The following is a 72,089-nucleotide window of genomic DNA, read 5'->3' on the forward strand; positions in this document are numbered from 1 at the left end:
GTCACATTTCAGCTTTTAAGTTTACATAAATGGCCGTGTTGTATGTACCCAGTCTCTCAATTAATAGTCAAACTTACATGCATAATTATTCGTTAATTAAAAACACGTTTTTGATTAAAATCGTTTTAGATAAACTACAGCATGTCACGTGACTGGACACTGCTACCACTGCTTGACATACGTCAACTGCACATTGACAATCTTATGCAATACTAACTTTATATCTGAATGAATGCGCTTGTTACTTTGGCTCTAATTCTTGCCAAAAGTTTCATGTTTATTCAGTATATAAAGGTTCGTTTCGGAGAAACTAAGTAGTTTAGCAGCTCTTGTCATGACTAGTGTAAGATGGCTGGATACTAAAACTAAACTTTATGCCACCAAACGTCGGTGTGACGTTTACCAAAAATTAGGGGCCACCATTTTTTAAAACAGATGAACTAAGGTTACTAATACAAACTAAACATGTTATTATATTTACTCGCTACTTCCTCTATGACCTTTGGTGTAGTAAGAAGTTAGTACTTTCGTTTATTCAGAGAGTGGGGGGGGGGTATCTCACATTAGTTAAAGATCTCCGAAAATTAAAGAGCGAAAACTCGCGGAATGATATGTGCGCTCTCGGGTGGATGACACTTACTTTCTTAACAATTTCTCTTTATTATGCTTTTTTACATTGTTATTATGTTTAATGTTACTATTTTCACTCATACAGACTGCAACTCTTCTCACTTTCTGCTGGAAAACCAAAACAACACTTAATTTCCACTCTAAAACCAAACAGCATCTCGCTTTCTACAACATTAACAATAAACATACACACAAATAAACAAATTAATACATCAAAAAGCGTGTAAATGATCGAAGAGTCGCAAATGCTTACGGAATTGATGCAATTCTCTTTCCCTTTCCAGCTTCCAGCCAACTTAATTCAGTGTGTAATCCAAAAAGAAACTTTTCCCAAATCTCTCATGTGGATTCGGCGTTTGGTATGATATTTCAGGTCGAAACATTCCTCTTTTGCGTTAAAGAAGCATAGTTTTCCTCGATAATATGAATTTTTAAAGTTGTTGCGTTTACTCCATCATGGTGGCCATGTTTAAGAGAGACCGAAACACTACATGTCACTACAACGGGCAAATAGACCCACGTCAACATTTAAAGCAGTGTAAATGTTGTATAGCACATGAAACTTACATTAAACTTTTTGAAACGAATGCATGTTGTGTTATGTGCTATTAATGTAAATTGTATAAAAAACTGTACAAAGATAATTTAAAAAGTCTCACTTACCCTGCGGAGTAATACATTGGGACACACACAAGGTAAAATGTCTTTTCAGTCGTCAGCGGTAGATGGTAAAACGCGGAAGTGGAGTATGGAGTTCCGTCGCTTATCGACATATAAAAGGAGGTATTATTTCTTTCACTTCTTTTGACCCGAATCTTTCTACAAATTTGTTCAATTCTGACATTGCATCTCCAAAAGACATAAGCATTTAAACATTACAGAACTCCTTAACAGTTAAAGAGTTAGTATAGCTTTATGCTTTTTTGAAACACTAAAACCATTTACTTTCTTTTTTGTTAATACACGTGCTTGTGTAAATGACCAGGTGTGTAAATGACCAGGTGTGTGTGTGTGTGTGTGTGTGTGTGTGTGTGTGTGTGTGTGTGTGTGTGTGTGTGTGTGTGTGTGTGTGTGTGTGTGTGTGTGTGTGTGTGTGTGTGTGTGTGTGTGTGTGTGTGTGTGTGTGTGTGTGTGTGTGTGTGTTACATTTTATCACTTTTTATATTTGGTGATCCAAGCACCTCTGTTACTACATTTCTAAGTATGTCTAGTTGACAGAAATAGTGAATGTCAGAGACCTCAAACTTCCGTACAAATTAATTAAAGGGATAGCTCATACAAAAATGAAAATTCCGTCATCACTTATTCACTTTCTTGTTGTTACAAGCCTGTATTTCTTTTGTTATGATTACCACAAAGGAAAATATTTTGAGGAATGTTTGAAACCAAACTGATCATGAGCCCCATTTACTTCCAGTTCCATAGCATTCTTTTCTCCTACTATGGAGGTCAATGTGGCACATGATGCACCTACAAAAAAGAGTTGTTTTGAATTTGAAACTAAATTCTTTTTGTTTTGCTTTTTTATTTGTTTTGGCAATTTATTTATAAACAGATACAATTACCATCCTCATGTATATGACAAAAATATGAATTCATGAAAATGGCCATGTCGTGAGCATGTAGCCTATATTACAATGTTTTAGTAGTTTTCACAGATCCATGTGAACTGAGATCATTTTAACAATGTGGTTTACGGTACGTGAAAATGCAGTTAAACCTTTTCAGTTTGAGTACAGTGTTGTCATGTATCTTAGTCTAGTCATGTCAAATTAGTATGCTAAAATTAGTATGCAAAATTAGTAGTTTTTTAACATATGTCAGACCATGGTCATTTTTCTTTTCCATGTGGTTGTGGGAGCCACCAAATTTAAAAGTTAAAAAATACCAGAAAACTATATAAACAAAGGGTTGTATTTAAATATATTGATATAGTTACTTACCAAGAAAAAGATTAATTGTGGTTGAATTGTACTTGATTAACAGCACCTGAATAAATAATGTTGTGGTTGTTAATTGTGTAATTCATTCGTTATTACTAAGTAATACAGACAAAAAAACAAGAGACTTACACATATAGGTACTACACTGTACCTACCTAGCTGGCTGGCGCCTTGCATGGCTGACACCGCCGTCGGTGTATGAATGTGGGAGTGAATGGGTGAATGTGAGGCTAATTGTAAAGCGCTTTGGATGGCCATAGGTCTGTTAAAAGCGCTATGTAAATGCAGTCCATTTACCATTTACACTGAAGTTAAATGTAAACATTTTGTATAAAATTAAAAGTCAACTAGGTAACTGTGGTAAATGCATGTATATGTTGTCATTTTATTGTTTATACTTTAAATTTGAACAAATTATATACCAGCAATGTAGACAAAGCTAAACAACTGTTCTGGCTACCCTATTTACATATGAATTGTCCTCACAAACAAATCTTGTATGTAATCTCAATGTTACTATAAGAAACACACCTAAAAAGAATTAAAGAATAAATCAGTGTATTACATTTGTAATTCTTGGTGTTCTTTTCACATTATTAAAAAGAGGCTCAAGGGTTGAGGGGAAGCTGTCCAAAGCAGTCCAGGTGCAAGAGGAAATGAGCTTCTTGGTCTGAAAGAAGCTCCAGTGTTTGAAAAGACAGTGTCTCACTGATGCTTTCATCGATGTTTCCTCCTTCCCACTCACTGAATGATCCATGCTGTGAGTGAGAAAGCTTTTCCAAGGGACTTGCTTTTGCTAATAAACGGTGTACAACATGCTATTAATGTAATACTAATTGATGCTATTACATTTCAGTTCTAAAAATAACAAACACTGTGTGATGTTTACAATGCAGACATTTTTACTATTACATATTAAAGGGGTCTGAGTCTAAAAGCAGTTGTGAATTAAACAAAAGATACATATCCACAGGCGTAAGTGCTTAATTACTAAACAACTGCTTTAATGATTTTCTATAAATATGAGGATCAAACCTTAGACATTTTGGGTTGCATTAAAAAAACTAAATAAAAACGATGGGTTAGTCTCTGTAATTCAACTAACAGAAATGTACAAATCAGTATGACACAATATAAAATGTTTAACTTGCAGTATTTTACATGAAATAAAGCCTGCAGTATTTTTTCTTCAAAATGCTATTGTGCTAAAATGTAAATTAACCATACTTAGTTTGGATCATGATTAACATAACATACACTGCATTTAGGGCTGAGCGTTATATCGAGTTTTGGTCATGGTAAAGTCCAAAAATCTCATTCTGAGATAACAAGCATCAAATTTTGATTAATTACATTATGACTTCAATCTTTGACATGTCCTCAGTCAGTATTAAGGATATCAAGGTTGTATAATCCCAGAATGCACATTATGTAGGATGATTTTATGTAGAAAACAAAAAAAATCCTTTAGCTTGGTTTTTACAGGCAGGGTCACATATGTGAAAATACATTTGATCACACCTAAATTTGGTCACACTTTAATCTGATTACACTTAAATATTGAATCAGGACAGGCACATGAAAGGTCTTGCATGGAGATACTGTATTTACCTGTCATTTTGAAGGCAAATTAAACATTGTGTAGAAATCTGTAAATGTGGTGCATCCAGGATTTAAACAAATTTTGATTTGAACTTTATTTTGATTTGACATACAGTACTATGCAAAAGTTCACCACCATCAGACTTGTTGTTTTAAAAGTTTTAATGTCCATCCATATTTAGTGTTCAATCTATTTTATTAAGATACACACAGAAAATACAGGAAAATAAGTTTTCAAAACTAAATGTCTTCTTTAGGCATCATCTGTGTTTAGCGTGACCTCTCTTGGCATAAGTCTTGGACGTTTCTGAGCAGAAGTAAAATAACTAATTTCTTTAAAATTAGAAATAAGGATTTAATTTTATTTAGGTTTAAGAGATCCTACAGTTCCCTGCTATTGCTTAAGTGTAAGGGGAGTTTACCCTAAAAGCTTGACACATCAGTTTACATTTTTATACAGTTTTTAATATTATATACACATTTCTATAAAAGAGACTGAGAAACACTTATATATGATCACTATAACATTGCAAAAACAACACATCTAATTGTGGGATGGTGGCCTAAAACTTTGCACAGTATATCTAAAGGCAACTCGATTGCCTTCCTTTAATAGGATGCACGTTCCATGTGATGAGAAAGAATGTGCTTGTGTAAAATATTTTTCTGGTCATAGACACACACAGGCATCTTTAACGTGTGTTTCTTCTTTCTCGTGGCCTGTAGCATCTTGTCCTTTCAAACATTAAAGAAGATATTTTAACTAATCCTTGTAGTCTTACCTGTTAAACAAGAGAATACTAAAATCAGCATATGTCAAAAATAGTCAAAAAAAGTTTAAAAATATTTTTGCATGGCTAAATGATCAAGTTAAATTGTTTTTAAGTAATTCTGTTAAGAAATTCCATTTCTCATTAGGCTTTTTGACATTCGAAACATTTAATATATGCAAAGAGTTGATATTTAGTGTTGACCTTGTTCTTTATAATCTCTGCAATTCGCTCTGGCATGTCGAATAGCTTCTGGGCCAAATGCGGGCTGATGGCGATCCATTCTTACCTACCTTACCTTTGTGCCCAGAGTTGATCAAAATTTGTGGGCTTTGGCTTGTCCACTCGCCTTTTGAAGACTGACCACAGGTTCACTATGGAATTAAGATCCGTAGAGTTGCCTGCCAGTGGATACAGATGATCTTCAAGCTTATCAACACTCTTACATTGCAACATGGTTTTCCATCACACTGGAAAAAGCACAATTATCACCAATGCTTCTGCATCATTGGGAAAAGTTGCTCTTGCAGGACATTTTCATGCCATTCTTTATTAATGGCAGTGTTTTTTGGGCAGGATTATGGGAAAACTCACCCCCTTGGTTGAAAAGCAACCCCACATATGTATGGTCTCAGTATACTTCACTGTTTGCATGGCAAAGTACTTATGGTAGCTTTTCCCTTTCTTCTCAGGGACAATCGATTCATCGAATCAAACAGTCAATTGTCTTAAACAGTTGGAAGGGAGCTTCAGAGAAAATTATCTTTCCCCCAGTCTTCTGCTGTCCAATCCTTGTAATTCCTTTCTGGAGAATTTCAGTCTGACCTTAATGTTTTTCTTGGATAATTTGCTGCCCTTCTTGACACCAGGCAGTTGTCCAAAACTCTTGGCCTCCTTGTGCTGGCAGATGCACTCACACCCACCTGCTGCCTCTACTGAGCAAGTTGTGCACTGGTGGTGACACGATTTCATCAGGAGGAGGTCCTGGCACTTGCAGAAAACTCTGGGACGTCCTAAATCCTTTTTCACTACAGTCAAACCTCTCTCCTCTTCCTGATGATCCCGTAAATGGTTCTTTCAGGTCCACTATTCTTATAGCAATTTCCTTGCATATGAGGCCATCTTGATGCAAAGTGGTGATGGCTGCTTTGGAGGTAACCATTGATAAAAAGAACAGAATAACTATAAGCACATCTACCCTGATATTATAGCAACCAGTCTGCTCTCACAATCCGATCAGTGTGATTTTATCTGACTTTTAGTTGGTCATTTAAAGCAACACTATGTAATTTTTTTACCTTTAAATAATGTCTCTAAAATTATTTCAGTGATAGAACAACTTTCAACTGGACAAATTGTACTGTTGCTGCAACCTGAGCAGCCTCCTAGCTGCTACAAGCACACTCTGAAAGTGGCGGTGGAGGGTAGGAAACACAGCCCCACCCCTCCCCCTGCCTGCAAAAGAGTGTCTGATACCAGGCACTGTTGCGCTTTTCAACCACATGGGGGAGCTGTAAGTCATTTTTACATGGAAACTACATAATGTTGCTTTAATGCCAGTGCCAAAAAACAAAAATTTGAGTTTTTGTGAAAGTTTTCAATAAAGTTGGCCAATAAAGCTTTTTACAATTATTTAAAATGCATCTGATCACTGACTCTGCACAATAATCTAGGAAACAATGTGAATGAACACCACAACAGCTTAAGTAGCAAACTTTGCAAAACACAGAATTTACGTTACTGGCAATATTTTTGGCCATGACTGTATAAGGAGTTATCTAATTACATGTTTGTGCGATTTCGTGAATTTCACATTCAGTAATTACACTGTCTTGTCCATCTTGTGTTAGTGTCCTAATGCTTGAAATGTGTTTCATCCTCTTATGTAGGTGCGCTCTCACATAAAATAATAATAATTCCCAAAACTGTGCTTATGAAAGTGCAGTCTTCTGTTCTGCAGCATCATGATACTCTTTTAAACATCATACTTCACCTTTATTTTTCACCAAAGATGTATTTACAGTTTTTTCAATCGCTAACAAGCATTTGTCCAATCAGTTGTCACATTTTCAAAACTCTAAACACAATTAGCACAGCATCGGTCTTTGGTGGCCATACAATTAATTCATTTCATGTCGTTTTCACACAATATGCAGTCAGTGAACACATTTCCACAATGCTTACATTTTCTTAACTGACAAGCTATACCTCCCACCAAAATTATGGATTGTTTTTGTAGTATTTACAAATGCTTACACACAACATCCCACAATAGCAAAAACAATATTCCAAACTATAGATACAGTATAAAAACCTTTATATTGCGTAAATTGGGCCAACCACAGCTGATTCCAGTCTGGCTTAGGTTATTTTTTCTTTTACATTGATACTTATACAGTAAAAGGAGGACTTTGAGGAGTGATGTTTTTGAAAACAGAAACAGACAAACACTGTAATGTCTGGACGAGGAAGCATAAAAGCAAGGGGCACATGGAGAAGAGCAGGCTCAGTGAGAGGTGCAGTGAGAGATGCAGGTGCAGTGAGAGGTGAAGTAAGAGGTGCAGTGAGAGATGCAGGTGCAGTGAGAGATGCAGGTGCAGTGAGAGGCGCAGTGAGAGATGCAGGTGCAGTGAGAGGCGCAGTGAGAGATGCAGTGAGAGATGCAGGAGCAGTGAGAGGAGGAGGGTCAGGGAGAAGAGCAGGCCCAAGGAGAGGGCAATGTAGAGGTGTAAGAATGCGTGGGGTTGCATTCCAAGGGCTGCAAAAACAGTAATCAGTGATGAAATTCACTGATTTCAGTAAGAGAGGCTGGTGAAAGAGTGCAGCCCAATTTTAGGAGGTTGCCTCCATTATACGCATCTTTCAACAAACCAACAGGTAAGTATTGCATTTTACATGGATTGTTTCTATTCTCACTTGACATGTCAATAAGGTCATACAGTAATGCATATGTAAAAAAAAATTGTCCCTCTAAAGAATGCAACGTCTTCCACCCTCTGGGGCTCCTCAGAAATGATCAAGATCGATACTGTAAAACTTTTTCTGTTCTATCATATTGTGTTTCTACTTAACCTCCTGTAGTCAAGAGTAAGGGGAAAAACGGCTTTTTACTGAAATGCTTTTGAATGTGAACATTGATGTACATGTGGACATACAGTTCCCAACCAAGACATTTAGCGTAAAAACGGTGGATTGCATGTTTTGGTATACGGTGGAATACCTGTAAAACTGAAACATAAAAGTCTATGCAGTTTTTGTAATGTCAACAATAGCCAGAATTTTGAAACCTGGTGTACTTTAATTGATTGCATGTACCTTGTGAAGTGAACAGAAGTGTTATTCTTTGAAAGAATAATTTCATTTTGAGTCAGATTTCCAGTGTTTTGGTAAAGTTATTATGTGCAGAGAAAGATTTTATCTATTTTGAAATGAAGAGTTAGTATTTATTCAACAAAATGTGTTTTTGAGAAGAAAATGATACATTTGGCCAATTGTGTTTTGTTGGTGGAACTCGGTGTTAAGTGTTTAGAAAAATTATCTGAAGTATGGGTAAGCGCTTGTTAGCGATTGAAAAAAACTGTAATAATTAAGAACCAAATACAATTGAGAACAAATGTCTAAAGGTGAATTCTCAGAGAAATATAGACCGTTTCATCGGCCGCACATGCAGTGACGATAAGCGTCTTGTCCGAACTTTACTTCCGGTTTCCGTTTGTTTAATGGTCTGACTATATAAATGTCTTGGGTTTCTATGTAATCTACGTGTTGTTTATTTTGCTTGTTATAGAAATAAACTACTTTAAGACTATGTTGTTATTTATTTTTCGCAGAGTTTAGCGGAAGTTACGTGATGACCACAAAAGCAGCTTGTTTATGTTGTTACTGCTGTATGTTTATTTAAAGAAACAGCATTTAACTGAAAGTTGAGCGGTTGTCACCGTCCTGTACACAGAGTCACACTATGACACTATACTCTCTAAAAAAAAATTGGTGCTAAAAATAGCACTTAAAGCTTGTAGTCATAAGGGAACCATTTTTAGTGCTATACAGCAGTGGATAATTAGAGTGAAGAGAGAGCACCAAAATTTAAAGAGTCTGGAGAAACTCTGGACGAATAATATAACTTCATCAGACATCAAAATACAAGAGCTGTTATCCTTGCAAATGGAGGTAAAGAGAATTAAATGAACAGGTAAAACTGTTTTGGGGCTAAAGTTTCATTTTGCAAGAGGACTCAGAGGTTTTGCAGATAGTGCTTGAAGGTGAGGTTTTGTGTTTAATGTTTTTAGAAAATGGAGAAAGATTTCAGAAATTGTGTTTAAGGAATTGAGTGAAACTGTAAGTGTCAAGTAAAAGTGAGGGTCTTAAACCTCCTAAGACCTGAGTTTTGGTTTGTCTTTTTTCAGATTTCTACCAGCTATTTAGGGTTAGGAAGAACCAATAAATATAATAACACATTTTTTTCTTAGAACATGAAGCAGTTCTAAGAAACACTTCCGGTTTGTGACGTCACGCTGAACAGATCCTGCATCGTAGCTCCGTCGAGTTCATCATCTAAAAGCTTCTTTTTACCATCTTATTCCTATTTATATAATATAACTTATCAGTTTTACATAGGAATACTTTACCGTGACGATTATTGAGCAGTACTACCACGTGAAACTATTTATCACTAATAAACACCCAGGGCTCTATTTTAACGATCTGAAACGCAAGTGCGAAGCGCAACGCGCAAGTGAGTTTGTGGGCGGATCTTGGGCGCTGTTGCTATTTTCCCGGCGTGAGAAATAACTCTTGCGCCGGGCGCAAATCAATAAGGGGTTGGTCTGAAGTAGGTTCATTATTCATAGGTGTGGTTTGGGCGTAACTTCAAATAAACCAATCAGAACGCTAGCCAACATTCCCTTTAAACGCAAGGGCGCAAGTTCCATGGCGGGTTGCTATTATTATGACGGATTTACCAGGCGCACGCCAGGAGCGGTTCACAGCCGAGGAGACCGACGTCCTTGTACGGGGGAATCCCACGCTTGCCAGCATAAATCGGGCACGCCGTGTAACGGGAGGTGGATCTGCCTCAGGACTTGACGCCAGCAGAGGACATCGCTGCGTCCACCCTCACCGCTGAAAGGGTTTGGGGGCTTTGAAATCGGACCCAAGAAACGCAAGCAAGGTCCAACCCCAAAGTACTCTTACAAATCAAGTTCATATACATTAAGGTTTCTTATGAAAACATTTTAACTATTATTTACATAAAATAAACGTAATACAGCCACACAACAAAGTTATGAAAATATTTTAATCGTTATTTGCATGAGAATAAATAAAAACTATCACCACAATGCTCACCACTATGATTCCCCTTATCTCGTGTATTAATATTTTTAAGTGTAACAATTTATGATTTGCAAAAATAACTGTTGCATCTGTGTAGATTAGATAAGCAAAGTGTATGCGCGTTGTGCACGCTATACATTATGGTCAAGCATGCGCCCTTAAAATAGCATAATGAACCACGCGCAACGCGCCACTGACTTTAGACTAGTTTTTTTTGGTTAGTAGCGCAATTGTTTTTTGAAACTGCAAAATAGCATAAGAGATGGTTTGCGCCGCAACACGCCTCCTTTTTGCGCTGAACCGCCCAGGGAACGCAAGTTCATTCCCTAGTTTGCTGACGTGCATCTGTGGAGGGAAAAACCCCGCTGTGCGCCGGCGCAAAATACGAATGATACATGCGTCACTGACAAAGTCAATTGCGCTGGGTGCAAGATAGGGCCCCCAGTGTTAGCTTATAGCCCGCTAGCATCCACACGGTGGAGGCTGAAGCTAGCTTTTTCCGATCTAATGGCGGATTCGTCTGATATATGCTTTTCTGACCTGTCCTCACCTGAGCGGGAAGCTGTGGAGGAGTTGTTTCCCGGTTTTAGCAGATCCAAGGCGAGGTACAGCGCCCACTTCACCCTGCCTTCCGACGTCCACAAGCGATCGAGGCGCGCAACAAACGAGCATTCCACGCGATGCAGCTTCACGGACCGTGAACGACATGAAAGCGATCGGGAAGCTGTGGAGGAACCGCTGCCCGGCCTTCGCAGATTCAGCAAGCCAAACATCACCCTGGCCCCAGACGTTCGCAGGCGACCGAGGCGTGTCACACCTGAACACCCCACACGATGCAGCTCAGGGGACCGCGTTCGGGTAAACGAAGACGCCATCGCCCAGCAAGAAAGCGGTAAGACTCCGCTTGTTATTGTAACATGTACTACTTGCCACATGTATAGTTTAGCTTCTGCTGTTAGCATAGAGGGGTTTACATGCATTAAGTGTATTGAAGTATTAAGGTTAACTGAGAAGGTTGCTGAACTAGAATCGCGCATCCGAACGCTAGTTGAGGATAGCAAAACCGCTAATGTTACTGTTGTAAATACTGTATCGAGCGAAAAGACTAATGGCTCGGTTCCGACACCAGATGCTAATGTAAACATTACAAATACTGTATCGAGCGCGCATAGTGTTCCGACATCAGATGCTAATGTTAACATTACAAATACTGTATCGAGCGCGCATAGTGTTTATCATAATACACATGGCTCGGTTCCGACATCAGAGTCAAGTCGGCGGTCTAACTGGGTGACTGTCAGGCGGCATAGTCATAAACGGCGTCCTTCTAAGACCCATAACGTTACGGCACTTTCTAACAGATTCGATCCCCTAAGGAATACACTAGCTGAAACACCTGTTAAAAGTGCACTGGTCATTGGAGATTCTATACTCAGGAACACTAACATTGTGGCACCAAACACTACAGTCGACTGTATACCGGGAGCCAGAACGTCTGACATTAGATCCAAACTTAAAGTGCTGGCTAATGCTAAACGGAAGTTTTCTAAGATTGTTATTCACGCCGGAACAAATGACACCAGACTCCGACAGTCGGAAATCACCAAAGATACTATTAAGGAGATGTGTGAAATTGCAAAAACAATGTCAGACAATGTAATATGCTCTGGTCCCCTCCCCGCCAACCGGGGAGATGAAACACATAGTAGATTAGTGTCTCTCAATGGCTGGATGTCAAAGTGGTGCCCTCAGCATAATGTAGGGTTTATAGACAATTGGAAGCATTTCTGGGGTAGACAATTCCTCCTAACCCGAGATGGCCTTCATCCGACATCAGAAGGAAGTGCTATACTCACCAGAAATCTGATTAATAGTCTTAATTCTGATATAGTATGACTATCCAGGGCCCAGGTCAGGAAACAGACGGATCAGCTTAACTGTCCGTCTGTTAGCTGGCATGATATGTCAAGATCACATATATCCCAGCACTTCGAGTCGATCTTACCAGAATATCAACACATTTCAACTGTATCTGTTCCCCGAACAAGCAAATACAGAGCACCGCTTGCCACATCACGTACAAATTTGATCAACATAACATTAGAAAACAATACATTACAAGATGAACCTCAAATGTTAAAATTCGGCCTTCTTAACATTAGATCGCTTACCGATAAAGAACCTATTGTTAATGAAATAATTAATGACTTAGATGTACTCTGTTTAACAGAAACCTGGATAAAAGCAGATGACTACACTAGTTTAAACGAATCCACCCCACAAGACTATTATTATAAACACGAACCTCGATTAAAGGGGAGAGGGGGTGGTGTAGCTACAATATACAACAACATTTTTAAAGTTAACCAGAAATCTGAACTAAAATTTAACTCATTTGAACTAATGTTATTAAATATGGAAATAACTGATCGTAACAACAAACAGCTTTCTTTTGTCTTAGCTACAATCTATAGACCTCCGGGCCACCATGCAGATTTCCTTAAAGAAATAGCAAATTTCCTGTCTGAGCTTGTAGTCACTGTAGATAAAGCTCTTATCGTTGGTGATTTTAATATTCATGTGGATAACTCAAAAGATGCATTAGGACATGCATTTATGGATGTTCTAAATTCTCTCGGTATTAAACAAAACGTGTCAGGGCCCACGCATACTCGTAAGCACACATTAGACTTAATTCTGTCACTTGGACTCAATATTAATGACATCGAAATATCACCTCAGAGTGATGCAGTTTCTGACCATTACCTTGTGTCATACACTGTACTTCTAGATAGGATCACTCAATCCACAACATGCTACCGACTAGCCAGAACTATAATTTCCACCACTAAAGATAGCTTTATCAGCACTCTTCCAGACTTGTCCCAAATGAAACATGTAGCAGATAACTGTGACAATCTAGATACTGTAATAGAAAACCTGAACAATGTCTGTTCTAACACACTGGATGCCGTTGCTCCCATTCGAAAAAAGAAAATCAAAGAAAAACCGCCAGCTCCATGGTATGATCATCACACAGCAGCACTTAAAAAGGCAGCTAGAAAAATGGAAAGAAATTATAGAAGCACAAAATTAGAGGTATGGCGTGTAGCATGGAAAGAGAGTGTTAAACACTACAGACAGGCTATAAAAACGGCCAGATCTACCTATCTCAGTACGCTTATTAAAGAAAATCATAACAACCCTCGTTTCCTCTTTAGCACAGTTGCAAAACTGACAAGAAACAAAGAACAAACAGAAACCAATAGTAAACTCCAACACAATAGTAACGATTTCATGAACTTCTTTTCTAACAAAATTACGGCTATTAGGGAAAACATCGTAACTACCCAAGCAGCCATCACTCTACCCATTAGTTCACTAAACACTAGATTACCATATGAACATTTTGATTCATTTAAACCTACTACAATAGATGAGCTCTCTAAACTAGTCACATCATCCAAATCATCGTCCTGTATATTAGACCCCGTTCCCACAAAACTACTTAAAGAGGTATTCCCTGTAGTGTCAACCCCGGTTCTAAATATCTTTAACTCATCGTTAAAAATAGGATACGTTCCAACAGCTTTCAAGCTAGCAGTTATTAAACCGCTGATTAAAAAAACACAGCTTGATCAGGGAGAGCTTAATAACTTTAGACCAATCTCAAATCTCCCTTTTCTTTCGAAAATATTAGAAAAAGTAGTGGCAAGCCAGTTACGCACATTCTTGACAAATAATAGTACGTATGAAAAGTTCCAATCAGGATTCAGGCCCCACCATAGCACAGAGACAGCGCTGCTTAGAGTTACAAATGACCTCCTGTTAACATCCGATCGTGGTGAAATCTCAATCCTTATATTACTAGACCTTAGCGCAGCCTTTGACACAATAGACCACACAATCTTACTCAATAGACTAGAAAACTATGTTGGTATCAGTGGTCAGGCGTTAGCCTGGTTTAGGTCGTATCTAACCAATCGCTATCACTTTGTTTATGTAAATGAGGAAGAGTCATATCACTCCCTGGTTAAATATGGTGTACCGCAGGGATCAGTTTTAGGTCCTATCCTGTTCTCATTATATATGTTACCTCTAGGAGACATTATCAGGAAACATAACATAAGTTTTCACTGCTATGCGGATGATACCCAGCTTTACATTTCCTCACATCCCAGCGAAACCCACACGTTTTCTAAGCTAACAGACTGCATTAGCGATGTTAGTGACTGGATGGCACATAACTTTCTTAAGCTCAACTCCAATAAGACAGAGATGCTTATTATTGAACCGAATCGCTACAAACATAATATGTCAGATTACAAGTTGCACATAGATGGCTGTACTGTGGTACCATCTTCCTCGGTTAGGAACTTAGGTGTGATGTTCGACAGCAATTTATCCTTCGATAGTCATATCGGCAACGTCTGCCGCACAGCATTCTTCCATCTTAGAAATATCTCAAAAATCCGCCATATACTGTCTACATCTGACGCAGAGAAGCTTATCCATGCTTTTATGACCTCTAGAATAGACTATTGTAACTCGCTACTTGGGGGATGCCATGCAAATCAGGTAAACAAGCTGCAGCTAGTTCAAAACGCTTCTGCAAGAGTGCTTACTAGATCTAAGAAGTATGACCACATAAGTCCAATTCTAGCATCTTTACACTGGCTACCAGTTAATTATCGCATACAATTTAAAATATCACTTACCACCTACAAAGCCTTAAATGGCCTAGCACCCTCATATCTTAGAGAATTACTATCAGAATACAATCCATCACGTGCACTGCGTTCGCAAAACTCTGGTCTCTTAGTTATCCCTAAAATATCAAAAGTGTCTAAAGGTGGAAGATCCTTTTCCTACTTAGCCCCTAAGCTCTGGAATGATTTACCAACCGTTGTCCGAGAATCAGACACAATAGATACCTTTAAATCTAGACTTAAAACTTTTCTCTTTAACAAGGCATTCACATAATTTGTTTTAGTAATGGTACTCATCTCACAATAGATAGCTTGTACAACCTGATAAATAAATAAACTAAATCCTCATTTTCGTCAACATTTCAAAGCATGGTAAATGCTATTAATAAACTTAAGAAAATGTTTAATCTCTCCTTACTTGTTTACATATGTGCAGCAAACCATGGGCCGAGGCATAAACTTTCAAAAACAAATTTCACGTATAAAATAGAAAAGGCTACATATAAGGAAAAGAAACGCTACTTTGTGCACATACAAACCACAATACAAGGCCAAACTTCAACACTAGACCAATAAAACCCAGAATCGGGCCATTAATTGCCAAGCGCAGAGGAGTGATTGAAAATTATGTATGGAATTATGTTATCACTTGTTCGGCCCTCCACCTGAGGTTTCTGAGTCGAGTAGGGGAGTACTGTGAAGCCTAGACAGGCATCAGGGAGATGACTGGCGCAGTCACGTCCCCGTCTCCCCTTTACTCCCTTGCTCGTCCGGATTTTAATAAAGCTCGGTGGGTATAGATTTGTGGTGTTAAGCCCACTAGTCGGGGGCGGGACTTCAGTCCTTAAAAGGGCGTCACTGCATCCATTCCCTAAAAACATTCGCCGTCCCGTGCATTTTTCTCGTTCTCCCTAAACCGAACTGTGCAGAGTCTGTCACTGGGATGACGTATCTTCAATACGTATATGTATGTGTGTGTGTGTGTATGTATGTATGTATGTGTATATGAGTATATATATGTATATATGTATATGTGTGTATGTATATGTATGTATATATATATATGTATGTTTGTGTATATGTACATGTGTATACATATGAATGGCCCCTACGCTAATTGGGTTTTGTTTTTTTTCTTCATGTCTCGTCCTCGTCTCCGAGGACACTTGAGACAAACAGACCCAGTTCCGGTAAATGTGAAAGTTGGCACACCTCTGACTCACCGGCAGACCGTCAACGTGATGCCCAGCTGATGCATGACCAACAACCACCAGCAGAACCCGCTTTACCTCCGCCTAATCTCCTTAATCGTTTCAATGTATATATAAATATATCTCCCAAGGGTTTTTTCCTCCTAAGACTTTTTTTTTACTTCCCCTGCTGAGTCTGGGGTTTTTTTTCTCATAGGGGGTTTTTCAACCCGGGGAGGCAGCCTTCTTGGGCTTTACTTAGCACCCTCTTCTTTACGTTACATTAGCAATACGCACGCTTATAATGTTGATTCATAGCCGCAGCAAATTTAGCTGCTATCGTGTATTATGTTGTGCTATCTGTCGTTTTTCTATGCTTTCCACTGCTTCTATTATTGTAAAGCTGCTTTGAAACAATCACAAATTGTGAAAAGCGCTATATAAATAAAATTGAATTGAATTGAATTTGTCCATGTTTGTGTATAACAGGTAACAGTTACACAGAATTAAGTATTATGGTGCAAAAAAAAAGATGTGCACATATGTGGACTTCCAAGGTCTTAGGAGAAAGAAAAAACAGTGCAAGCATGACCTAGATGCAATGTAAAAATGGTTATGGGTGGGTAGGCAAAATTTTGCTTCTCAATTCACATTTATTTTTAGTCACAAATGCATCCATTAAAATTAAATAAAAACACCAAACTGAGTATTTTTATGTAGCTACACATTATGCTATGAATACATCACTGAAGTTAAAAAAATAATAATAATCTAAAGGGGCCCAAAAGTCTGTCTCACATACCCCCCTTAACATTGCACTCACATTGCACCCCTGGGTACATCCGGTGTCTCATTTAACAACCATTATCTACCCTTTAGGGGATTTAAGATACAAAAGTGCATTTTTATCTGAAAACAATGCATGTGCTTTTGAGGGTACTCCCCCAGTGAAAAGCTACATTTTTCTGATAGTGTAGGGTTGTCTGGCTTGTTTCTAAATTTGTTTGCTAGCTTAAGTCAAAAGAACTCATTATCAAATTTTTATGTTATTCTGGCACTTTATTACTTTATTTTTTTCCTGATCACAAATAGTAATAGTACAGTTCCCATCAATAACACACACAATTCACGTTTGTTATACAAACTCCAAAACTTTTATTTTCATTTAAAAAAAAATGATTGATTAACTTTGTGAAAAGTGATTACAAAGGTAGTTTTCTTCAGTAATGTTCCATAAATGTTTTCTCTTTAATTTTAATTACTAAAGTAAGTGTACTTTTTAAACAGATCTGCAACATTTTCTTGCACAAAATAGAAAAGCATAGTTAGCATACACCATCGTAACTTTATGTAACAGTTTAAAAGCATGTGTCCCCTGGACTCACTTGTCACATAAATATTTAATACCATCTTCCATGACATTAAACAAGCTTTTTTTGACACCCTTTGTCATTATGCTGGTACATGCTGTGGAAAAAACTTGTTTGTGGTCATTTGACACATGGCTTTTAGTAAACAGCAGTCTGTGAGTTACTATTCTCTGCCAAGCTCTGCACAAGTAGGGTTTGTTAAAGTCTGTAGCACTGTCAACAGACTTCCACCTCCAAGATAATGAAGAGCCAGGCACATCTGACAATCCTGAATCAGATGCTGTGCCATAGTTTCTCATGATTGCATTGGTGGTGGCAAAAATCACAATGCCATAGTTTTTTCGTAACTTATCCAGCAAGTTGGTGCACTTCTTCAGGTTAGCTTCCTGAAAAACTATACTATCGCCACCACTGTATCGATCCACCCAGTAGAAGGCAGAGATGCTGTCGATGACCAGCAAAGCAGGGAAAGACTGGATGGTGAAAGAGTTCTCTAGGTAATGCAGGGTGAGAAGGAGCTGCGCTGAGCTGTTGCAGTGCACAACAGACAGTCTGCGCAGACATGAACATACTTCCTCAAGTTCATTCTCAGAACCATAACCTTCCTTTGAATATTCGTTCAAACGTCCCTCTAAAATGCTCACTAACCGCAGCATGTCAAAGTGGTAGTCAGTATCGATGAAGACCACGCCCACCTCTAGACCTCCACTCTGCACTGGCATGATGCAGCGGGTGATCAGGTGGTACAAGGTTTCTGTCTTACCTGTCCCCTCCATGCCATAAAACTCCACAATATCACCTGTAAAGATGCAGAGATAAGCCAGAGATAAGCCACTACACTCATTTGCTTAACAGACGTGTTTGTATTTGTTAAAAAAATGCTCAAAAAATGCTCAACACTGCAAAAAATGTGTATTAAGAAATATTTAGTGCAATGTGAACAAATCTATGCGTGTCATGCCGTAATCAACACATTTAATTTATTTTCACAATTCACTGAAATCACAACAGTCATAATAGGTCTGGTCTGAAACTTGGGTTGCAATTTTGGTTGATGTTTCCGACCCTACTTGCCACAAACTTTGAAACTGCTCATATTCCTTTTTTACATGACTAACATTAAAATATCTGATGAGGTGGAAAAATGTTCAGGGTGCTTTTTACCCTATACGTTTTCTTTGACACAAATGCAGACCTGCAATGGTGCAATTTTGAATGTAGTCAAGTCAGTAGACTGGATTTGACTTCATGCAGAGCTGGGCAGACCGACAGGAGTATGAAAGAAAGCACAGCAAGAGCAATACAAGAGCACAATGCTCCATATTTTTACATATCACTCTTGTGGAACTTTGCTGTTATATGCCTGTCAATCTGCATACTGTTGCATGTCGTTGAACGCATATAGCTTAACTGCAATGTATGCAAATTTTGCATAATCTGATAAACTCTTTTAATCTGCATTTATAGAGACCGCAAATCAAACTTCTCTAACTGTTTGTCGGCCAATAATGACCGGCACCCAATCAAAGTACATTTAGTATCATTCTGCAGTTCATATGGGAAAAAATCCCCAAGTTTTGAAAGAGATGTGACAACGGCAACAATTTCCCTAGTGTCAATGGATGTCAGTCACTTTAACTGAATAATTTCTGTCTTTGACTAATTTTGACTAATGATGGATGGCTTCCATCATTTTAACAGATAACACTATGGGTGATATACTCTAACTTGTAAAATGTAATTCCCAGCCCTGTCAAGTTGTTGGCAAATGGGCATCATTCATCTGCTTCACATGGTGTTGAACATATAAAGTGAGACATGGTCACTGTTTTCTTAAATACATAAACAAACACATATTCCAGCTAATGCTCGTTCCTGCATGTTCATAATTAAAATGTGAAGGAAAATAAACGCTTTTAAATGCTTATTTTAAATCAAAATATGAAATGGATAATATTGATGATGACAAAATTTTTACAACCCTGTCCGTCAAGATGATGGACAATGTATAAGTCTAATACAAACTTCTGGTTGCAGGTATTATTATAGGCTAGATAGCAATAGCTAATCTATTGTATTGCATTGAATTTATAACTACACAAAATAGAAAGAGTATAAAGTTTTAGTGACGCAAGTCGTGTGTAAGCAAGCAGCATTGACTTTGATCATCTTGATGAACAAAAGTGTCGTCCTATCACCAGTAACTATTAAATTTGCACAATATACCCATATTTTCCAGTTGGTAGATTTGCCTTTGTTTTTTTATTACTATTTGTTTTGATTTTGTTAAAATTATCAAATTAGTTGTTGTTTTTTGTAATAAGTTTCTTAAAACAGCAATTCAGTACATTAACCTTTAGTCATTCATATTAAAATAGCAGTTCAATGTCTGGTTAAGTTAATTCAAACACCAACTCATGGCATAGGTTTTGACTAACCGTGAGTTAAGCAAGCACATACTTATCAATGCACATTTTAAACTCAAACTTAGTGTAATAAATGAAATCCACATTTGATTTTCTGCACCTTGCCTTGGGCCACAATCCATTGGAAATATATTAGACTCAATATCCTTCAATGACTGTCGCCCCTCAAGCCTGGATACCACCTACAGAAAATAGAAACTGATATTACATACCAAATTAGATTAGTGCCAGAACAATCATTCAATTACACCCTTTAATTTAAACCCAGTACTTTTCAGATCAAAACAAATGCTTTACAGACATGTTTAAACTCACATAGAAAAGCACATTATTTTAATCTCTAAACTTGTTTCTTATTTATTTCTCATATTTATCATAAGTATTGTTTGTACCTGAGCACCATTCTCAGCCATTCGGACACGCGCTGTCATATTGTCACCGGTTTTGGCGGAATAATTTTAGGAGATTTGCTTCCTCTTTTCAATATAAAAGTCCTAACAAAAAGTCACAAAAATATTTGTATTTGATATTATACAAGTCGAGTAATAATACCAACATATTATCATTATTTGTTATAGTTGTTCATATCTGATCCATGGTCTTATAAAATGCTAATTATATCACATATTCAGAGACAAACAAATCCTTAACACTGCTGCCATTTATTCAGATAATGTGTTGAAATTTGACTAAGCCGACACATAATTAACAATCTTATTTGAAAAAATTATATGAAATAAAACAATAACAACTTAGCAACTGAATTTCTAAATCAGCATTTTAGGAACTATATGCGATTGCCCTTATAAATAAATTACATGTAAAAAATAATATAAGACCGACTGCCATCTTGAGGTTCATATACAGTGTTGTATCTTACATTCAAGAACAGAGACGTCATTCCGTTTATAACTTTACTTTATATTAGCAATAGCAACATAACATACATGTACAGCTTCGTGCAGCCCCCAACAGGACAAGTTACACACTATGCACTTCTTTGTCAGTGCATGACATACTCATGCATACACCGCCACTGGCCTCTACTGGTCATTTTTAGTTATAACACATAACATATAACACAGAAACAACCAGTTTCTGTATTCAGCTCATACTTTCAAACCTTCATTTGTTCATTTTATTTATTAAATTTAATATTTCTATTTTAAAGCTATTACAATAGTTAAATCATGTAATTTTACACACTGTGCACTTCTTTGTCAGTGCATGACATACTCATACATACACCGCCACTGACCTCTACTGGTCATTATTAGTTATTTCACATAACATAACACAGAAACAACCAGTTTCTGTATTCAGCTCATTCTTTTAAACCTTCATTTGTTAATTTTATTCATTAAAATGTAATATTTCTATTTTAAAACTATAGTTAAATCATGTAATTTTCCACACTGTGCACTTCTTTGTCAGTGCATGACATACTCATTCATACACCGCCACTGACCTCTATTGGTCATTTTTAGTTATAACACATAACATATAACACAGAAACATCCAGTTTCTGTATTCAGCTCATACTTTCAAACCTTCATTTGTTCATTTTATTTATTACATTTAATATTTTTATTTTAAAGCTATTACAATAGTTAAATCATGTAATTTTACACACTGTGTACTTCTTTGTCAGTGCATGACATACTCATACATACACCGCCACTGACCTCTACTGGTCATTATTAGTTATTTCACATATCATATAACACAGAAACAACCAGTTTCTGTATTCAGCTAATACTTTCAAACCTTCATTTGTTAATTTTATTCATTAAAATTTAATATTTCTATTTTAAAGCTATAACAATAGTTAAATCATGTAATTTTACACACTGTGCACTTCTTTGTCAGTGCATGACATACTCATACATACACCGCCACTGACCTCTACTGGTCATTATTAGTTATTTCACATAACATATAACACAGAAACAACCAGTTTCTGTATTCAGCTTATACTTTCAAACCTTCATTTGTTAATTTTATTCATTAAAATGTAATATTTCTATTTTAAAACTATAGTTAAATCATGTAATTTTCCACACCCTTTGCACTTCTTTGTCAGTGCATGACATACTCATTCATACACCGCCACTGACCTCTACTGGTCATTATTAGTTATTTCACATAACATATAACACAGAAACAACCAGTTTCTGTATTCAGCTCATACTTTCAAACCTTCATTTGTTAATTTTATTTATTAAAGTTTAATATTTCTATTGTAAAGTTATTTCAATAGTTAAATCATGTAATTTAAATATTTTAATATTATCACCTTTATCTAACTACTAAACGCAGACCAAAATGTAAATCAGAATCCATTACCCTAAGCAATTACAGTTTTTTACGATTGCTTACACACTAGGGGTGGGCGATAAACCGGTAGACAAAATAAACCGGTAGAAATTTGTCAACCGGTAGAGATTTTGGACTATCGTTTCTATCGAGGTTACGTGCCCACGTCACGCTCCTGTGCGTGTGGTCGCGAAAACGTAACGTTTGTACACGTATTTAAGCACTGCAGTTTTAAAACAAGTTATTTTAAGCCATTGAAACACAGACAACAGATCTGTATGCGTGCGTTCTTTCTGTGTGTCAGGAGCGGACAAGTCGCGCAACCGCTGCTCTTTCTGTCTGTGAGGAGCGCGCAAGTCGCGCGACCTCTGCTTATTAAGCTCGTGAGCATTTTTCCCGCTTTATTGGCCTTAAATACACATATGCGTCAAAATTCCCGTCTTTGCAAGCATCATCATAAACACGACCAGTAAGGTCTTAAGAGAAAGTAAACAGCTAAAAGAGAAAGCGCATGTGTAACAGTGTATTGGATCCGGACTTTGGTCTTAAAGGGGAAGTTACCTAATTTTGCTCCTGTCTGTCACTCGTGTTAATCAAACAGCATTGAGAAAAAAATCTCTCACTGCTCCTGATTAAATCACTTTTCTACCTTAAATAAAAATATATATAGCCCTATACATACATGCATAATTATTTATTATCATTCTTATTGACTGTGTATCTTCAGAGAGCTTGAGTTTTGTTTGTTTTTATCTTCTTTCTATGCTTGTATATGTTTTTTGTGAGAATTATGAACATTTCTATGGTATTAAAGATTTAAACCTTATTAAAACATAAAAAACTCTACCGTGATACATATCGTTATCATGATATAAAATTAATCCTATCGTGATAGAAGATTTTGGTCATATCGCCCACCCCTATTACACACTATAATTAATTTTTTCCCACAATTATCAAAACCTAACACTCAAGGAGCAAAACACAAGGCTAGATTTGCACAACTGTAAGCACATTGTCAGCTTCACATTATTTGCAAAACATTACACTCAGTGATTTGCAAAACACTAAACACACTTGTATACATTAGACACAGAAATATATCAGATGACACTTCCTTGCAATTCCAAAGACTGTCAAATGACCACACTTATGAGCCAATCTGTTAAACACAGCCATCAGGTGCACAAACACACTGTTGCTAAATTGTACACACACCAATCAGGTTTTAGCACTATAAAAATGCAGCAGGTCCTGCATGAATTCATATGTATTGATGAGACAGGGTTCAAAATCACAAAAGCAAGAAGAAGAGGCAGAATTATCATTGGCCACCGGGCTATAATCAATGTCCCAGGGCAACGTGAAAGTATTTAACAGCATGCGGTTCTCCTCCATCATGCCAAAATGGGCCCTTAGAACACACCTCACATTCTCTCATTTTTGGACCAATTGCACCACATTGTCACAGCAAGTATGAAATGCACCAGATACAATACACTGTCATCTGGGACAATGTGTCATTCCACCGCTCTGCTTTGGTCAAAAACTGGTTTCAACACCATCCACAGTTGACAGTACTATACCTTCCACCATACTCTCAGTTTCAAAACCCTATCGAAGAGTTTTTCTCGGCATGGCGGTGGAAGGTTTAGGATCTCCAGGCTCAGGTACCCCTCATTCAGGCCATGGAGGACGCCTGTAACCAAGTTGACACCGTAGCTGTGCAAGGATGGATTCAACATTCAAGACGGTTCTTCCCGTTGTGTCTTGCTAATGAGGATATTGCTTGTGATGTTGATGAAATTCTCTGGCCAGATCCAGCTAGGCGAAGAGAGAATGTATAGTATCCCTGCTGAAAAAAACAGCATAGACCAGCAACATTCCCTTGCTGGTCCATGCTGGTTTGGTGCTGGTTTAGCTGGTGGTCACCATAATACCAACACCAAAACACATTATATGCTGGTCTTGCTGGTATCCCTTACGAAAAATAAGTTTATTGAAGTGTGCTAAAAGTATTCTTCTTTTAAACTTAAAATAAGAAAGTATACTTTCAGTTTACTTTTTATGTACTTCTCTAAAATGTTCCTTAGGTACTTCTCAGAAATATACTTAAATTGTACTAAAGTATACTTGACCTTTACTGACCGAAATGTCTAAGTATATTTGGCCTATACTTGCTTACTGACATATACTTAAAAGTATAAAGTAAAAATGCAACAACGAAAGCTACATCAAGAAAGCTGCAAAAAGCCATATGAATAGCCCTGGTGAAAAATAAATATATACTTTATTGTATTTCAAGTATATTTAACTTTGCAATAGTACATTACAAATATACTTAGAAAGAAATGTACCATATTTGAATATATTGAAAGTATGCTTACAACATATTTGCTTACACAATAAGTAACCTACTAGTTTACTAAGAGTACACTAACAGAACATTTGCATTTACACTTTCAGTATATGACTAGTAAACTACTAGTTAACTAAAAGTATATTAAAAGAACACTTGGAAGTATACCTGCAGCACACAATAAGTTACCTACTAGTTTACAAAGGGTACACTAACAGAACATTTGCATTTACACTTTCAGTATATGACTAGTAAACTACTAGTTAACTAAAAGTATATTAAAAGAACACTTGGAAGTATACCTGCAGCACACAATAAGTTACCTACTAGTTTACAAAGAGTACACTAACAGAACATTTGCATTTACACTTTCAGTATATGACTAGTAAACTACTAGTTAACTAAAAGTATATTAAAAGAACACTTGGAAGTATACCTGCAGCACATAATAAGTAACCTACTAGTTTACTAAAAGTACACTAACAGAAGATTTGCATGCACACTTGAAGTATAAGTCTAGAAAACTACTAGTATACTCATGAGTTCACTTGCAGTATAAATGAAGAACTAATTGTGCACTAGTTGTACACTTAAAGTTGACTACTCTTACACTTATAGGACACTTAGAAGTATACTTCTATATACTAAAAGTGGGCCAATTTAGTCCCAAGCGGTATTCAAGCAGTACACTTACAAGTATACTACTAGAACATAAATGTTAGTACACCTACTACATAAAGTATACTTAAAACTTATACTCCAACATTACTTAAGTATACTTAATAAAATGAACTTGAAGTATACTTCTTTTTCGTAAGGGATGACCAGCATGGGATGCTGGTGCTGGTATGCTGATGACCACCAGCTAAACCAGCACCAAACCAGCATGGACCAGCATGGGAATGCTGGTGGTCAGCACCAAAACACAATTTGCTGGTATGCTGGTTTTTCCAGCAGGGATGACCGTAGTATTTTCTTTACAATATTGTCCGTTTTTTCAGATATTTTTTTATGTTTGTTATTGTTGTTATTTACTGTAATTGTAACCTGTACTGGATACAGTATTTTATATTTGTCCGTTGTTTGTTGAGCTAACAGTGTTATGCACACTACTGTAGTGGCATGACAACTGGGACATGTTTTGTTGTGATTCTCCATGTTGACTGATTTGGGTATGGAGAGAAATCAATTATATGTATAGTTGCACTTTGTCTTTGTACTTCATTTGTAGTACTCTAATCAATAAGAATTAGACTTGCTAAAAGTGTTTTAGGTTTTAGGTTAGCAGCAGCAGTGTGTAACTGGTCCAAAAAAATTGAATTCTTGTGAAATGTGTGTGTTTCTAATGGTAACAAAATATTGTTTTTATAAAGTTGTGTATAGTTTTGACAAAAGTGTTCCATTTTGCAAATGATCTGAAATGTTGTGCTACTTTGGTGAAGGGTTGTGTTAATTGTGTGTAGTGTTTTGACAACCGGGGCCCTGTTTTCAAAATTGTGCTTAAGCAATCGTAAAAAACTGTAAAAGGGAAATTTGTGAAATTTTAGAAAAAGATGTAACAATGCACCCAGTACTTTTTCTTCTGGAGGGATTCCCTGCAGATCAGTTTGGTAAATCCGATCTGTTTGTATTACATATATTGTTAATGGCTGCCAAAAAAATAATTACTATAAACTGGATGAAAATATATCCAGGAAAATGGATATAAATGGATATGATATAATATATGCACCTACTATTAAAATTTTGCATTTTGAAGGAGATGTGAGCTACTTTGCATTTTGTGTGTGTAGTTTTGAGAATTGTGTGTAGAGTTTTGAAAAAAGGAGACTTAGTTTTGAAAACGTGTGTAAGCAATTGGTAAATTACTGTATTTACAGTAGAATACAGTAAATTGTGTGTGGAGTCCCGGTCCAGGAATTGGCAGGGGGGTGGGGTGAAGATTGCCAAAACAGGTAATCTGACCTTTGACCTATTTATAGGCCTATCTATACTACTGTAAAGTAAAGCAGTGATTGGTTAGTGATCATCCAAGCTATTAGTGTTTGCACATGTGAGGAGTGTGTCTGTGTGACCTGGTGAATAAGTGTAGCATTTTGATTGGTTGTGTTTGGAAAAGGAAAGCAAGTCACTTCCTCATAGATCTTTGTGTTTTAGGTAGAGAATTGTGTGTAGTGTTTTGAAAAAAGTGTTTTATGCAATCGAAAACTGAGTCAAAGGCTGAGAAATAGCTTATGGTTTTGAAGATTTGGCATGTAGTTTTGCACTTTGAGTGAGAGGTTACAAAAATCGTGTGACACGAAAAGATTTTGTGTGTAAGTAATCGTAAAAAACTGTATACAGTTTTTTACGATTGCTTAAGCACAATTTTGAAAACAGGGCCCGGTTTGTCAAAACACTACACACAATTAACACAACCCTTCACCAAAGTAGCACAACATTTCAGATCATTTGCAAAATGGAACACTTTTGTCAAAACTATACACAACTTTATAAAAACAACATTTTGTTACCATAAGAAACACACACATTTCACAAGAATTAAATTTTTTTTTAACCAGTTACACACTGCTGCTGCTAACCTAAAACACTTTTAGGAAGTCTAATTCTTATTGATAAGAGTACTACAAATGAAGTACAAAAAGAAAGTGCAACTATAAATATAACTGATTTCTCTTCATACCCAAATCAGTCAACATGGAGAATCACAACAAAACATGTCCCAGTTGTCATGCTACTACAGTAGTGTGCATAACACTGTTAGCTCAGCAAACAATGGGAATGTTGCTGGTCTATGCTGTTTTTTCAGCAGGGATACTACACATTCTCTCTTCGCTTAACTGGATCTGGCCAGAGAATTTCATCCACATCACAAGCAATATCCTCATTAGCAAGACAACGCAGGAAGAACCGTCTTGAATGTTGAATCCATCATTGCACAGCTACAGTGTTGATTTGGTCACAGGCGTCCTCCATGGCCTGAATGAGGGGTATCTGACCCTGGAGATTGTAAACCTTCCACCGCCATGCAGAGAAAAACTCTTTGATATGGTTTTGAAACTGAGAGTATGGTGGAAGGTATAGTACTGTCAACTGTGGATGGTGTTGAAACCAGTTCTGGACCAAAGCAGAGCGGTGGAATGACACATTGTCCCAGATGACAGTGTATTGTATATGGTGCATATCATACCTGCTGTGACAATGTGGTGCAATCGGTCCAAAAATGAGAGAATGTGAGGTGTGTTCTAAGGGCCCATTTTGGCATGATGGAGGAGAACCGCATGCTGTGAAATACTTTCACTTTGCCCTGGGACACTGATTATAGCCCGGTGGCCAATGATATTTCTGCCTCTCCTTCTTGCTTTTGTGATTTTGAACCCTGTCTCATCAACCCTGCTGAAAAAACCAGCATCAAACCAGCATGGACCAGCATGGGAATTATGCTGGTCTATGCTGGTTTAGCTGGTGGTCACAGCATACCAGCACCAAAACACAACATATGCTGGTATGACCAGCATGGGATGCTGGTGCTAATGCTGGTTTAGCTGGTGCTAATGCTGGTTTGTTGCTGGTTTAGCTGGTGCTAATGCTGGTGCTGATGCTGGTTTGATGCTGGTTTAGCTGGTGTTCACTAGCAAACCAGCACCAAAACACAACATATGCTGGTATGCTGTTTTTTTCAGCAGGGAATACATATGAATTCATGCAGGACCTGCTGCATTTTTATAGTGCTTAAACCTGATTGGTTTGTGTACAATTTAGCAATCATGTGTTTGTGCACCTGATGGCTGTGTTTAACAGATTGGCTCATAAGTGTGGTCATTTGACAGTCAGTGCTTTGGAATTGCAAAGAAGTGACATCCTGATAGACTTCTGTGTCTAATGCATACAAGTGTGTTTAGTGTTTTGCAAATCACTGTGTGTAATGTTTTGAAAATAGTGTGAAGCTGACAATGTGCTTAAAGTTGTGCAAATCCAGCCTTGTGTTTTGCTCCTTGAGTGTTAGGTTTTGCTAATTGTGGGAAAATTTTAATTATAGTGTGTAAGCAATCGTAAAAAACTGTAAGTAAGTGCAAGTAACACATTATGTAACACTTTTAAAAAGTCTAATATTTTGGTTAACAACATTTTTAAATGTTTCAAATAAATTAAAAATTTTCTGAATTGCTAAAACACATTTTTTGAAACCATCACTCATTTTCTCAAAACCTTAAACACGAAGTTTACCAAGAATTTTGCAAAAAGAGTGCATGATTTGACAAATGGGTTTAGGCCACTATGAATTTGGTTCAGAGATTGGGGTTTAGTGTTTTAGCAATTCAGAAAAACTGTAATGAAAATTTGATTAATTCAATTGTTATTCAAACAATTATAAATCAGGAGATAAGTGAAAAACTCTTACTGAAAATACAAACTTTTCCCTCAGACAAACACACACAAGCTTACAAAAATACACACACTACAACATAGTATTACTCAATGGTGCAATAAATAAAAAAAAATGTTGTTAAAGAGCACCTATTATGAGATACACGTTTTTAAACATCCTTTTGTGTGTAAGTGTGTATTAGTACATGCTAACGATATTCAAAAAGTACATACCTCAAAGAAAACAATGACGCGAGTTATCGTCTCTAACGTTCGAGGACTACAAAAAACACTCGGATTGTAGGCAACAGTTTACTTCCTGGGATTAGTGACGTAGAGAAGACCAACATTATCATAGTTCAGCCCTCTCTGCTTTGCTTGGGTACGCCCTCAAAGACGGGGGTGGAGAGCGCCGAGTCAGAAGAGAGCTAAAATGGCGGAGGTTGGGAGTCCCTGCTTTGACTCTGTTTGCAAACTCTTGTTTCATTGTTTAAGCGATTAAATCTCTCGAGTAGACGCTGTCTCTTTAGATGCGAGGACAAAATAGCACTTTATGGACTTCCACAGAGGACATCATGTTTAATATGGTTCCGGAAAAATCCAGTCAGAAGTTGTTCACGGAGTTTTCACAATAACTGCTTCTCATGAACCGAAGCTGGATTTGCGCAACATCTCCTCCTGAAAGTTGGATTACCGTGCACTTCTGGATCACAGGCTGTAAGTATTCATGTTTATTATTTGCCTTTTACTGTAAGTTACGTTACCGGTAACCGGAGCTTAACATTATGTGCGTGTAGAGCTAAGCTTGCAAGCTAATTGTTTTGTGTTGTAATAATGTATTTCATAAACAATGTACCATATTTACACACGTGTATGTTGAATTATGCAGACTATCGTTTTTATCGACGTTTATTTAGAGGTGTTTACAAACTTGCTAAGCTGTTCCAGCGAAACTGTTACCGGTAAAGTTTGTTCTCATGATCAAACTCAAGAAACTCTAAGTACAGATGATTTGTTTAACGTTATATGTATTTTACTGTTGTATTTACTTGAAGCTTTCTTAGATTTTGAAACGAAGTAAACACGTAATGTGTGTTGCTAATGTTGGGCCATGTAATATGTAATACATTAACGTTTTAATGAATAGTCTAACGATTTTTAGTCGTTGTACTCTATTGTTATAATGGGCCCTATTTTAACGATCTAAGCGCATTGTCTAAAGCGCACAGCGCAACGTCTAAATGGGCGTGTCCGAATCCACTTTTGCTAATTTAACGACGGGAAAAATGTTTTTTGCGCCGAGCAAATGGTCGAAAAGGGTAGGTCCTATTGTAATGGGAGTATTTTGGGCGTAACGTGCAGTAAACCAATGAGAGTCACAGCTCTCATCCCCTTTAAAAGCAAGTTGCGCTGGCGCTATGTCTAATCCCTATTTAGATGACGGACTTTTTAAACTGAAAAACTAAGCGGAGGAAGAAGATCCCCAGTTTAAGATTAATGTTAAATAATTGTGTTGTTTTTCACTTGTATTGAAATTGTTATTTTTTTTATTAAAACCTTTAAAACCCGTTTTCTTTTAGTCATGGAAGTAAAAAGCAGGCTTGTAATTGCTTTAAATGTATGGCTATCCAATATCATCAAAAAATAATTTACAAGTATGTAAGATAAGGTTTGTACTCTAAAAATACTTTATTTGTATTAAACAGGAGATAAAGAATTTACAAACGGCTCTCCTCACGTTTCAGCACTTTGGACAGCGTTTTTTTTAGCAAAGAGTTTTTTTAAACATTACTTAAAAATAGGGTTGGGTACCGAAACTCGGTGCCAATAGGGAACCGGTTCTAACGTAAACGGTAGTAACCAGACCGAATACGAATGAAAAATTCGGTGCCTGATTTCGGTTCCTGACTTTTCTTTACCGCCACCTGGTGTTCCGGCGTCAACTTGCGTGACGTCATGACTCATTGACGCTACTCGGCCCACGTTGTTGCGACTCGCGAGGATTAATAAAGATGCTGAAGTCAAAAGGCTCCAAGGTTTGGCTGCATTTCACGTGTCATGGAGACTCTGCAACTTGGAATAAATGCCTTAAAAGAATAGCTTGCAAGGGAGGTAACACTTCGAATTTGATGAAACATCTGACGAGACATGGAGTATACTTAAAAGCCGAACAATGCTCTGTGTTTGACAACCTAAGAGACGCAGAGCCAAGCGCGTCAACAGCAGCAGCTAGTGTTGACCTCGGACCCGAACAAACTGAAGAGAATCCCAGCCCAGAGAAAATGGAGATTAGATTACCCTGGTTATAATTTCCATTAATCTCCAGTATAATTATATTGTTTGATACAATATTGTTTTATTTAATTTTATGTAAAAGTGAAATTTAATTTATTGTTTTAATTTTTATTACCATATTTTAGTTGTATTTAAATTGTTTATGTAAAGACTTAAGTTAATATTGAATTAAGTTTGGCCCAGTAAATAAAAGATGTTTTTATTTTGACAACGTGTGTGCCTTTTTTTTCTAAACTACCGATATAAGAACCGGAATCGTTTAAAAAAACCCAACCGATACCCAACCCTACTTAAAAATGTTTCTCATCTCACCATATCCACAGGTACAGAGTAATCATATACAATAAATCCGTGAGGTAGCATTAAAAAAACATTTTAAAACAGACGCATTTGTTCAAAGCAAAGCATTTATTTACTTACCAGGCTGCAGGTGAAGCAGCTCTTTGCGCCTTCTAACGTCTCATAATTAGTCCTCATTTATGTCCAAGAGACTCAATAATAATCTTTTACATTCAATCCTTTAATCTTTCATATTTAAAAGCATTTTTGTGCTGCTGCGCATTCATGTACCTTGTGATAAGCAAACCTGCGTTGTCCTCCCGTGTATAGGCGCATTTTACTAATGCCCTCTTTAAATAACATAAAACACATTGCGCCATTGACTTTAGACTTTAGACCAGGTTTTTGTTGGTCAATGGCGTAGTCTATTTTGGTTGCCTCAAAATAGCAACGGGCCAACAATGCGCCTGAACACACCTCGTTTTCAGACCAGAACGCCCATGGGCGCAAAAGGGGGCGCAAATGCATTTGCTATTTAAACAACGCGGCGCTAAATGTGAAAATTAGGGTGGAAACTAGCGAAAGACACTTGCGTCGCACATTGCGCTGCATTGCGCCGGGTGTAAGATAGAGCCCAATATGTCTTTTTGACTGAATACATGTTTGTTTTATTTGTCTATATCCTAGATTCGCAGCTGGACACATCCTTCTACACTGTATGCAAACATGCAACATCATTACACACAGTACAAGGAGTCAGACTGGCATATAAGGAGCAAAGGTGTGTAACACATATGATGTATTTAGCTAGTGAAACCACTACCAGTCTTAAATGTATAACTGATGATGACAAAGTTTTTTTTCTCTGCATAATCATAGGAACCCAGGCAGTAGCATCGTTTCACAATGTTTCCATCACCATCATCAGTGGATGCCTTTGCCGTCCGTAGCCTGAGATTTCAGATTTGCAGCAAAAAATTTTATTTTCCCATTTATTGGAATGCTGTGCAGGTATTAAGTATTTTAGTAACTGTGTTAAAGCAACACTATGTAATTTTTTTACCTTTAAATAATGTCTCTAAAATTATTTCAGTGATAGAACAACTTTCAACTGGACAAATTGTACTGTTGCTGCAACCTGAGCAGCCTCCTAGCTGCTACAAGCACACTCTGAAAGTGGCGGTGGAGGGTAGGAAACACAGCCCCGCCCCTCCCCCTGCCTGCCAAAGAGTGTCTGATACCAGGCACTGTTGCGCTTTTCAACCACATGGGGGAGCTGTAAGTCATTTTTACATGGAAACTACATAGTGTTGCTTTAAATAAAGTAGTATTTACTTTTACAATAAATGTATTGCTTGTTTATATTTTTACAGGTTGTACCTTGCAGCCATTCATTACAATGTCACCAAGCCATAACAAAAGCAGGAGAGGGAAAGTACAAGGCTATGTTCCCAAAACACACAAGTGACATACTGTAAGCAGTAATGTTTTATTTCAAATACATTCATAATTAAAAACTTAATGAAGCAGGGAAATTAATGATCAAAACAAAAGATTTATTGACTGCAATATTTGTACAGTTATGTGGATGATGTGATCAGGCTTGTGTTTGATGAGGTATTTGAAGATAAGCTGAAGGAAACCCCGATTCCAATGGACCTGGCATCACAGTTTGAGAGACCTTCAAAGGAGGACGTGATTGCATGCCATCTTCAGTGCAGGGGTCGTCGGAAGCCAACATTCTGACCAACCTGATCAGGAAGCTCCAAGCGTATCTGGAGAACAACACACGACAGGATGATAACTTTATAGTGTCGTCTTAAGTAGCACCAGCTGACAAAGCTTTGATATGCCATTTATCTGAATAGATAGCTGTAAGAAGTGAATTGAACAATTTTTGAAAGAAGAGCACAATATGGTTACTTAAGTATGTTTATCTGTATATTGTTTAACATTTAAATATATATTTGTAATAAATAAGAAAACTTTTGACTGACTACTATATTTTCTTTAAAGTTACATCTTTGTTCTTCTATAATGATACTTTTGTGTTATTGGTTTAAAAATGTAATAAAACTTACTCTAGTCCTGCACCTCAAAGGCTTATAGTCGGTACAATAAATGTTCTGTGTGTAGGAATTTAGACAATTTGTGCAAAACCTGGATGATGAATCACGCAGGTAAGAGGCCCTGGAACCTGTTGCATTCTCCTTAAAACCTAATAAGTTAAAACATAGCACTTAAAAGTAAGCAGTCTTTCATAATAAAGTTTACCATAGTAAAATAATGTAGAACTAACATTAATTTCAATTAATACTTTCTTTGTGCTACATTTGGTGTTTCTATATAGTTTGCACAGTAATATAGTATGTAAGCAGTCTTTTATAATAAAGTTTAATATAGTAAAATAATGTTAACAAATGAAATAGTTTTATAATCATTTCAACAAATACTTTCTATGTGCTACATTTGGTGTTTCCATATAGTTTGCACAGTAATATAGTATGTAAGCAGTCTTTTATAATAAAGTTTACTATAGTAAAATAATGTTAACAAGTGAAATAGTTGTATAATCATTTCAACAAATACTTTCTATGTGCTACATTTGGTGTTTCCATATAGTTTGCAAAGTAATGTAGTACGTTATAATTACCTTTTGGATGTCTTTGCAACACATTTTCGTCTTTGTTTAGCATTCTGGCAGAGCTAAGGACACCTAAAAAAGTTAAATCCAATCGCGTTCATTGACGTAGATCGTTTATATCGTAACAGCCGTCTGAACTCTCTGGATCGAGCTCGAAGTGGTAAGGCAGTACAGACACCATCGTTTATAGAGAAATATAACGCTTGTTTACTTGCCTGTGACTCTCAGTCAGAACCGGAAAACCCATGCGTAGTCAGAGGCGTAACCTTTTGAACACACGCAGAACCCAGTTGACCAATAACAGTTGAGTAGTCATCTGACCAATCCGAGTACACCAGACATTTTGGGAGGCGGAGACAGGAACTAAATCAGAGCGTTTTTCAGACAGGGAGAAATCGCTGAGGTATGTCAGCAATTTATTAGACTCACAATGCATTAGTTCAAGTTTTAATAACATGTATGTACTATGGGATATTACAATAACGTGCTAACATGCTATTTTATTAGCATAATAGGTGCTCTTTAACCAAAATATTAGACTTTTTAAAAGTGTTACATAATGTGTTACTTGCACTTACTTATACAGTTTTTTACGATTACTTACACACAAAATCTTTTCATGTCACAAGATAACTTTCTTATGCTAAACTCCAATAAGACTGAGATACTTATTATTGAACCAAATCGCTCCAAACATAATATGTCAGATTACAAGTTGCCCATAGATGGCTGCACGGTGGTGCCATCTTCCACGGTTAAGAATTTAGGCGTAATGTTTGACAGCAATCTATCTTTTGATAGTCATATCTCCAACGTCTGCCGCACAGCATTCTTCCATCTTAGAAATATCTCAAAAATACGCCATATGCTGTCTGCATCAGATGCAGAAAAGCTTATCCATGCTTTTATGACCTCTAGAATAGACTATTGTAACTTGTTACTCGGGGGATGCAATGCAAATCAGGTAAACAAGCTACAGCTGGTTCAAAACGCCGCCACAAGAGTGCTTACTCGATCTAAGAAGTATGACCACATTAGTCCAATTCTGGCATCTTTACACTGGCTACCAGTTAAATATCGCGTACAATTTAAAATATTACTAATAACCTACAAAGCCTTAAATGGCCTAGCGCCCTCGTATATTAAAGAACTACTATCAGAATACAATCCACCACATAAACTGCGATCACAAAATTCTGGTCACTTAATTATCCCTAGAATATCAAAAGTGTCTAAAGGTGGTAGATCCTTTTCCTACTTGGCCCCTAAGCTCTGGAATGATTTAACAAAAAATGTTCGAGTATCAGACACAGTCGAGCAATTTAAATCTATACTTAAGACATTCTTCTTTAACAAAGCATTCACATAGATTGTCCAGTAAATTTACTTTTCCCGCAGTAGTTATTTTGTCTAGAACAAAGCACTCACATACCTCATATGGGTAATTTACTCTTGCCGCAATAGTTAGCCTGTCTGGAACCGAGCTGAATTAAACCACTATAATGTATGACATTTGCATTACATGCGAACGGCCCCTACGCTAACAGAATTCTGTTTTTGTCTCCCTGTCTCGTCCTCGACGAGAAAATCCTCTTGTATGATCCACCCCTGGCATTCATCTACTGATATGTCGATCTGTATGCAAGGCAATTTGATTCATTTTTTTTATTCCAGTAGCATAGTCCAACAGTGTATGCACACTAAAGTTACTGTACAGAGCAGTCTTACTGTAAGTACTCCTATCTGTTTTCCTCCCTGAAGGCCTCTGAAGATGGAGGCAACAGTGAAGTGGCTCAAATTAGGCTTTACTCGTTGCTCAGCCTCCCTTATAGTCATACCATGGAAAAGGACATGACCAACTAAAGTGGCTCGAATTTAATCTGAGACTGCACCTTTCCCTTCATCTCCCCCTTTCACCACGTCCTTCTCCTCTTCCTTCACCACATCCTCCTTCTTTCACTCCTCCTCTGCCTCATCCTCTCAGTCTCCATCCCCCTCCTCTTCCTCATCCTTCTCCTCAACCTATTCCTTAATTTCTCTGTGGATCCATTGTTCCAAAGCTCTGTGAACTGAGTCAGGCCCTTTTATCTATCTATTGAAGGATCTGATTAATGTGTGTTCAATTTTGATTCTTAGTGTTTCCACTTTGGATATTGTTTGCTAATTGAGCCTAAGCTGTGCTGACTTGAGTGAACAGTATTGAATGCTAGTTCTTTTCATATGACCACATGGTGTAAGCACTGAGAAATGTAGGGATTTGTGTGTAGAGTTTTGAAGTAACAGCTCACCAAATCTGACTCGATGTGTTAAAGCAGGGGAGTAGTGTTTATAGTTCAGCAAAATGATTGTGCTTCTTGAAAAATGGCGTTATGGTTGAAATTTTAGTTCAAAAGCCTGGTTATAGTGTTTGAGGAATCGAGAAAAACTGTAATCATGTACTTAGTACAATGCAGAATATCTATATGTCCTTAAACATCTTGTGATCCCAAATAGCTTGAACCCCGGTAATCGCTGCTTGCAGCTATATTTATATTTATAATTATAAAATCTAGTTCCCCTACATAATTTTTCATTCATTGGGTGGTTTAACCTGAAATTTGTTCTTTAACAACAAAAAAATTACTTAGTATATGTATTTAAATTATTTTTAAAACACAAGTTAGTCAGAACATACAGCTAAATTCAGTCAAGATAGCTAGTTATCTTTATTATTTTAGCAATGACTAAAATAAGTAATGTAAAACTGAACATTACAGCATAGAGACAAAATGGTAGTAAGTGACAGAAAATATGCACAATGTACAAAAAAAAGATTTTATTTACAACATTAATGGATTGGATAGGGAAGCCAATCGCTTGCACACAAACCCTTAAACATCTCTAGAAGTCTGACAATACAAAGTCATTTGAAATGCATAGAAATATGCACGGTGGTGGAGGGTATCTGCTGTAGTTGATATCATTTTAGATTAGTACACTGTCAGGGTGAAATTCACATGACCGTGGAACTCCCTAACATTTCTTTCCCAGGGGGGCAGATGGATATTGTGATCCCAATAGCTTACCAATATTCAACCGTTAATATTTCATTACCTCCAATCTGCATCACAGTCAGTTGTTTCCCACACTGTATTACTCAGGGATATGACTCAAATACACTGTAAAAAGTCATTCTGCAGGCTTGTAGATTTGATGAAATTGAATATGTAAACTTTATTTAATAAAGTTTATTTTTATGTAGTTTGGTATTTTTTGTGTTAAAATTCTTTAAAAATGACTGGAATAAAAACAACTTATTGTTTTTGTGAAGGATTTAGCTATTCTTATTGTGTATCTGCGAATGTAGCGAATACTGAATAAATCCAACGTAATACAAATCAGCTGTTTTAAATTAAAAACCATTCCGGGTTGATATGCAGGTCGTGACCGCTGACCAGACGGATTTAGGAAATATTTCTGTTATTGTGCCAAAATTCAAAGTTTTGAAAGCAGTTCAGTGGAGAATGTACAGTCTAGTTCAAAATAATAGCAGTACAATGTGACTAACCAGAAAAATCAAGGTTTTTAGTATATTTTTTTATTGCTACGTGGCAAACAAGTTACCAGTAGGTTCAGTAGATTCTCAGAAAACAAACAAGACCCAGCATTCATGATATGCACGCTCTTAAGGCTGTGCAATTGGGCAATTAGTTGAATTAGTTGAAAGGGGTGTGTTCAAAAAAAAAATAGCAGTGTGGCATTCAATCACTGAGGTCATCAATTTTGTGAAGAAACAGGTGTGAATCAGGTGGCCCCTATTTAAGGATGAAGCCAACACTTGTTGAACATGCATTTGAAAGCTGAGGAAAATGGGTCGTTCAAGACATTGTTCAGAAGAACAGCGTACTTTGATTAAAAAGTTGATTGGAGAGGGGAAAACCTATAAAGAGGTGCAAAAAATGATAGGCTGTTCAGCTGAAATGATCTCCAATGCCTTAAAATAGAGAGCAAAACCTAGAAAGACGTGGAAGAAAACGGAAGACAACCATCAAAATGGATAGAAGAATAACCGGAATGGCAAATGCTCAGTCAATGATCACCTCCAGGATGATCAAAGACAGTCTGGAGTTACCTGTAAGTACTGTGACAGTTAGAAGACGTCTGTGTGAAGCTAATCTATTTTCAAGAATCCCCCGCAAAGTCCCTCTGTTAAAAAAAAGGCATGTGCAGAAGAGGTTACAATTTGCCAAAGAACACATCAACTGGCCTAAAGAGAAATGGAGGAACATTTTGTGGACTGATGAGAGTAAAATTGTTCTTTTTGGGTCCAAGGGCCACAGGCAGTTTGTGAGACGACCCCCAAACTCTGAATTCAAGCCACAGTACACAGTGAAGACAGTGAAGCATGGAGCATGATATGGGCATGTTTCTTCTACCATGGTGTTGGGCCTATTTATCGCATACCAGGGATCATGGATCAATTCAATTCAATTCAATTTTATTTATATAGCGCTTTTCACAAAAGTCAATTGTTTCAAAGCAGCTTTACATAAATAGAAGCAGTGGAAAGCACAGCAAACGACAGATAGCACAACAAAATACATGATAGCATGAGCAGTTAAATTTGCTGCGGCTATGACTCAATATTATAATTGCACGTATTACTAAAGCAACGTATAGAAGAGGAAGCTAGGTAAAGCCCAAAAAGGCTGCCTCCCCGGGGTGAAAAACCCCCTAGGAGAAAAAAAAAAAACCCCGGGCTTTTATCCGAGGAAAAATAAGTCCTAGGAGGGAAAAACCCTTGGGAGAATGGAAATGGAGATTTAGCGGAGATTAAGCGGTTCTGCCGGTGATCGTTGGTCAGGTAACAGCTGGGCATAACGTTGAAGGACCGCCAGTAGATCAGAGGTGTGCCGACTTTCACATCTACCGGGACTGGGTCTGTTTGTCTCGTCCTCGGGTCGAGGACGAGACAGGGAGAGAAAAACAAAATCGTATTAGCGTAGCGGCCGTTCATATGTATTGAAGTGTCACACAGTGATGTGGTTTAACTCAGCTTAGTTCCAGACAGACTAAATATTGCGGCATAATTATGTTATCCACAGTTGAGGATTTAGCAAATTGGCGGGCCCAATGCGAGGGTATATATGGTAAATAAGGGTCACCTTCCGATCTTTAAGAGAAAATGAAACCTGACGACCCGTTTGACTAAGGCCTAAAGCCCCACTGTCGTCGTTAATGCAGGTTCAGTGGCAAACGGGTCTATATTGTATACCATTTACAGGACCAGCAGAAAACGCCAAAAACATCGCAACCCGACCATACGTGTTAACCCGTTTGACTAAGGCCGGAAGCCCCACTGTCGTCGTTAATGCAGGTTCAGTGGCAAACGGGTCTGTATGGCATACTATTCATAGGACTTACGATAGCGCCAAAATCGCAACCCGACCATACGTGCCAACCCGTTTGACTAAGGCTGGAGGCCCCACTGTCGTCGTTAATGCAGGTTCAGTGGCAAACGGGTCTGTATGGCATACTATTCACAAGACACACGAAAGCGCGAAAAACGCAACCCGACCATACATACCAACCCGTTTGACTAAGGCTGGAGGCCCCACTGTCGTCGTTAATGCAGGTTCAGTGGCAAACGGGTCTGTATTGTATACCATTTACAGGACCAGGAGAAAACGCCAAAAAAAAAAAAAAAAAAACATCGCAACCCGACCATACTTGTTAACCCGTTTGACTAAGGCCGGAAGCCCCACTGTCGTCGTTAATGCAGGTTCAGTGGCAAACGGGTCTGTATGGCATACTATTCATAAGACACACGAAAGCGCGAAAAACGCAACCCGACCATACATACCAACCCGTTTGACTAAGGCTGGAGGCCCCACTGTCGTCGTTAATGCAGGTTCAGTGGCAAACGGGTCTGTATGGCATACTATTCATAAGACTTACGATAGCGCCAAAATCGCAACCCGACCATACGTGCCAACCCGTTTGACTAAGGCTGGAGGCCCCACTGTCGTCGTTAATGCAGGTTCAGTGGCAAACGGGTCTGTATGGCATACTATTCACAAGACCCACGAAAGCGCGAAAAACGCAACCCGACCATACATACCAACCCGTTTGACTAAGGCAGGAGGCCCCACTGTCGTCGTTAATGCAGGTTCAGTGGCAAACGGGTCTGTATGGCATACTATTCACAAGACACACGAAAGCACCAAAATCGCAACCCGACCATACGTGCCAAACCGTTTGACTAAGGCCGGAAGCCCCACTGTCGTCGTTAATGCAGGTTCAGTGGCAAACGGTGGCAAACTATTTAATGCAATTCATTTTAAGTGTTCATGCAGAAAAGGTTTTTATTTATTTATTTGGTTGGTCTGTGTTATGACCGTGAGTGCTTTGTTCCGTGAAAATAACTATTGCGAGTTAAGAACCTTTACTAGACAAATTATGCGAATGCTTTGTTGAAGAGAAAAGTTTTAAGTCTAGATCAGTTTGCATATGTTAAAATACTTGAAAAGGTCATGTTGCCCTATGCTGAAGAGGACATGCCCTTGAAATGGTTGTTTCGACAAGACAATGACCCAAAACACACTAGTAAACGGGCAAAGTCTTGATTCCAAACCAACAAAATTAATGTTATGGAGTGGCCAGCCCAATCTCCAGACCTTAATCCAATTGAGAACTTGTGGGGTGATATAAAAAATGCTGTTTCTGAAGCAAAACCAAGAAATGTGAATGAATTGTGGAATGTTGTTAAAGAATCATGGAGTGGAATAACAGCTGAGAGGTGCCACAAGTTGGTTGACTCCATGCCACACAGATGTCAAGCAGTTTTAAAAAACTGTGGTCATACAACTAAATATTAGTTTAGTGATTCACAGGATTGCTAAATCCCAGAATTTTTTTTTTTGTACAAAATAGTTTTGAGTTTGTACAGTCAAAGATAGACACTGCTATTTTTTTGAACACACCCCTTTCAACTAATTGCCCAATTGCACAGCCTTAAGAGCGTGCATATCATGAATGCTGGGTCTTGTTTGTTTTCTGAGAATCTACTGAACCTACTGGTAACTTGTTTGCCACGTAGCAATAAAAAATATACTAAAAACCTTGATTATTCTGGTTAGTCACATTGTACTGCTATTATTTTGAACAAGACTGTATGTTTTTTAAACAAGAATCTGCAGTAGGTTCATAAAGATATCGCCTATTTAAACATTTCCTTCGAGTTTTTGGCTATGGGAGCTCCAGATAATCAGCGGGCGCTCAGTGCTCATATATACTGGACAATGGCGCCTCACCTCGGCCAGTCTTGCTGAAAATCACCGCTGGCTGTGACGTCAATGTAGTGTTTAAACTGTGGATAAAATTCATTTCGGGTAAATTTAACGGGCAATCTTTGGTCTTATAAGTCTATAAGCAGTGTTTCTTTGTATAATTTGTTTGTAATTTGTAAATATTAATTACAATAAGGATTAATATGAACTGGGTTTGGACGTACCTTCAGCTTTAGGACCTAGGAGGTCGCATATCTAGGATGCATTCGTCATCAAGACTGTCTTATTTCAGAATATTAACAAGTTGACTTTTATTCTTAGGTAATCGTAAATTGTTATAATATGCGTATGACTTGCGAATGTAATACTTAGTTAACTTAAACAAACCAGGCTTAATGGCGTATACAGTCTGCATGTGACCTCCGCATTCGGCACCCTTCGGATTTAGAAACGGCCTGCGATTGGTGGTCCAGCTGTAACTCATTTTGAGTGACAGAAAAACTGACCAATCAAACTTTCCCTCTGAATGGGTGGGTTCTCTTATCACTAACTTTCATGTATGTATCTATTATGACAAATTCTGCTCGCTCGCTCGGTTTGTGTTTTAAAGATAAATGTGACTTTACTGCGGTCTTTTTCGGTTTATTTAGTTTTGTGTTAATTATATCCACAAAGTATTCGAATAAATTGGTAATGTAAAACTATTCTCCGCTGTAAATTAATTGTGTGCTCAATTGCGACGCCCTGTGTTGAATATTCCCGCGGAAAACATGAACCATTGCTGACTGAATTGTTTGACAAAGGCCTCTTACTGGCGTTTTCTGCTTCCCACCGAAACTTAAATCGTTACTGAAGGGAAATATAACATTATTCATTTAATTCCACAAAAGGTGAGTAAGATATTAAATGTATACGTTATCTTTTTAAAATGTTTAAGCTTTCTACATAATGTAAATTGAACATTTATTATTATTATTATTAATTTTGCGACCTATTATCTAAATTGTGTGTTAATGAAGGCCTGTACTGCAGTTTCCTGCAGACAACGTGAAACATTGCTGAGGGAGAACTTTATTCACAACAAAAGGTGAGGAATATTATTAAATACATATATTGTACATATTATATTGTGTATATAGTGTATGTGTGTGTATATACACATGTGAGTAAGTTGGTTAACAAATAAATATGTGACTGTATCCTATCTTGTGACAGAAAAAAATGTAGGGAAAAGATTTGCCCTAATTATAAATATAGATTATATATATATATATATATATATATATATATATATATTTTTTTTTTTTTTTTAAATTGATATTATTTGTAATTCCAATGAGAATTTATTATCAGTTTTCGATATTACTGCACATTTCAAACACACATAATAAGCCACAAACTCAGATGAACTCAATTGCACATATCTTCCAGTTTTCTTTAAAACATTTTATTATCCAAGTGTAATGTGTGGATTATTTCAATATTCAAGCTGTATACATTTATAAAGGTTTTAAGACATATTTGCTGTTTAATGTTGCAGGATAAAGATGTAGAGGCGGGACTTGAGCAGCTTGTGATGGCTGTAATTGTAAAGAATGGATCTTCTTGGAGTGGCAGCACGAGGGATGCTGGAATTGTTATCAAGGCCTTAAAGGTGTTCCCAGGGCATGCTTTATCCTCATTGGATTGGATTAGATATATGCATTGAATCTCCAGTATCCCAGGCATCTTTTCAGGTGTTTCAGAATCTTTTCTTGGAGCTGGTGTCAGGATTCTGCCAGAGTCTTGTTTGATATTTATATCTAATTAAATATGGCAGGGTTCTGACAGTACAATGTTTTGTGTGGGGAAGCGTGGTCTTAGTATGGTTATATTAGACCACGTTTTTCCTGTGTCTCGTCTCTTTTTCCCCGCTCCTTTGTTTCCTCTTGTCTTGTTTTAGTGTCTAGTGTACTGTTTGTTGTTTGTATATATATGTATTTATGTATATGTATTTATATATACAACCCCAAATCAGAAAAAGTTGGGACACTGTAGAAATTGTGAGTAAAAAAAGGAATGGAATAATTAACTAATCTCATAAACTTATATTTTATTTACAATAGAATATAAATAACATATCAAATGTTGAAAGTGAGATATTTTGAAATGTCATGCCAAATATTGGCTCATTTTGGATTTCATGAGAGCTACACATTCCAAAAAAAGTTGGGACAGGTAGCAATAAGAGGCCAGAAAATTTAAATGTACATATAAGGAAAAGCTTAAGGACTAATTTGCAACTGATTAGGTCAATTGGCAACATGATTGGGTATAAAAAAGCCTGTCAGAGGGGCAGTGTCTCTCAGAGGTCAAGATGGGCAGAGAATCACCAATTCCCCAAATGCTTCGGCGAAGAATAGTTTTCTGAGTTTCTCAGAGAAAAATTGAAAGAGTTTGAAGTTATCATCATCTACAGTGCATAATATCATCCAAAGATTCAGAGAATCTGGAACAATCTCTGTGCATAAGGGTCAAGGCTGGAAAACCATACTTGATACCCGTGATCTTCGGGCCCTTAGACAGCACTGCATCACATACAGGAATGCTACTGTAATGGAAATCACAACATGGGCTCTGCAAACACACACACACACACACACACACACACACAATACAGTGCCCTCCATTACAGTGCCTAGGTTACGAGTAAAACAGCTTCGGACGATTCAGTTTTTGCAGTGATCTGAACAATTCATTCAAACTGATTCGCGAACCAATTAAACGTCTGGCCCATTCACTTTGTAAAGAATCAACTCAAACGACTCATTTATTTTCAACACTTTGTAAGGAATCGACTCAAATGAGTCATTAATTCGCGAATGCGCCAGAAGCACAAGATAGCAATTTAAAAATAAAATACAAATTTCGTAATTAATTAAAATACAGTAACGAAGGAACGTTGCAGAGTGTAAACAAAGTAAAAGTACAATTTATTTTTTTCCACCTCGGAAGGGCAACTTGAGTCCAGAAGGGCATATGGGCAGTTGCCCGGGCAACCTGAGCAACCCCCCTGTGCACGTCCCTGGTCCTCCTCCAGCTGTTCCTTCATATGTACATTTAAATTTTCAGGCCTCTTATTGCTACCTGTCCCAACTTGTTTTGGAATGTGTAGCTCTCATGAAATCCAAAATTAGCCAATATTTGGCATGACATTTCAAAATATCTCACTTTCTACATTTGATTTGTTATCTATATTCTATTGTAAATAAAATATAAGTTTATGAGATTTGTGAATCTCATGTGAATCTGTGAACTAAACACAAAACAACAAGGAAAAACAAAGCAGTGACAAGACAAGATAAATCCATATTTATCTTGTCTTGTCACTGCTTTGTTTTTCCTTGTTGGTTTGTGTTTAGTTCACAGATTCACATGTGCGCCTGGCACAGGTGTTCCTGCTCTCTGTGATTTCCTCACCGCGTCATCTTCACCTGTAGCTTGTTTACTTCCCAATCGGCAGTAGTATAAAGTCTCTCTCTTCCCCTCTGTGTTTGCGAGTCCGTCACTTTATCAGGCATGAAAATCCCTCACCTTTCGGTGAAATTCGCCGTTTTGAACCCAAAATAGGTGACCCACGTGAATCGTTTGTTGGTGATGAGGTTGTGCGGCGTGTGCACGTCGAAGACATATCTGCAGACCTGGAAACTCGAGGACAGCTGGAAACTCGACTGACTGAATTTTGTTAGTGATGTTTTAATCATTGTTTGTGTTTTCTGTTACAGTATATCTAAGTTACCCAGGAGCTTTGTTGACATGATTAAACACAGCTAGAGAACACAACGTTATGATTAGCTAACGGTACTCTTACCTAGATATTGTTACTTAAGTTAACATCGAACTTGTATAGCTAACGGTAAATTACAGAAAGGAAACACTTATTATAGTGCTGCTTTCTAAAATCCCTATAACTCGTATTTCCAGGACGTGTGGAAGATATTGAGGTGTGAGGACTGGCGCTGAAGGTGAAGTGGTCCACCCTTTTAACTAGAGAACACCTTGACAATGTAACCCACCATCAGAAGCCTTTCATGACACTAGGGCTGGACAATAATTCCATATAAATATAAATATCTTTTTTTCTCAATAACGGTGATATTTCAAAACAGATTTCCGTTATTTCGATATAACATTATTACATTACGACGTCCCGTGGCCGTTTACATGTCACGTGTAAAAACGCGTGTTAAAGGCAATTCTTAAGCGTCTTTTGTCCAACCATGAGCTGCGCGAATGCGGATTTAAATTGCTCATCCGTACCTCGCATCAAATCATATCCTTGTCACCATGTGATCAATTAAGCTAATCTGTTCGGCACTGGTGTTTGCTCAGAGAAGAGCCGTCAGAAGTACGAGCAGGTGCGGGATTAGTTCGCATCAAGTCACAGCTTCCAACGTTGACATGGAAGGAGAACGCGAGATAATGCACCACAAATTGAATTATGGATGAGAAAAATAGGCTTAAGCCATTAGGAGCCCAGGTTAGAAAACGGGAAAGATGAGGGGTAAGGTAAGGATAAGTATGTATGCTGCTGTGTCACCTCGTTATGAATATAATATGTATATAATTAAAGTTTAGTATTTAATATATCACCATATAGCTTGCTATGCAATAAGATCAGTAATATAAATTTTCTCTTACAGTATGTAACATTGAATGCTACCATTAAAAAGTTTTAATGTCACTTTGACTTATTAATATTTTCCACATATTACTATAATAGCAAATTGATCAAAACTATGGAATAACACAGATGGAATTATGAAAGTCAATACTGTGACTGAAGAAATCCATAATATATCAAAACAGAAACACTGCCTGGTGGTAAAAAATGCATAATGGTTCATAAACGTAAAACGAATAATAGAATTTAACAGTACATTTACAGAAATATTGTTTTTAATGTTAAAATAGCTCTTCGTCCCTCCTATGAGATGTCGATCTCAGAAATGGCACCAAGCCTATTTGATTTTGAGACCCCTGCATTTCAGCATTTATCACTGACTGACATTCAGGGTGCACCTTATTATATAATAATAAGGTGACTGTGAGCCTGAATGTCTTATGTTTATTGGACAGTTATATCACTTTTTTTGTATGAAGGCTAAACATGAATTAAAGGTGAACATTTATACCTATTTTATGATATAGTTTTATAGGAGGAAGTTACATAGACTTGGCAAATTTTTGGTACAGACATCCATTGTGGGCATTCTTGGCAGTTTTTCCTAAATCTTTTTTAATATGCATATTTTTTCGGATTTATACCGTATCGAACAAAATTAAGAAGTATATCATGCTAAAGATTTTGGCCATATTGTCCAGCCCTATGTGATACAAAAAATACATTGTTATGAACCTTGATGTGTTCTACATTCTTAATATCAGTCTTGGATGGCCTTTATTGATTAATTAAAACTTAATATAAAGTGATTTTGAGCCATTTCAAATCATGAAAGCTGAGTGTATTATGCAAACATTATTTTTACAGTATGAGTGTGTTAGGGGAGAAAGATGCAGCTCTAGTAAAACAGCTGGAAGCTGGGTTGAAATGCAGCTGGAATTGGTCGTGGCTTAAACTGGAGGGCAAAGTCTCAGTAAAAGGGCAAGAGGTGTCCTTTCATCTAGGGGATGTATTCAACAAGATCAACAGGCAGGGATTCGCTAGATGTGTTATCTGCCACAAAGATATCAATTATGCAAACAAAGGCAGCCATGTTCTGCAGGCTCACTGCCAGACAGAGATTCACAAGAAGAAGGTAGAGATGATTGCTTCCACACACAGTGTTGCCAGCACCTTGCTTCCTGCATCATCTAGTCGGAATCCAGTAAGCCAAAGTCAAGCAAGCCAGGGCCCAGAAACAATCAGGCAGCAGTGCCAGGGAAAAATACCTGTACAACATAGCAAATGCAGAGGTAGGTGGTGTAGGTCTCTTAGTTAGCTCAGGCAGCATAGACGGAGTACACTAGCACTTTGAGATTGTTAATTCAGTGTAAATGTATTATTATTATTATTATTATTTATTATTATACAATCATACAGTATCTTTACATTAATTACACAATTTGTGTTTTAGGCAATGGTCCTTGGAACCTTGGCAGAGCATTCCATCTCCTTTTCCATGGCTCCTGTAATTGTTGAGCTTGCCCAGACCCTTTCCTTGGATAAACCAGCTTTGCAGGGAATGAACCTGTCGCGGACGGCAGCTTCATACAAGATGATACATGGCTTAGGTATTTACATTTTCTTTCTTACCTACTATTTGTGTTTTAATTTCCATCTTAGTGAACTTTACACATGTTGTACCATATTGCTATATATACGGTACTGCTATGTTGGCAGAATAACCTGTTATGACCTGTATGATTTATATTAAATAATTTAGATTATGCATGTGATGTGACATTTGTCTGACTTTGCGTAGGGCGGACCTACTCTGAGAGGATCTTTTCCAACATGAGGAGATTTTCCTTTTCATTAAATTTAGATGAGAGCACATCCAACAACAACAAAAAGGTTGGTCTCATATCAAACTACTTCTTCTGTTTTTGCTTCAGTCTAAGTGTTGCATGGCTAATAAACCTTTTTATGTTTAAGATCCTCTCCATGCTGGTTTGCTATTATCATGCAGACTTGAGGAAGGTGTTGGTGGAGCATTTGGGGTCCTTGGAGATCCTGAAGGTTAATGCTGCTTCATTGGAGAAAGTGCTCTGCGAATTCTTCCAGAAAAACAACATCCCGTGGCAGAACCTTGTGAGTATGTTGATGGACTCGTGTGCGGTGATGAGGGGCAGCAAGACCGGCCTCGAGACCAGGATCCACCAATATTTTCCCAACCTACTGGATGTTGATGGAGACTCCTGCCATCATATTCACAATGCAACAAAGAAATTCTCAGAGCCCTTTGACAGCTACTTACACTGTAAAAAACATATTGTGAAATTCACAGTAATTAACTGGCAGCAATTGACAAGTAACTTACTTTAGAAAAAGCACAGTAAGTTACTTGTCAATTGCTGCCAGTTAACTACTGTGTTTTTTTTCTATAGTAAGTTACTTGTCAATTGCTGCCAGTTAAATACTGTGATTTTGCCGTACTGTAAGTTACTTGTCAATGGCTGCCAGTTAACTACTGTGATTTTTCCGTACAGTAAGTTACTTGTCAATTGCTGCCAGTTAACTACTGTGATTTTTCCGTACAGTAAGTTACTTGTCAATTGCTGCCAGTTAACTACTGTGATTTTTCCGTACAGTAAGTTACTTGTCAATTGCTGCCAGTTAACTACTGTGATTTTTCCGTACAGTAAGTTACTTGTCAATGGCTGCCAGTTAAATACTGTGATTTCTTTTCCACAGTAAGTTACTTGTCAATGGCTGCCAGTTAACTACTGTGATTTCTTTTCTACAGTAAATTACTATTGTCAATGGCTGCCAGGTAACTACTGTGATTTTTTTCCACAGTAATTTACTGGCAGTCATTGACAAGTAACTAAGCAGAGATTATATGTTTTTAATATATAGTTCATTGTGGTTTTCCCTACAGCATTTGATTGGTTAGTTATTTTCTGTAAACATTCATCAATGTTAAAATAAAGTTGTATCGGCCAGCCTTAAAGGTTGAGTTACAATTATTTAAAAACTCAAGACTGTTAAAAGGTGGAAATACAAAAAACAAATCTAAAACAATATAAAAGTCCAAGCGTGTTAAAAGTCCAAATGTGCAAAGTTTCCACTGTGTATATAAAATCCAAGAAAGTGATATCCAAAGTCCATAAAACGTAACTGGGCAGGTAAGCCCAAATACACAAACTCCACAACCCAGCAACCGCTTGTTTTAGCTATAGCGTCAGCTAACCATGTGCACCTGCTCCTTCCTTTTATACAAAGTTCCATGTCATGTGACCCCTCACATGACAGGCAGACGAAGCAAAATAAAAGACGTACACACATAAAATAGCAAAAGGATAAAATGGCTAAGAAAACACGTAAAACTAATTTAAACTCAAATATACATAAGTCACAATATAATGAGTGGTAAAACATGTATCTTGTGTGATCATGTCACAACGTTAATTATCTAATTTAAATATGCTAAATTACAAAACAATACAATACGTTTTCTGATTTGAGGGAAAATGCTACTATTTCACAGATATGTACTAAATTAAAAAAATTTTTTTACAGTCAAATACATTCAATAAATGCATGTAAACGTACATTTGTACATTTGTAAAATAACATTTTAATTTGGATGAAAAAGTATGAATTCCCAAGAAATGTATCTTAAAACATCTTAAACTTTTGTTACAATCTAAAAATATCTAAATATAATTCAGTACAATCTGTAAATAAAACAAAATAATTAATTATCAATCAAAAGTACACTACAAGTAAACTGTAAGTTTCCTCCAATTCTTATTAAACACAATATTACTATCAAGTATAATATCTGAAATGCAAAACAAATTTATGTCTACAATATTTTCACTCCAAAATAAATAGTTCTAGTGCACAACACAACCATTGATTCTAAAAATGATTCTAAATTCAGAATCCTAATTTTACAGTGTATAAGTAACATTAAAATATGCCCAAAAAGGTCAGTGAAACCATACCACAACAGACAATGTTAAGAGATTGAAAAGCTGTTTTCATTTAAATTGCTAGTAATCTACTGGATCCTACAGTATGAATAAACATATTTACAAGATTTACTAAAAGTTAGAATTTATGTTTAATTCTATTCAACATGCTTAAACACATTATTGTTTAATTTACATTAAACGTGCCTGTATTGACATTTAAGTACGAAATAATATCAGCTTTGAGTGGACTAGTTATCAGATGTTTAAGTGAATCACCAAAACATGACTCCAAACAATGGACCTTTTCCTATAGATTATGTATCATATATGTGAACAAAGTTATTTATTAAGTTATTTATACACACTTCACTTTGATGAAACTGTGCAATTTTATTTCCTGTGTGCAGGTTTAGCCACTGGTAAAACTCTAATGGGACTGCTCTCCATTCAGAGGGCTTATGTGTTTTCATGTCTCACCAGCATATGGCCAAGATGATTTCAGTGTAATACTGTTTAAAGTATCTATTAGCCTACCATGTGTATTTTCTCTAAAATTAAATATTTTAGCAGCAAAAGAAGTCACAGAAGAAGAAGCTAAGCAAGTTAACCCACAAACGAAGAAGAAACAGCAACTTGTTGTGTATAATTTGAGAAGACCAGTAATGATGGAAGTAAATAAACATCGACTTTTGATGCAATTTGAGTTAAATCACTCCTCAACTTGGCTCATTTTTGTTTTCACCGTCACAAACGGAAATACCTATGACACAGTTTTTTTTTACCTGACGGGAGGGGTTCTGGTGGACCAATCTGACGCGCTGTAGATAGACGCGCGTCAGTAGATCTGATACGCTGTTAAAAATTTCGTGAGGTGCGTGTCAGGCTACGCAGAGCTATGCACAGGCTACGGACCTATGCACGACTATAAATCGCCCTTTAAACTGACATACTGGGTGCATCCCAATTCAGGGGCTGTGGCCTTCCAAGGCCGTATCTGAAGGCAAATGACATCACCGGGCTGTGACGAAGGCTGTCACAATTCGAAGGCTCATTCATATAAAAGCCTCTTACTGTGGCCTTTTCCCCACTGATTCCGAGTTAGGGCTGTAACGCTATAGCTTGTCCCATTATAAAGACCTGCCTGATTATGCATCAAAAATCATAATCATTCAAAATAAAACAGAATCATTCAAAATCATTCAAAATATTCTTTATTATCATGAAAATACCTGAAACTATTTGAAGAACAGCAATATAAATATTCTTGTAGACATTTCCTGGAACAGCGTTTGTAATGCTAGCCTACTTCTTCTGTGGCACAAAGTTAGTTTCTGCACGAGAGCGCCCCCTGGCTTTTGGATGTGGCGGCATTTCACCGTAATTCATGCAAATTCATTAATTGAGAAAACGCGCATTTGCACGATAAATCGTTACAGCCCTACCGAGGATCCATAGATGTATCCTTCACAGCCTTGGCTATCCCAAAATTCAATATGAAGTCTGGGTATTTTGAAATAAACATTCAAAACTGTAGTTAAATAAAATTGTATATTTTGCTAATTAAAGGTCCTTGTGTCTGTTTTACTATTATAAATGATGTTTTAGTGATGTAAATTAATATTATTGCTGCAATGTTGTGTGTTGCATTTTGCTTTTGTATATTTTTAAGGTTGGTGAATTTTACATACTGTTGGATAGTTTAATCTGCATCAATGTGTTATATTTTCTAAAGTATACAAAGAACAATTCCCGCCCACACTCTAAAAAAACAAACGGTGCTATATAGCACCAAAACAATTGCTTTGGATCGTAACGATAGAAGAACCATTTTAGTGCCATATAGCACCGGTGAAGAACCAGTGAAGCACCAGTGAAGCACCAGTGAAGCACCAGTGTAGAACCATATAGGGGCCATATAGCACCACATATGGTTCTACATAGCACTATATGGTTCTACACAGGTGCTTGGTGCTTCACTGGTGCTTCACTGGTTCTTCACCGGTGCTATATGGCACTAAAAATGGTTCTTCTATCGTTACGATCCAAAGCAACTGTTTTGGTGCTATATAGCACCGTTTGTTTTTTAGAGTGCACTATCTGCTTGCTGAAAAAATGTATTTAATGAAAGTTGCGTTGCAACGTTTCGATCAACTGATCTTCATCAGGCAACTGATGAAGATCATGTTGCTCTTCATGTTGCCTGATGAAGATCAGTTGATCGAAACGTTGCAACGCAACTTTCATTAAATACATTTTTTCAGCAAGCAGATAGTGGGCGGGAATTGTTCTTTGTATATTTTGAGACTTTTTGTCGTCTTATCCTACGCACCCATCTATTGACTTCAGGTGTGCGACGCTAATTTGTTTGAATATTTTCTAAAGTAAAATAAAAAAATCTGCCACCATATTTATTTTTAAAAGTCTGATAGGTCTCAGCTTTTGTGCCCCAGTGACAAGCGTAGTGGGCGGGAAAAGCAAGTGATGCCCCCGTAGGCTAGACCGTCTCATTTCATTTCACTCCGTGGCGTTTAGAGGCTGCTGCCTTCAAATATTGAGCCTTGCCTTCAAAGTCCGCGGCCTTAAAAGGATCCAGACCCTGAATTGGGATGCACCCTTAGTTTCTTCAAACTAAACCAGTGCTCACACAGCAGTCATTGGCCAGTTTACTGAATGACAGTCATATTAACCAATTATACTCAAAGCAACATGACGAGTCAGCCAATACAATTTGGTAACACTTTTTTTCGATAGTCCACTTTAGACATTTTACTAATTATAAGTAACTTTGCAACTATTTATCCTACCAATCTTTACCGTATTAGTAGATGATTATTGTGATGATATTGTGATAAGTATCTTTGCAGGTGCATGTCAACTTATTCCACTAACCCTAACCTCTTCCCTAACCCTAACAGTCTACTAATACTCTAAGGACAGTTAGACAGTTAGTTGAGATATAGTTGCAAATTAGTGAAATTTGGTTCACATAGTTGAAAACTTATTTATAGTTGTATAAGTATTAAGTGTAACCTACAATTTATTTCACTGTGGTAGCATATTTAATGGAATGTTGTGTGTACCATATTGTAGACAAAACAATAATCATAGTGACTTTCTCCTTTAAAGAAATAGAAAATAAATCTAATTTGTCATTACTAGCATAATACTCAAATATAATATAATAAATATACTTTAAAAAGGAATTCCCAACAAAGATTATTGAAGAAATAATTTTCTTCAGTTTATTTTGAGTATCCTGAATAAGATTAGACATCAGCATGTTGCTAACAAAAATTGTTGTTGACTGGACTTAAATACATTTACTGTAAAATGTGCTGTAACACATCATGAAGTTTGATTTCTCAGAGTTTTTAAAAATAAAACTCAATCGGGTTAAAATGTCAGGAGTTCCTGTCGGGATGAAAGTAACACTTGTTACTCTTCTCCTACTGCCAATACTGTTGCATTATGTTGAAAATGTATATTTTTTTATTTGATTTAATTTTATTGTGTTCAAACTGTTAAAAAATGTTCTTTTTTTCAACAATTCAAGTTTGTACTGTCAGGTTGCTTTAGAAACATTTGATGAAACCAAAATTTAACCGAAAATACATATAAACGAGATCATAGTCATGTTTATTTACTAAAAACAAGTGTAACACAAAAATCTATCTTGTTCTGTTCTGCTTTTGAGCCACCTATGTGTTACTTTCGTCCCTGCTGACAGAGTCTATGGCCATTTTGTTTCCAAAATTTCACCTGGAATTCATAGTCCACACTTGAGTTACTGATCACAGCAAAAATATATCTGTCTAAAACTTTATCTTTTAAAATTAAGTTTTTCTGAAAAATTGTACTTTTGCCCCTGCTCACCCCTACTGTGAGTCTCTACAGTACAATGTTGGTTACTGTGAGTCTCTACAGTACAATGTTGGTTACTGTGAGTCTCTACAGTACAATGATGGTTACTGTGAGTATCTACAGTACATTGCTGGTTACTGTGAATCTTTGCAGGATATTTTATTTACTGTGATTTTCTACAGCACATACCTTTTTACTGTGATTTTTACAGTTTAAAAACACTACTGTGATTTCACACTGAATGCACTGTAATCCACTGTGAACTTTATTACAGTTATTTGCTGTGCATGAACACAGTTAATTACTGTAGATTTCACAAGCATTTTTTACAGTGTAGAGAAACTGTTCAGTGATCTCCAGGTTGACCATCAGTGGAGTCCAGACCAGGTAAACAAAATGCCAAGTACACACTACAGCACTTTACCATCCTCTTACACTCCACCCATGCAAACATGTCTAACAGAGTTTTTGTTTTCTGCCTGTCTGGTTCCGCACTGTGCCACGTGTTTTCCACTTTTTTTTGGCTAGTGGGACTTCCTGCTTTTTTGCCCTTTGCCAATCACATCTCTGTGTACTGTGATAAAACTATGGAATGTGTAGAATGTCTGTGTGTTTCTTTCAAAATCTTGTTCTGTCTTTTGTCAGGTGATGTACCTCAAGGAGATAGCCATGATTCTAAATCTCCCCGCCTCCAGCCCACAGTGTTCGTCATCGCTGGCTATCTGCATATGATGCCAGCATGGGAACCCATGCCATGATGCCTGCGTACAAAGTCCTCTATTATGGATACCTCTCCACTGCGGATCAGGAGCTGTGTAGGGAGCCTTTGGAATTGATGTACACCAAGTACCACGTCAATCAGGCTGCAAGAGCCAGAATCAAGGTTGTTCAGGAGAAACTCAACAGGAAAGGTGATGAGACTTGATGTTCCAGTTTCAAGGAGGGAGAGAGCATCGTGGAGTGGTGGGGTCATGTCTTTGACAAGCCTGATAAGTACCCCTCCCTGAGTGCACTGGTCAAATGTTGCCTCTCCATCTTTCATGGACCAAGAGTTGAGTCTTCATTTAGTCTCATGAATGATGTGATTGACCAAAGGAGTGGCAAAATGAATGTAGAAACATTCAATGCAATCCAGACGGTCAAGTACACCCTGCAGTCCAGGGGGAAAACGGCAATGCAGCTCTTCAGAAGGGAGTATGTGAAGTTTGGGGAGGTGGACAGAACAATTTGCCGGAACATTAACTCTGCTGCAGCCACATATAGACAACAGCAGGAGGTGAAGAAGAAAGAAAAGGAGCAGCAGCATAGCAAGTATGGCTCTCAAGCCACTGGCAGTGCTCAGCAGGCCAAGACACAAACTGCTGAAGAAGAGAAACGGGCAAGGTTGAGACATGCAGCAACTCAGCGAAAGCGGGCCATGGAGACACTGGTAGTCCAGGCAAAAAAAAAAGGAAAAAATGATCACTACCCCTTGCAAACTATTTGTGTGTTTATAGTGATTGTTTCCACTTTCTTTTAAATATTTGTTATTCTTCAAGGGCATAAATTGACTGGACACTGTTCACATTTGTATTCATATGTCCTTAGAAAAAATGTCAATAAAGTATTTTTTAGAACCTGTGCTTGGGTTATTATTCCACTCAACTGTAAAATTGGCAAAGGTAAACTTTTATCAAACATGTTTTTTTCTGGCATGCTCTGTCTGCAATTGCAAATCGCATTTGTGTTTGATGGTATGTTTTTCGATAATGGTTGGTAGAACCATAAGTTGGTAACACTTATAGGTTGGTTTCTTTGCCCAAAAAAGAAACAAAAAAGAATAAACAAGTTAAGTTACAGCATGTCCCCTAACGAGGTCGTAATATTTATTCTGGGGGAGTCCCCCCACCTTCCGGCCCCATCAGAGGCCATGTCGCCCCTCGAGCACCCTTCTCACCTTTTTCACCCCTGACCCATTTTCATGCCTGCTTAATGTTACCTGACGTCTCTTGATGTCATTTAATGTGCTTTGATGTATGTCGTACCGTACCGTACTGCAGCGTATCGCATCGTGTCTAGTCAAGTTAAACTTTAATTCTAACAGCTTCTAATGACTGTTCCTCTGTATGTTCTTAGACTGCCGTGGTGCCTGTTGAGAGCCCGTCTGGCTCAGCCCATCAACCCTCCTGTTTCTCCGCCTGTGGTCCCGCTGCGGAGGTTTGGTAATTTGGTCGGCTTCTCCCCGGTGGTTGGGTAGAGATTGCCCGATCGTTCAGGCTTCTGCGCTGCGGCGCGTGCAGGAGCGGTCTACGTGCCTCCCCTCATATTGGGGCCCCAGTCGTCTGTGTAGCTCGCTGTGCCGAGGACGGCCGGGGCATCTCCTATCTCTCTGTTCCGTGTCTCATCAGGGTTCAGATACCGGAGTAATTCCCCGGTTCGAAGAGGGTCGAGGACGGCCGAGGCATCTTCTATTTCTCTATTAACCATCTGCAGCCTTTTCTGTTATCTTCATTGTCAAATAAAATTACCTTTTGCATTGGGATCCTGACTCTGTCGTTCCTCACAGCTGGATTCTTCAAAGTTTATAAACTGTTTACATTACAGTAAGTCTAAACTGCTGTCTGTTACAAATACACCATTAAAAATGAGATGCTTTCCTGCTCTTTTGACTGCAATAAAATAAGAATTGATTCATCTTTGTCTTTCATTCTGAAATCAGATATAATACTCATTACTAATAATAATATTAATGGATACATTTGAAATCATGATATTAAATTAAAATAGTATAATTGAATAGTATTTATTGTATAGTGCTAGGTCTTTGTCCTGTATACCCAGTATTTTGTTTAAATTTAAATTAATTTCTATATTGCAGTTAACCTTTTTGAATGGGTTACTATTAAGGAGTTTATGGAGTGATTCTAACTCAATTTTTATTTGTTGAATTTAATTAATGATATTGCTTGTAATCTGTTGCCACACTTTTATTGAGTAGATATGGCATAATATTTTTTATTGTATAGTGCTAGATCTTTATTACACAATATTTTTGTTTAAATTTTAATACAATTTTTAATTGCAAATTGCAGTTTGGCTTTTGAATATGTTACAGTTTTTTTCGATTGCTAAACGACAGTGGGCACAACTGGAGCTACATGTGCAAAACTCTAACTACAGTCTGCACTACCAAAAGTCACCTGAGCACAACTCTTAACATATGGCTCAAAACAGCTCCGTGCAGCCAAACACTAAACACAACCCTCACTGAGATAACACACACTGTCACTCACAACACACTGAGAGGAAAAACACTAACATCAAACACCAATACACAAAATACTAACTTTATATCTTTACAGTTTTAACAATTTCAGTGATGTCACACCAAGTAATGTTTTCTTTAAAGAATGATTTATTTATTGATTTATCACAATATTGTTTTTAGAACATCATAATTTTTTAGGGTAAATGAAAATTAGCAGTTTGCTTCAGTTGTCTGTAGTAATTTACGGAATTACAGTAATGAGAAAAAAGGTAGAAACTTAAAGTACATGAAAGGTAATATTATATATAAATGAAATATATATATGAAATTGGAATTTATATTTATATGAAATTGCAATCAGCAGTGTTTGAAAGGCACAAGGCTGAAATCAATTGTGTTTTGAATGTGTGATTCACAGTTTTGACAGCAGTGTGTTACCATTTGAACAAAGTGCTGTAAATCCACAGTGTTGTGCAGGTTGTGGTTAAAGTCATGGAATAAGTGTGTAAAGTTTTGAAAACTGTGTTCAAGCAATGAAAAACGAACTAGAGTTTGGTCCACATGAACTGCTGCTGTGCAGACTGTAGTTAGAGTTTTGCACATGTGACTCCAGTTGTGCCCACTGGCGTTTAGCAAAGTAAGTAGAGTAAAGTAGAGTAGAAGTAGAGTAAATCTAAATCAATTTTGATTTGTTGAATGTAATTAATGATATTGCTTGTAATCTGTTGCCACAATTTTATTGAGTAGATGGGGCATATTATTTTTTACAGTGTAGACATAATTTGCTCAAAATCGACAGTGTTTTCCTTCACCAGTACAATACTTTTCAGCCCGAGCTTTCAAAGATTGTATTGAAGTTGCATGTATGTAGATTACATGTCTACGAGGGCAAAGAAAATAAACTTAAATGCTTGAGACCTTGGAACTGTTAATTCAATGTAAGACCTTCACATTCAATAACTTAATATAATGACTAATGTTTTGGTACAGAAGAAACACTTTTTTGCACTTTGGTTTTCTGTAGGCTACTTTTTAAAACTTGTTTAATCTTTAGAATGATGAAAATTAAATTACTGTCTCCAGATGTAACACTATTAGTTATTGGGTTATTTTTCATACAATAAGATCAAAATGTAAGCCACTAGCCAGAACAGCCTAACAACCAGTCAGAACACTACATGTAGCAATAGTTTGGTTACATCCTGACAAGGGATTAGCAAACAGCCAGATCATGCTAGCAACTGGCTTTAGACTCCACACTGTTTTGAACTGTCAGGTAAGCCAACATTTAAAGTTTCTCTTGAAGAATTTTTCTTTAGTAGTTCAGAAATTATGTCATATCCACAACTAAGCTATTCTTCTTAGGTTAAAATATTTAGATGCTTACGAAACATTACTCTATATTAATCATTTCTAATTGCACTGTATTGTCGTGTTTGATACATTATTTTTCATTATTGTAAGACTTTTGAAAAGAATGCAAACATTACGCTATGTCCTTCTCTCACAGTCACAGCATGTCCTAAAAATAAGTCAGCATGCGTTGCACACTTCATAACCTGGAAGTGACACTCTGTAACAGCAGTGCTTAAGATAAAAAACTTTATTCTCTGTGATGAGGAAGTGCATCTCAGCCCACTTGCATAAATTATTTTATAAATAGCTAAAAGTTTTCCAGAGCAATATTATCACCAACTGCCGTGCCAACATTATTATCTTATCAGACCCTTTGAGATGCCCCTTGTGGTATATATAATTTGTATTAACATATTTGAATATCAAATCAAACTAAATTTTATTTATAAAGCACAATAAAAACCACATAGTTGAACACTGTGTATCACTTTAAATAAATTGTCATAATTTACTCATCCTAAAGTTATTTCAAACATGTATGAGTTTTTCTTCTGCTGAACACAAAATAAAATATTTTGAAGAATCTTAGTAGCAAGAAAATTGATGAAACCCATTGACTGCCATGTTATTTTGTTCCTACATATGAAGTCAAATGGATCCATCAACTGATTTTGGTTACCGACATTCTTAACTCTTTTCTTTTTTGTGTTCAGCAGAAGAAAGAAACTCATACAGGTTTGAAACAAGTTTAGGTATATGACCATTTAAATTAAGTGAACTATTCCTTTAAGTAGGTTATCTAAATTACACAGGGTTGCGTGTAGCTGGTATTAGTTAATGTTCTGACATATCAGGATTTTGGAAAAATATTAGCCCTACTCAAAAATTTGTTTTTCTACTCTGTCTGATCTGACTTTCATTGTTTATAATATTGTATTTTAACAATTATGCTAACCTAAATGCTATTTTTACATATCATCTGTTCTGTTGTCAGACATAAAGAAAGAGTTTAAAATAGCGACTAAACACGACCCAATAACACCTTGGGCTCTATCTTGCACCCAGCGCAATTGACTTTGTCAGTGACGCATGTATCATTTGTATTTTGCGCCGGCGCACAGCGGGGTTTTTCCCTCCACAGATGCACGTCAGCAAACTAGGGAATGAACTTGCGCTCCCTGGGCGGTTCAGCGCAAAAAGGAGGCGTGTTGCGGCGCAAACCATCTCTTATGCTATTTTGCTGTTTCAAAAAACAATTGCGCTACTAACCAAAAAAAACTAGTCTAAAGTCAGTGGCGCGTTGCGCGTGGTTCATTATGCTATTTTAAGGGCGCATGCTTGACCATAATGTATAGCGTGCACAACGCGCATACACTTTGCTTATCTAATCTACACAGATGCAAGTTATTTTTGCAAATCATAAATTGTTACACTTAAAAATATTAATACACGAGATAAGGGGAATCATAGTGGTGAGCATTGTGGTGATAGTTTTTATTTATTCTCATGCAAATAACGATTAAAATATTTTCATAACTTTGTTGTGTGGCTGTATTACGTTTATTTTATGTAAATAATAGTTAAAATGTTTTCATAAGAAACCTTAATGTATATGAACTTGATTTGTAAGAGTACTTTGGGGTTGGACCTTGCTTGCGTTTCTTGGGTCCGATTTCAAAGCCCCCAAACCCTTTCAGCGGTGAGGGTGGACGCAGCGATGTCCTCTGCTGGCGTCAAGTCCTGAGGCAGATCCACCTCCCGTTACACGGCGTGCCCGATTTATGCTGGCAAGCGTGGGATTCCCCCGTACAAGGACGTCGGTCTCCTCGGCTGTGAACCGCTCCTGGCGTGCGCCTGGTAAATCCGTCATAATAATAGCAACCCGCCATGGAACTTGCGCCCTTGCGTTTAAAGGGAATGTTGGCTAGCGTTCTGATTGGTTTATTTGACGTTACGCCCAAACCACACCTATGAATAATGAACCTACTTCAGACCAACCCCTTATTGATTTGCGCCCGGCGCAAGATTTATTTCTCACGCCGGGAAAATAGCAACAGCGCCCAAGATCCGCCCACAAACTCACTTGCGCGTTGCGCTTCGCACTTGCGTTTCAGATCGTTAAAATAGAGCCCCTTGTGTTTAATCCAACCAGCTGTTACTCTATACTGCTAAAATCCTGATTTAAATGCGACATTGTCTGATACAATTTACATTGAAGAGCTGATACGAGGTGATTTCGGATTACCTGTACGTCATCAGGGTTGCTGTTCTCATCTGATTTTGTTTATGAGCGCTTTTAATTTTAAATTAAAATTGCTTTTTAGTTTAAATGTAGATCGCGTATAGCACAGACAATTCAGTGCAAATTCAAAAACATCAGAGAATACTGTTACACGTGCGCGCGCAAACCGCACCATAGGGAGGGAGAGAGCTCGTGAACAGAGAACTGGTGTATGTCTGTGTGGGAAAACACTACTAACCTTTAAGTCATGATACTCGGCCAACAGTCTTCTCTGTCAGTAACATCTGTTGACTGTTAACTTTTACGTAAAAAGACAAGTACACGGAAGAACCCAGGTTGAAAACACCGCCAACTTTTAACTCCTTCACTCAGTGTCATGTAAGAGAGGCACTGTCGAGGTTCCGCACGCAGCAGCGAGAAAGCGTGCACGCTAGAGAGAGAGGTGCTGCTGAGCGCTTGCAAAAGCGAAACCGTTTTAAATAGTAAAATAAAATGTAAATGGTAATCATGAAAAATCTATTTGATTTGTGTTGAGTCTCAAAATCAAACAGTGATTGACAACTGGTCCAAAGGTGCGGTGGGTGTCTTGGTGTCTCTTTCCTCCTGTTTAAAAAACGCACAACTACTGTGCTAAAAAAATTATTGACAGCTCTCTGGTCCAATGGTGCGGTGGGCATCTTCAGGTTGACAGTAAATCTAGCTGGCCCAATGAGATTGGAGGGAGGGCACCAGGGGGGGGCAATCATATTCCAGGGGGGGCCAGTGCCACCCCATGCCCCCCCTCTAGACATGCCCCTGATGCCTAGGTGTACCGGTGCAGCCATTAGCACAAAGCTAACTTACCTGGTGTATCCCATGCCTGTTCTTTTGGGAAGATCTGCGAGTGGGTGTTTTAATATACTGCCACTACCGTATTACTTTTGCTACTAAGTGTATTACTTTTTGTAATTTTTGTTATTTGTTAATTAGAATAAGTAAAGCTCCAAAATGTGTAGCTTTATAAAAGGTAATTTGTATATCAGGATTTAAAAAGAGAAAAGCTGTTAAATTTGAACTGTTAATTTTGATCCTGTTTTCCATTCCGTGACCCTTTGGAATATACCTAAATACCTAAAAGCAAAACAAGAACAGTATCATTAGTTTTCAGGAATAAACCCTGCTGAAAAAACAGCATACCAGCAAGACCAGCATATGTTGTGTTTTGGTGCTGGTTTGCTAGTGAACATCAGCTAAACCAGCACCAAACCAGCATCAGCACCAGCATTAGCACCAGCTAAACCAGCACCAAACTAGCATTAGCACCAGCATCCCATGCTGGTCATACCAGCAAGACACAGCATGTGTTGTGTTTTGGTGCTGGTATGCTGGTGACCACCAGCTAAACCAGCATAGACCAGCATAATTCCCATGCTGGATTTTTCAGCATGGAAAGAACCTCATTTGTATTTGTTGGTTCTGTGCATCAGTTTAAAGGCGACAACATAAAGATTTAGCAGTTTTCACCTTTCTCTGCTACTGGGAGTGACAATAGGGCTCATTTAAATCTCATGGCGCTTTTCCATTGCATAGTACCCCAAGCTTTGGTTTGGGTTAGGTCGGGTCAGCTCACCTCACTTTGGCGTGGTTAGCTTTTCCATCGAGTTTAGTATCACTTTGCAGTTGAAGGGATTATAGGTGTGTCTATATATTTGCGCTGCCTACTGCTGTGACATCATACAAGTGGAGCTTTCATGTAATATACATCATCATACATTTATTTATTTCTCAGTCCGCCACAAAATCAAAATTGGCAACCACAAATAGATGTTTGCACATCGTGTTTATCACTACCTATGTCTCACATTTTGTACAGAGTTTCTGTACAAAAGGATGTGGCATCTGCCTCATTGAAGCATATAATGCTGATGTGCTTGTCGCGAATGTTCCGCCACAAACTGCAAGTCTGGAAAAAACTGGTATGGTGTCCCTGATTCTCAACCTGTGGATGTTTTTATCGCTAAGAGGGAGTTTAAGAACTTATAGGAGAGCACAGATGACAACATGTTGCTTGAGACAGCACAAGCTTTACTAAGGTAAAGCTAATCTTTTACATTATAGCGATGACGCTGGTAGTGACGATTCTCTCAGACCAATCAGTGATTCACAGTGTTTTCGCGTCATGTTTGGTATCACCTCAGGTCACTTGAAACCCCGACCGAGGTGGTACTAAAAAAGTATTGGGTACTACGTACTGCACCCAATGGAAAAGCTCCCAAAAGCAAGCTGACCCGACCCAAACTAAACCAAACAGTGGGGTACTATGCAATGGAAAAGCGCCATTAGATCCCCCCTGTGCTTTACAGCTTTACATTGGGGAGCGTTACAGGGTGTATGGCTTACGTCAAAAAAATCAGGAAAATGTGCCATCAAAGAAAAAAGTTTGTGAACAGGTTATATATAAATAAATGTCTCTCAGCATTGTTAACTGTATATTCAACTCTTTGCCATAGCAACGCTTTGGGGAACTCCTCAGCATGACTGATCTGAAGCACCTGTAACACATAATCAATAATTTGATGATTGGACATAGGCTGGATGCCGTGCGGACCAGGGATATAAGAAGGCATCCCACACAAACACACTTGCTGCCAAGTGCCAAAGCAAGGGATGCAGGGAGTATGGCATGGAGACGCAGCGTCTCGTTACCTTCTCAGGGAACCAGGGTTACATACTTAACCTGAGACATGGGGAACGAGATGCCCATGCTTCCATACTACCAAATGCCTGTTTCGTGTATAACTAAACACTGGAATAGAGGTCTACACGGGTCCAAAAATTCCTACCCGAACCCGATCAGACCCTGCAAATGTGCTGGTACACTGAACCAACCCGGTATGTGCTGGTACACTGAACCGACCCGGACCCGTCTGTTGTTTTGAAAGCTGGACCCGAACCCGACCCGAACCCGTCTATTATTTAAAAGCTGGACCCGGATCCGACGAAGACCCGTCTATTATTTAAAATCTGGACCCGAACCCGTCCGGGAAGACACAGACCCGACCGGCAATTATTCTTAGCTAAATGTTATTAATAAGTCAATAAACAAGTAGCGAAAATTATACTTTTTGTCTTACCCATAGAAGTTAGTCTTCTCCCTCCTTGTACCTGTCTGTGTGATGCACAATCCTTATTTCCAAGAAAGTTCCATCCGTGTTATTTCTCTCTTGACGATTGAAATGTTTAATGCTTATTCCAGCTTTTAAAGTCCACTTTACAGTCATGGTGATTAATAACGCAGTTTTACATCGGGTCAACTTGCTTAATAATGTTTGTCCATTTGGATTATAATAAACGATTGCTCGTTCAGTGCCATGGCTGCTTTCGTTGCTTCTTTGCTATCATCTCTATGCTCTTTGAGTCGCGAAAACTTTAGATATAACAGCAAGACGGTCAATTTATAATATTATTATAAAAATAAGAGAAGTCAGTGCAAAATGCGCGGTACGGCGAAATGTCCCGCCTTCTAAATAAAAGAGCCAATTGTCAAAGGTAAAGTCATTGCGTCTCACTGCAGAAGCTCCTGACTGGTAGCCAGAGACACATTAAAAGAGCACATGCGCGTTCGCTGCCTGGTTGGAGCAACCAAATATAAACTTTTTAACGCAATTTTAGCGTCATAGAAAAAATGTATGCGACAGTTCATCTAAGTTTTTGTTGCTGATTTTGAAATATTTTATTTAAATGTGAGTATGTGTTCTCCGAGTCCGATTGACCTCGGGTATTACCCACAATGTTAAACAGACCCGGGACCCGAAGTAATAGATTGAGACCCGACCCGGACCCGGCTGATCATTTAAAATATAGACCCGAACCCATACGGGTCCCGGGTCGGGTCCCGGGTCTTCGGGTCTCGTGTCTTCCGTGCAGTGTTCGAATTATGTCAAAGCTTATGAGGGGTCCCCTAGCTAAGCCCCACCCCCTGGCCAAGCCCCACCCCCTTATCATAGGATCGCTGTGATTTCTCAAAGTAAGATGTGATCGTCCTTGATCAGTAATCATCTGATCCTGGTTTTAATCAAAGAAACCCCAAATTACCCTTAACTCAAACTCTAATACATTTTTTACCCCTCAAATTAGTGTGAAACACTGGCAAGGGCAGAAATTTTACACAGAATAGGGGTGAAATAGGGTGGAACTCATTTTTAAATTACATAATTTTACTATACAGTATAGTAGTGGTTAAATGGATTACATTGCGTTTTTTGAGTCATAGATCGAATACTTTCAGATCAGCAAAACTGGGGGAGGGAAAATAACATAAGAACAAATTAAGAAATTATGAGCATAAAAAATAGACAAGAACAAAGTTACAAATAAAGTAAGATATATTTAGGTACATAAATAGAATCAAATGAATAATAACACTGTCTTCTTCATCGAATAATTAATCTGTTTTTAGATACAGAAGTGATTTTCCTTTGTTTTCTGTTGTTTAATTAATATAAATGACAGAAACACAAGCAGATAAGAACTGCTACTTTCAGACCAACACAAACATCTGATTTCTTTCTGAACTGATTGCACTACGGAAGCGTATTGCATTCACTTGAGTAAAAAAAAATCGACTCTGTTTTTCTGAATTAACGTGTTAATTATCTCAGAATTACGAGATAATTTTTCATGAAAAAAAAGTTTTTGCTCTGTTTTTCTGAATTAACGTGTTAATTATCTCAGAATTACGAGATAATTTTTCATGAAAAAAAAAAGTTTTTGCTCTGTTTTTCTGAATTAACGTGTTAATTATCTCAGAATTCCGAGATAATTTTTCATGAAAAAAAAGTTTTTGCTCTGTTTTTCTGAATTAACGAGATCCCTCAAAATCCTGCCAGAAGCTCTCACCTGTAACGTCAAGCCACATTTGCTGATGCTGCCTGACTACGACCACCACCACCAACAACAACAACAACAACAGTGCCAGGCATACATGGTTGCAGTGCAGGTAAGATAGCTAAGTAATTAGTTACATGTTTATGCCAAATTATGTCTGCTAACTGTTCGCTTGCCTACATGTAAAACGAGGTTAGAATAGCTGTTTATAAACATGTAGCGCTAATGTTACGGGCATATTTTTACTATGTTATTTTAAGTTACACCAACCGCAGTTGGTAAACAAACTTATGTAATGTTATGCTAATATTTGTACCGTTAGTCAGCAAAAGGATCCTTAACTTTTAAGGTCGAAGGGATAATTACGTGTGATTTTTTTTGGAGGAATACTGTATTACGTTAACCACCTTCCTTTCAGTTTGTCGGCTAGGATAAGTAAACCACGCTATTTGCCGTAACTGTAGTGCTTAATTTGTAAATAAAGAGGTCCTCGAACACAGAGAGGCTTCTGTCAGTGGTAGGAAAAAAGTCACGTAGAAATCACCAGTGCATGCATGCAGCACGTTGGACATCGCGATATTAACAGTAAACGAAACATTCTGAACTTTGCCAGTTTAAGAGCCCAGCAGGGATACTATTTCGATTACGTTTTGCACGGATGTTTAGGTTGAATATATTCTTACATTGCTTCGGTTTCTTTAGTTCTGCCCACTCTTTTGTTTTGTGACTATGCATATGTGTCCTGTAATTGTTTTATTTGTTGATATTTTTCTAAACTGTGTACTTGATGCATTTAATAATTTGAAAACAAAGCTAGCTTTTTGAAGCTTTCCAAAGCAAGTTATATATTTTTCAGAAACTAGATTCCGGTTGTGCAGTGAATCACAGATACATGAGTACATATGGTCGCTGTGATTTCACCAAGTAAGATGTGATCCTGGATCAACATTTTTTGTTGACCCTGGATCAACATTTTATATACCCCAACCTACCCTTAACTCAAATCCTAAACATTTTTAAACCCTCAATTTAGTGTGAAATAATAGTTTGAGTAGTATTCTAAAAAGCCCCTAACCCAATCCTAAACCTAAACATGCAGACTAAACTTAATCCTGCAATCTGATTGGTTAATGAAAATGTTGATCCAGGATCACATCTTACTTTGTGAAATCACGTTCACCGAGTACATATACACTGTCAGAAAAAAGGTACAAAACTGTACATTTTTTGTCACTGGGGTGGTACCCCAATGTACCGTTTTGTACCTTTACAGGTACATAAACATAATACAATGTTGTACCTATTGGGGTACATTACTGTTCCTTAAGGATCCATTGTGTACCTTTAAATGTACAGTTAACTGTTTTGTACCCCTAAAATTTAACTGGTACAAAATTGTTCCTTAAGGTACAGAATAGGTCCTTGGAGTATATTATTGTATCCCATAAAGGTACAAAAAGTTACCTTTTAGGGTACCACCCCAGCGACAGAAAAAGGAACAACATTGTACCTTTTTTCTGACAGTGTAGCCTGTGTTCAACACTATGAACAATACTGTTCTTGAGTCTAGCCTTCTCTACGATTTGAGTAATGTTACTGTGAAAGGTGAGCACTTTCAAATGCTTAAGACAATTTGACTTCCAAGTGACAAGAAAGGTCTATAGTTGCCTACCTATACAGTTGATACATGAAACATCCATTTTTAGCAACGTTATCACACTCTGGCCTTTATCAATGTTCTCGTAAAAAATGCTGAAATACATTTTTGAGATATTTAAAGCAATTACACTTTTGAGGGTACAGTCCTAAATCTGTTTATATTTGTGGTGCAACACATATTTACATAAATGCTGCCTTTTTTCAACATTTCTTCAGGGCCAGCTATGGCTACGTCTTCAAATAACCCCCTCCCACAAGATGATGGTCTGTGGATGTTTCTTCAGAGCCGAGGGATTTCTGAGGAAAATATTCAGAAATTGCAGCAAGACCATGTAGGTGACAGCACATTCATTCCTGCAATATATTATTTTTAAAGGGATAGTTCACTTTAAAATGAAAATTCTGTCATCATTTACTCATCCTCATGTTGTTAAAGCTGTATGAATTTCTTTTTTCTGATGAACACAAAAGAAGATATTTTAAGGAATGGTGGTAAACACACAGCAGATTGACTTCCATTGACTTCCATAGTAGGAAAAATATTTTGGAAGTATTGTGATAAATGATGAAGAAAACGTTTTGATAAATGATGGTAAGGACACATATGATGGTACCCATTAAATTTCATCATATTTTTTATTCCTACAATGGAAGTCAATGGTCACTATCTGCTGTGTGTTTACCATCATTTCTTAAAATATCTTCTTTTGTGTTCATCAGAAAAAAGAAATTCATACAGGTTAAGAACAACATAAGGATGAGTAAATGATGACTATTTATTTTAAAGTGAACTATCCCTTTAATTGTTTTACATTTTACTGAATCTCAGCAGATTATACAAGTAATCATCATAAATTGTAATCCCTATCACAGTTAGTGCCAATGCTTCTGATTTCTTTTTTATGCCAAGCGCACCTGCCTCTCCCAACAATGCATTCATGTCTTCCCTATTCTAGCCCTGTAAAATAAGGTTTATAGGTATCTTTAGGAGTCAATTCACCTCTATATTTTGGTCTCTACCCTGCATAAACAAGTAACAGTAGTTGTGCAGTAGCATCACCATTATACATTCTGGCAATGTGCTGACTTTTATGTTTATATAAATTAAATAAATAAATAAATACACAAAATAAAATATTATGCCCTTACAATTACTGCTTTCCATTTTGTTGTGATTTGATATTGTTTTAAAAGTATGGAGTAATGTTTAGATGCCAGCACAGGCCTTGATTGGGAGCTGAAGTAGGGAATCAATATGGAATAGCAATATTATGGAGTACATAATAGCAGTAATATATGGGAGAAGTGTTTTTCTTGTAATTGATGTAAATGGTTATATGAGTAAAGAGGAATACATGAAAGTAATCAGTCCCCGTCTAAGTTTGATGTCAAGGATTTTCACTGTTAATACACTGTATTTTCGGCATCATGTCACTCAAACTTTATTGTTATGGTTACAACCATTTTTAGACAGCAGTTTTTGTTTTAAATTACTTCACATTTTAGCTCCTTTTTATTCCCATGTGGGAAAAAAACAAGCAAGTGAAGAAAAATAGAAATAACTTGCTGATTTGTAGCTACTGCTAAGAAATTAATTTCCACTCATATGGAAATATAGCTATCTCCTAGATTTAAGATAAACAATATGTCTTACTGTATTGCTTTGTTTTTTATTACAGATTGACAGCTCGGTAGTTGGAGAAATGGATGATGCCACTTTGAGTGCTTACATTCCAGCATATGGTGATAGGATTGCTACAAGGCGTTTCTGCATGGAAAAACAGAGAAAAGGTGGTAATGATCTAAAAAGACAGTCCTTATTTGAAAAACTTAGAAGAAAGATGGGCACATTGACAAGCAATAAAGACACAGATCAAGATTCTGAGGAGGAGCATTCTATGCAGCCAAAAAAGATACATCTGAGAAATAACAAAAGGGCCGTGAAGATGACAAGGAAAATAGAACTAGGATGGATACATGACAAGAAACAAGTGAGAAAACGCAATGGTGGAGGAACCAGAGTTCTTGATATTTCCAAGACAGCCACAAAAACAGAAATTCTATCACAAGCTAAAAAGCTATTTTTCCCCAATGAGAAATCGAGAAAGGGAAAGTGGGAAGAGTTCAGTCACAACATTGTTGACTTTCAGGAAGCATACCTTGATGAGGGTGTTAGTGTGGGAGAGCTCTATGAGACACATAAATTAGGGATTTTAAGATTTTACTTATTCACAAAGCACCTGACAAATGGAGATGAAGTGTTCACAGAGATGAAAGCAGGAACTGATGATGAACAGACAGATGCAGCGAGGCTAAATGAGCGACAGAAAAACACAACAGAAGATAATGAGCAGCCGACACAAAAAACACATGACAGTGAACAGCAGACACACACTGTGGAAGTTCTTGTCTCTACTGATGTAGAGATTGTTGATCTTTCATCTTTGTGTGATACATCAGAGGTCATTTTTGGCCCTTTGCAAGGTGGACCATTTTTCGAAGATCTTGATGACACAATCTTACATGAGCCTATAGAAGAGGCACAGATAAACATCAACGCCTACAGCTCAACTCCTGTCCATTCTGACACAGTGCCTGCTGGCCCATTAAGTCCTACTAATGAATTTTTGCATGTGACAGTGAAACTCCACAGAGTCAATCTATTGGAGGAACTGATTGCCCAATTCAAGGATGAGGCGATGATGTCCTCCTCTGTGAAATACAGCTTCATTCATGAAATGGGTGCAGATGCTGATGGCGTGTCCAGGGATGTATATGCTGCCTTCTGGACAGAGTTTTTAGACTGTGCAGCAGAGGGTGCAGATGTGAGGGTGCCATCATTATCACCAAAATGGCAAGAGGAAGAATGGAAATCTGTTGGTAGGATAATGGTCAAGGGATTAAAGGACCATGGATATTTTCCTTCTCGTCTGGCTCAAGCCTTTACAGCAGCAATCACATTTGGTGAACACACTGTCTCACCTGATTTATTGTTTAACTCACTAATGTTGTATCTTAGTCAGTCTGAGCGTGATCTCTTGTCCACTGCTTTGCAAGACGCTCTTGTTGGTGATGATGAAGATGAGCTTCTTGATCTTATGGATCGCATGGGAGTAAGAACAGTACCAACACAAGAGAACTTGAAAGCTGTGCTTCTCCAAGTGGCCCACAAGCAAATTATCCAGCAACCAAAATATGCACTGGATAACATTGCAGCAGTCGCAGGACCAACTCTCAGGGAGTTCTTCCCCAGTGTGCTGGATATACAGAAGATGTATGAGGATCTTAAACCATCAACCCGAAAGGTATTAAAGTTGATCACAGCCTCTCCAGCTACTTCAGCAGAGAACCAAAGTTTGCAATATTTACATCAGTACATTAGGGGATTGGATGAGATAGGCCTCCGGAAGATGTTGAGATTCGTGACCGGGTCTGATGTCATCTGCGTTAAAAACATTCAAGTCATATTTACCCCTTTGGAAGGGTTATCAAGGCGGCCTATTGCACATACTTGTGGCCCAACTTTAGAGCTGCCATCAACTTACAACAGCTATCCCGACCTCCGAGCTGAAATGGAGGCTATACTGTCCAGCAACTTCTATACAATGGACATTGCATAGAAGTGTCTGTCACTCACATGTACACACTCTTCTCTCTTCCCCAGTTATAGCCTTATCAGTGCCATCTGTTTACTTTTAGATAGAGCACATAGGGGAAGTAATTAACTCAGGTGCATTTATTTTTTATTTTATGTTTTTCAGTTTCAGTTTTATCCAGAATGTCATTACCAAAATTACTGTAGAAACATGTTTACTGGCTAATGACCATTTTGTTAATGGACTCCAAATGAAACATTTACACACTGTAACAAACTTACAAGAATCAAATTGATTTATTGATAATTATACAGGACCATTCAACTGCCAATTACGTTGCCCTGTTTGCATGTTAAATCTTAATATTGGCACTTGTTTGCAAATCTGTTCTAACATACAGCACTGTTCTGCTTTTTACAAATAAAAGCACAAGTTTCTCTCTTGTTTTCTACAGATGTTTTCAAACAAATCGGCTCTTCACTGCAGATAACACACATGGATCTTGTCTCACACAGTACAATTTTTGACAACTCCACTGCAGTTCCTGCATTCACCAGCACTCTTTAGATAACATATTTAAACAGTCATCTCTACATTACCAAATAGGCCTATTTCCTACATACACAGTAAATTACACTGGGGAGAAAAAATGGTGCACTGCACTGGTTTAGCATGTATTTATATGATGCCAAATAATTGTGTAAAAAAGTGCTTTATGTGCAGCCCAGAGACACATGATAACAAGATACAATAATATGTTTGATTTAAAGGTGCAGTGTGCAAATTTTAGCGGCATCTAGTGGTGAGGTTGAGAATTGCAACCAACGGCTCAGTCCACTGCTCACTTCTTGCTTTTGAAACACATAGAGAAGCTTTGGTAGCCCCCATCGGACAAATATGTCATCGTTGGAGACAACTTAGTAAAAAAAATTGTCCGTTAAGGGCTTCTGTAGAAACATGGCTGAACAAAATGGCGGCTTCCATGTAAGGAGACCCTCTGTGTATGTATATAAAAACATCTCATTCTAAGGCAATAAACAAATAACGGTTCATTATGAAAGGTCTTTATACACCCCATGATCATTTAGTTTTGTATATTATTTTGCATTTCTGTCAAGAGATCCTTCTAAAAAT

General features: G+C 37.5%; 3 protein-coding genes and 3 long non-coding RNA genes across 21 annotated transcripts in view; 4 read left to right on the forward strand and 2 right to left on the reverse strand.

Moving 5' to 3' along the window:
- The window catches only part of kmt2ca (lysine (K)-specific methyltransferase 2Ca), a 297,061-nt gene extending 295,958 nt beyond the window's left edge, over window positions 1-1,103 (reverse strand). For all 14 annotated transcript variants that reach the window (XM_065294625.2, XM_065294622.2, XM_065294623.2 and 11 more), the window contains exon 1: window positions 884-1,103. The gene's annotated coding sequence lies outside the window, so the exon portion shown is untranslated. The remainder of the gene's footprint in view (window positions 1-883) is intronic.
- Window positions 1,104-17,236: 16,133 nt separating this feature from the next.
- xrcc2 (X-ray repair complementing defective repair in Chinese hamster cells 2) lies at window positions 17,237-20,968 on the reverse strand. 3 transcript variants are annotated; one of them, XM_065295000.2, is made up of 4 exons: window positions 20,855-20,961; window positions 20,367-20,468; window positions 20,075-20,156; window positions 17,237-18,347 (listed from the first exon to the last, which is right to left on the reverse strand). In XM_065295000.2, exons 2-4 carry the CDS (start codon window positions 20,403-20,405, stop codon window positions 17,560-17,562), a joined length of 909 nt encoding a protein of 302 aa, XP_065151072.2. In that variant the 5' UTR covers window positions 20,406-20,468; window positions 20,855-20,961; the 3' UTR covers window positions 17,237-17,559. The 3 variants fall into 3 exon arrangements, with proteins under 3 accessions (XP_065151072.2, XP_065151073.2, XP_065151071.2); XM_065294999.2 differs by having other exon boundaries at window positions 17,238-18,347; window positions 20,922-20,968; XM_065295001.2 differs by lacking the exon at window positions 20,855-20,961 and having other exon boundaries at window positions 20,075-20,172.
- Window positions 20,969-29,034: 8,066 nt separating this feature from the next.
- On the forward strand, window positions 29,035-33,495 carry LOC135785510 (uncharacterized). The gene is made up of 6 exons (XR_012335750.1): window positions 29,035-29,734; window positions 32,279-32,372; window positions 32,471-32,602; window positions 32,685-32,869; window positions 32,965-33,065; window positions 33,172-33,495. It is a non-coding gene; the product is annotated as an uncharacterized lncRNA (long non-coding RNA).
- An 8,988-nt stretch (window positions 33,496-42,483) lies between these two features.
- LOC135785278 (uncharacterized) lies at window positions 42,484-56,483 on the forward strand. Its single transcript, XR_010546535.2, has 3 exons — window positions 42,484-42,590; window positions 43,044-43,239; window positions 56,105-56,483. It is a non-coding gene; the product is annotated as an uncharacterized lncRNA (long non-coding RNA).
- LOC135785511 (uncharacterized) lies at window positions 47,064-48,059 on the forward strand. The gene is made up of 3 exons (XR_010546609.2): window positions 47,064-47,458; window positions 47,620-47,776; window positions 47,968-48,059. It is a non-coding gene; the product is annotated as an uncharacterized lncRNA (long non-coding RNA).
- A 9,114-nt stretch (window positions 56,484-65,597) lies between the features above and the next one.
- On the forward strand, window positions 65,598-71,399 carry LOC135745131 (uncharacterized). The gene is made up of 3 exons (XM_073813147.1): window positions 65,598-65,812; window positions 67,576-67,691; window positions 69,039-71,399. The coding sequence occupies exons 2-3, from the start codon at window positions 67,584-67,586 to the stop codon at window positions 70,977-70,979; spliced, it is 2,049 nt and encodes a 682-aa protein (XP_073669248.1). The 5' UTR covers window positions 65,598-65,812; window positions 67,576-67,583; the 3' UTR covers window positions 70,980-71,399.
- The last annotated feature ends 690 nt before the right edge of the window (window positions 71,400-72,089 follow it).

This window comes from Paramisgurnus dabryanus, chromosome 22 (genome assembly GCF_030506205.2).
Source record: "Paramisgurnus dabryanus chromosome 22, PD_genome_1.1, whole genome shotgun sequence".
Taxonomy (NCBI): domain Eukaryota; kingdom Metazoa; phylum Chordata; class Actinopteri; order Cypriniformes; family Cobitidae; genus Paramisgurnus; species Paramisgurnus dabryanus.

Coding starts and splice junctions, on each gene's coding strand:
- xrcc2 (XM_065295000.2), bottom strand. CDS start 20,405: ATGACAGCGCGTGTCCGAATGGCTGAGAATGGTGCTCAG. Junction 20,157..20,366: donor TGGCTGAGAATGGTGCTCAG/GTACAAACAATA, acceptor TATTTTCTGTAG/GTGGTATCCAGGCTTGAGGG. Junction 18,348..20,074: donor GGATTGTGGCCCAAGGCAAG/GTGCAGAAAATC, acceptor GCATCTTTACAG/GTGATATTGTGGAGTTTTAT.
- LOC135745131 (XM_073813147.1), top strand. CDS start 67,584: ATGGCTACGTCTTCAAATAACCCCCTCCCACAAGATGATGGTCTGTGG. Junction 67,692..69,038: donor AGAAATTGCAGCAAGACCAT/GTAGGTGACAGC, acceptor TTTTTATTACAG/ATTGACAGCTCGGTAGTTGG.